We start from the raw sequence: 72,089 nt of genomic DNA on the forward strand, positions 1-72,089 counted from the left end.
ATGCAAACACAGGAAATAAAAAAGCTTTCATCATGCATTTCATTTTCTTGATCCTTGCTCTATCCCTGTTTTGACTTGTTATGCTTTGAGAATTCAAAATGTTCATCTGTATCTATTTTTTCTATCTTGCCTAGATTAGATAAGGACTATTATCTGTTTTGCTTTGTTCTGCTCAAATGTGTAGCTGAAGGCTTTATGAATCAATTTGATTTATTTAATTTTCACTTTAGTATTTATTTATGTTTTATTGAAACATTTCCCCTAACTTTTTTATTGGATTATTTTATTAGGCATTTGAAGCATTTGTTTGTGTCCGTGAATCTGTCTTTAAGTGTTTACAGATTTGGTTGCATTATCTTATATTTAATTATGTTATCCTATTTTTATTTTCTGAAATGTAGTTAATTGTAGTTTTTATTTCTTTTCTGACCTAATCTGTATTTAGAAGATGCTATTTGTTGCTATAATGTTAAGTTTTAAAGTTCCAAATGTTTTAGAAATTTATACGATTTATACACTTCATACGATTCTGGGGGCCCCTGGGTGGCATAGTCGGTTGAGCGTACGACTCTTGGTTTTGGCTCAAATCATGATCTCACCTTTCATGAGTTTGAGCCCCATGTTGGGTTCTGTGCTGAGTTTGAGCCCCATGTTGGAGCCTGCTTGGGTCTCTCTCTCCCTCTCTCTCTGCCCCTCCCCTGCTCACTGTCTCTATCCCTCTCTCAAAATAAATAAACATTTAGAAAACAAAATAAACTTACACGATCCCACTTAAATTTACAAGATTAGTTCCTAGCTATTGTAATATATTCTGAGAATGTGTATGGCTTGTGTATTTTTTCACTGAAAACTCTATTGAGGTTTAGTGTACCCTTGAAAAAAAAAAGAGTATTCTCCTTTTGTATTTACAGTTTGATATGTCTTTTTCCAGAGCGCCCATTAATTCAAATAGTCTTTATTAGTGTATTAAAATACCTTATGTCTTTGTTTTGCACACCTGACTTAGCAAAAACTCAATGACATTACAGTTATTACAGTTCTCTTATACCTCTGAGAACTTTGGATTTATATTTCTATAGCTAATCAATCATGGCCATGGTTTGACCTTTTAGGGTATGAAATGAATCTTTTTTTTTTCTTTTACCTTAAATGCTTATATGGTATATAATTAGTATTTTCCACAATACTGTATTTATACTTTAGTGAATCTTTCTTAGTATAGTATATACTTGCTGTAAGTGCAGATTTCGAAACACCAGCAGAGTTTAAATTCTGATTCTGCCTCCTCAGTACTGTGTCCATTTCCTCATTTATAAAATGAGTTATTTCAGTTAGGATCATCTAGCTGATCTCCAATTCAAATCAGTTTGGTGTCATTCTTCCTCATTTCTTTGAAATGCCCTCTGCTGCGCATCTTCTGGGTGTTAGTTTCACTCTCAGGCTGGCCTTGCACACGGTTGTAAGAGGGTTGCTGCAGTGAAAAGCTTCACATCCACTGACCATGATGCTTCACGTCCAAGAACTTGGAACCTTTTTTCACCAGCTCCTCTTTACCTCTTATTGGTCTCAGGAGACCGATGGAAGCTGGAGGCCTGGTCAGATTTGTTTCTGAGCAAGGCTGAAGGGGAAGGCTAACCACTTGATAAAAATTGGATCTATTAGGGTGGAAAGGGCCGCTGAGGGGGCTCAGTCAGTTAAACGTCCCACTTCGGCTCAGGTCATGATCTCGCCGTTCGTGTGTTCCAGCCCTGCGTCAGACTGTGCTGACAGCTCGGATTAGAGCCTGCTTTGGATTCTGTGTCTCCCTCTCTCTCTCTCTGCCCCTTCCCCACTTACGCTCTGTCTCTCTCTCTCTCTCAAAAATAAACATTAGGGGCGCCTGGGTGGCTCAGTCGGTTAAGTGGCTGACTTCGGCTCAGGTCATGATCTCGCGATCCGTGAGTTTGAGCCCCACGTCAGGCTCTGTGCTGACAGCTCAGAACCTGGAGCCTGTTTCAGATTCTGTGTCTCCCTCTCTGACCCTTCCCCGTTCATGCTCTGTCTCTCTCTGTCTCAAAAATAAATAAACATTAAAAAATTAAAAAAATAAACATTAAAAGATTATTAGGATGGAAAGAGTAGAAATCCATAATGAATGACAATATTAGCATTACCTCATATTGGATGAGGGTGTCTCAGTAAAGCAATGAAAAGTGTGTGGCACATTGTAAGTGCTTAATAAATAAAAATGCTATGGGGCGCCTGGGTGGCGCAGTCGGTTAAGCGTCTGACTTCAGCCAGGTCACGATCTCGCGGTCTGTGAGTTCGAGCCCCGCGTCAGGCTCTGGGCTGATGGCTCAGAGCCTGGAGCCTGTTTCCGATGCTGTGTCTCCCTCTCTCTCTCTGCCCCTCCCCCGTTCATGCTCTGTCTCTCTCTGTCCCAAAAATAAATAAACGTTGAAAAAAAAATGCTATTATTATTAATCTTTTCATATTGCTTTGTATTTCCTCATGAGCAGCTTGTATTTCAGTTTTTAAAATCTAGTTTGGATCCTGCTCCTCAATGAGAGAACTTATACCATTTTGTACATTCCCATAATTTCCATTTACTAATTGGTTCTGCCATCTTGTCTTACAAACTATTGGATATTCTATTTTCCTTTAAATTGCCTTGATTCTGTGCTTTTTGCTCTCTGAAATGTATACATTTTCTCACTCCTCAGTGGTTTCTTAAGTATAACTTATTTTTAATTTCATAACTGGTTACATTTAAAATTAAAAATTGCTTGAGCCTATGAGTTTTTTCCTAATCTCTTTAAGATCAGTGTAGGAAAATGTGCTTTTATTTTCTTAATTCCCTGGCATTTGTCCATATGATTCTGGCTAACAGAAACAATATTAGTTCGTTTGTTTTAATGTAGTTTAGTTTGTTCTTCGAGAATTCACAAAACCAGAACGTTCTCATGTATCCCTTTGGCTGTATCTTCCAGGTGCCCTGTTCACACTAGTATTCTTTCCCCGTAGGGAGTGTCCTGTGCAAATCTCTGAGATAGTCTACAGTCTACTATCTCACTGCCATGAAACTCAAGAAAAGAAAATATAACAGGTTTCCGGGAGGAAACAGTCTGGAAAATGCAACTGTACACAGTGGAGACAACAGTTTATATCATTATGCTCAGCAGTGTTTTTAGAGTTTTTCAGAAGTCTCGATTCCAAACAGAATCATACTTTCCCTTTCAATAAGCAAATAGTCCAGGTAAATGATTTCCCCAAGACAAAAGAGCAGTCTTGTTTTTAATTTGAATTGAAATGTACACATTAAGAGAAATACAGACATGATATTTAGCCTTGAAATGTAGTATTCTTTCTCATTGCGTCCACTTAAAAGTGTGGATGTGTGGTCTTGGGGCGCCTGGGTGGCTCAGTCGGTTAAGCATTCAACTCTTGGTTTTGGCTCAGGTTATGGTCTCATGGTTTATGAGTTCAGGACCTATGTCGGGCTCTGTGCTGATAGTGCTGAGCTTGCTTGGGATTCTTTCTCTCTCTTTCTCTCTCTCTCTCTCTCTCTCCCTCTCTCTCTTCCCCTCCCCCACCTGAGCACCCATGCACACTCTCTCTTTCAAAATAAATAAGTAAACTTAAAAAAAAAATGATTTGAAAAAGGCATGGGTGTGCAGTCTCAAATATAATACCCTGTTAAAGGGGCAAGGGGCTGAGATTAAAGAAATCACCCAAGATGGCTTCCTTTATCATGTCATCTGATACCTGCCAAAGTCCTGAAGCCTAGTGAATGTTATGAGATATGATGTCCCTTAGAAGTCTACCTCACAGTAAGTGGGATGAGACATGAAGGCAATGGCTTCTATTTCCAAATTCCTTTAGAATGGCACAGGTGTGGGAAGACATCAAAGAAATAGAAGAGGTCAGATCTTTTTGACGTGACCAACTTGATAAGCATTAAACATAATGTGTATATCTATCTATCTATCTATCTATCTATATAAAATGAGAGCTTATTTAAATCTGACTTGGAATTAGTCACCCTGCTTCCTAGAAGAGGCAAGGGTTAGGCAGGTGACATAGAACAAGTAACACCACCGCCTCTACTATCCTTTCATGCCACTAAAGGAAGAGCCACTGAGAGTAGGTGGCCTTTTGTGTCGGAGAAGCACATCAAAGACCTTTGGTGTACCAATGTGGGCCCCAAGACAAATAGCCTCCAACAAAGGGAAACCAGAGCTCAGCACGCAACTAAAAATATAGAACCGGACGTACAAGAAACATGTGGTGTTGAAATATATATTTAGAATAAATGTACATAGAAGTGACCATGGCCTTAAGAGCCATACACCCAAGATCCACTATAAAAAGATCACAGGTCAATTCCAGTGGAGTAATGATTTTCAGATTGTTTTGGTGGAGGCTACTTAGAAAAAAAATAATCGGCTTATAAATATCACTTTGTTATATTTAAATTATTTTGCAAAGACAATTGCAAGTGAAATGTCGTGCAGTTTGAATGTTTACATCTTGAGAAGCCAATGGATTATTAAAAACACGTTCACTTTCTTAATTACTTGACTATGATCTAGTTCCTAACAAACAGTGATGATCAGTTAAAATAACAATAGTAATCGTAATAATGATAAAACATAGACTTAATCTCACTTGCTTTGTCATATGTCGTATTTTTATAAGCCTGGAAAGGAAGCTGTAAGTCTCATTTTCCTAATGGAGAAATTAAAGCTCAGATGGCTTAAAGCAAGTGACTGACTTAACATTCAAACCTTGACTGTCCTGGTCTGACAGCATAGCACACCAGCTATGCATAAATAATCACACGTCCCCTGGGTCCAGGCAATACTGATCACTCACATGACAGAAAAAGCAGGGAGTAAAATTATTTAGAAAAGCCAAGCTACAGTGTCTCATGATATAGCAATGTCTGAACAGGGCCCATCAATAATCATGACTGAAAAATGGACGCAAGTCCAGGTATGATCTGTCGCGAACTGATAGAAATGCTAGTCCAAATTTCGCCCTCTCGTGTCTGATGTTTGTTGCAGTGACCATGAATTCTTCAGGGTTACGTTGACCACTCAGTTGATGTCGCTGGAAGTTGTGTTTTGAATGTGCAATTTTGGCCCATTAACGAAGAAGCCTCTGCAGGCCATTGCAAGGGAGGGATGACACTAAAATACTACTAATAAGACATCACAGAGCTATGAACCTGCTTGAATCTTTAAAACTCATTCAAAGTGCCAAATATCCTTGACAGTGAGTGTGGCATTTATGGAGCACTGCTCTGTCCAACGTTGCAGTAAATACCTTGGAGGATATAAAGACATATAAAGTATGTAGTAAAGGAGCTTACTAGCCAGAAGTGTAGGACAGAAATTAAACACATAAAACAATCAGTGAGCAAAAGGTTGCCGCTGTAATTAGTTGCTCCATTGTTTGGTGTGATTTTAATGTGTATATACACCCCGTAAGGAAATTTGTGTGCCTGTATGATCGGAGACATATCTACATATCAAAAAGTTGCAGAGGTAATGTCACTTCTCAAAGAGTTTGTTTATATCAGAGAATTTATTTGCCTCCAAACGAATCAGTTTTATTATCACCTGCGGAACTGTTGGAAGCAAATAGTCCTTAGAATCGAGGCCAATAAAAAGAGCACACTGATAAATTTTTTCTCGCCCTTTGGCACAGCTGTTCTGCCTCTGTGATATGTGATCAACACAACTCAAGACTGCACACCAAATCACTCCTCTGCATCGACAGGCAAACTAGTACATGGGTGGACGCGGGGGGGGGGGGGGGGCGGCGTCTATCCTCTGAAAGACATGAGGTTTCTTGTTGGGTCCCCAAATCAAACATCATGGAAATAAAACACATGTTTTGAAGAAACTTTTCTTTTCATGGACTCTGTCCTTATTCGCAAAACATGCTTTGGGGATGTGTCTGAAATATGATGGAATGTTCAATCGATATGATATAGTTGAGACAATACATACTAGTAAATGGCATCACGTTATTTCTGGTAATGTCTGCAGATGGGTAGGTACGATTCAAAGAAAGGCAGAGATAAAATGTAGCAACTTGGTTTTTTGAAAGTCATTAAAGTACGGGAGGTTGCTATTGAGGAAACACTGGGAGCTGATAATTTGTAGAATTTTAACTTTTACGTCAAAAGGACATGCAGGCTTATGATTTCAAAATGGAAATAACCATTTGTCACTTAACTAGCACAACATCCTGGGGCAGTCCTTGGATATCTTATTGGTCAGAGTTATGGATTGTGGAGAACAGAACCCCCCTGGCCAGTTTCAGAAGACATGACTGTATAAAGGGGGCTTGCTTATAAAGGGGTTTAAAAGGAATCTGATAAATATTGTCTTAGGTTTTTCTCCACCTATAATGGGTCTGGAGTGTATGTTGAGTGAGTCAGTCTGCTGGATCTGGTACAGAGCTCCAAGCAATATACTCAATTGACCTAAATTTAGGTTAATTAAAATCTTGATGTCTAAGAATCATTTATGGGTTTTTTAAAGCATTTTTCTGTAAGGGTTGCTTTTGCTAACATATCCAATAGCAAAAATAAATACATGAATTTTTGCTCTGTAGGACACCCATGGAACTAATAATACATACTAGGCAAGTATGTAACTTGGGTGATTTGGGAGGAAACAAAGAGGGATCAAATAAACTCTCTGCCTTTAAGATTCTTCTGCGGGGCAAGTGTTGAAGTTTGAACACTTTGCACTCTGATAATTAGTCTTATGTAGCTTTATAGTTGACAGTTATGAACTCTGTGACATTCTATTCATATATGGTGTCCTTATTTTGAGAGAGAGTAGAATTCTTCCCATTGACCATGTGATTTTGGATTTTAAACCTGGTGGAGATGTTTTGGAGGAAAAACAAGGATCATTTTCCTGGAAAATAGGTAGGCAGACTCTATGTCTTTGATAATACTGGGCGAAAAGTGAAGTGATGAATCATTGTATAGTTTATGGGTTGCCTGACTGAATTACTATTCACTAAATTCCCAGTTATCATTCACTGCTTGAATGTTAAAAAACTGATTAAAAGGAAATCTGTCAAGTTTGGAAATCAACTCATTCCTGTTCTTGGCTCTAAAACTAACTCCAGATGAAGTTCACCTGACAGTAATCAGATTCAGGGTCTCCGGCCAACATATATTACAATCTAGAACATATACTCGGCCAACTGGGCCATTCTGGGTGGCAGAATGCAGCAGGAAAAAACCCGTAAGCAATGGGGCCTGCCACACAGAGTGCTAAACTGTCAGGTTGTTGTTTTTTTTTTTTTTTTTTTTTTTTTTTTTTTTTTTTTTTTTTTTTTTCAGAATCTGTGGCTCAGGCACCCGCCAAGCAGGAGATTTGTGATGAATAGCGCCCATATTGATTTTTCCATAATGGAGTGTAAAAGAAAAATGGACAGGTTTTGTTGCAGGTACTTTCATGGGGCACTAAATTGGAGGATTAGTTGCAAACAGCAGTACTGATAAAGTCTGCTGTCCATCTTGATGGTTGGGTCTTTCTATTAAAATGACACATAAATAACCTATTATATCCCCCACCCATGGAAATTCAAATGCACCTGTCAACTTGATAAAGCACTTGCCTGGAGGGAAGCATTGTTTACATTTTTACTCTATTCTCCGGAAAAAAGTGAGATTCTAATTATTTCTCCCACTGTAAATTAATGCTGACTGTGATGGTTAGCACATCTCTGTATTGTTACATCTTTTGGAAAGTTAAATAATAGAACTGATCCATCATGTATTATACAACGTGTATTTTATGACAGCCTTCCCTAAGCTCTTCCATCTTCTCTCTATAAATGCTCATTTTGTCTCTAACTTGGGCGCTTTCGGAGTCTTTCTTTTTTCTATCCCATGAGGACTCTTTGTTGATACCCAGTTAATTCCAAAACTCTCAACTTCCACCCTCTCTAGCCTGCCTTCTTTCTTTCCCTTTTGGAAGGATATATACGATTTTCAGCCCACGACTACTTGTTTTTAACCATCTAATGTCACTTTTAGCCTCCGCCTGGGATTTTTTTTCCCCGTTAGATGTATCGTGTTTGAAGACAACTCATTTGACTACATTCAGAATGTCCACTCGTAAGTAATTGGGTTGATTTTTCTTCAGAATAAACTCACCTTTTCTTTGTTCTTGTTGTTAACTTTCGGTTGATATTTGTCACAATAGTCACGCTCAATAATGCCTACAATAATAAGCTCTTCATATCCCCCGACTTATCCCATAAATTTCTACCTCAACTTCTCCTTCCTCATCTTTCCCACACACTAATTCCTATAAAAAGAAAATTGTTTCTTCATGGGAAGAAAGCACTTAGGGACACATAGTCCCTATGAATTCCTATAACAACTCAACAACAGTTACCTAAAGTAACCTAAAGTTTAAGATTATAAAGTGCCTCGGGGTGCCTGGGTGGCTCAGTCCATTGAGCGTCCGACTTCGGCTCAGGTCATGATCTTAGGGCCCGTGAGTTCGAGCCTCGCGTCGGGCTCTGTGCTAACAGCTCAGAGCCTGGAGCCTGCTTCCCATTCTGTGTCTCCCTCTCTCTCTCTGCCCCTAAACCACTCACATTCTGTCTCTGTCTCTCTCAAAAATAAATAGATATTGAAAAAAGAAGAGCATAAAGTACCTTCTAATCCTGAATCTAGTGTTTTCTATTGTTTCCTGTTCACAGACACTCACTAAGAGCGCTGTGTTTCTTAAACTCTAGGTAGCCTGTAGGTGACCTCGGAATTAAAAGCCCCTGAAAGGTAGATTCAAGAGACGAAGTGCAGCTGCCTATTTGAAGATCTCTGTACAGATATTTCTAGAATTATGGTGGAGACAGAATGCCATGCCTCATGCACTCTGTGTACAGCCTACACAGGATTTTCTTGAAGTATCTCCAGGGGTGAATTGATTCTTTCGTTGCTCTTTTTCTCCAGTTTGGGAATCTCAAGCCGATCTCTAATACCTGTATGTTCCATCAGTGAATTCCTGCCTGAATTCAAGATATTACCCCACAAAATCACTGGCAAACTTCAATTGGGCATCTGTAGCATAAACAGTTTAAAAATTTGTAAATACCCCCTCCATTGAGCCAATTTAACAAAAGCTAAATTAGTGACAATCAAAACCTTTTAGCTGAAATAGGCAATTTGAATAACTTCATTAATTTGAACTTTTTTTTGTTTTAAAATTAGTTTTTAAGAATCAACTTATGTGTCTTTAAAATCTCTTCAATTATCCCGTCACTCAAGAGATATTGATATATTCTTATGGTCTCCAAGTAATTATGCCCAATGTTTTAGAAAAACATGGCAGTGTATTATCGGTCAGTTATTATTTTGTTTACATTCTTTTTTACATTATCTTGAAAATGATATGTTGGAATGAGAATTTTGACATGAATTTTATTTCCTCTATGCCTCCTTTCTTAGGAAATGGGTAGACTAAATGTCTTATGTGAGAGTTTTGGTTCTCTTAAGAGACTGAAGAGAAAAATAAAGGATGTCAGAGAATTGAAACCTAATCTGATAGCCGGACAAAACACAGCTGCTGGTCAACTGTCAATAAAAATAAAGCTGTAGTTTTGACAGAGATAGTAATAAACTGTATTTAAAAGATTACAAAAGGGGCGCCTGGGTGGTTCAGTCGGTTAAGCGTCCGACTTCGGCTCAGGTCATGATCTCACGGTTCGTGAGTTCGAGCCCCGCTTCGGGCTCTGTGCGGACAGCTCAGAGTCTGGAACCTGCTTCAGATTCTGTGTCTCCCTCTCTCTTTCTGACCCTCTCTCGTTCATGCTCTGTCTCTCTCTGTCTCAAAAGTAAATAAACGTTAAAAAAAAATTTAAAAAAAAGATTACAAAAGGTGTTCACTAAAAAAATTCCTTTAGTCTGACATTGCTTAAAATCTGGATTAGAACCTTTTTTTTAAATTTATTTTTAACGTTTATTCATTATTGAGAGATAGAGACTGAGCATGAGCAGGGGCGGGGCAGAGAGAAGGGGAGACCCAGAATCTGAAGCAGGCTCCAGGCTCCGAGCTGTCAGCACAGAGCCCAAGGTGGGGCTCGAACTCACAAACTGTGAGATCATGAGCTGAGCTGAAGTTGGATGCCCAACCCACTGAGCCACCCAGGTGCCCCAGAACCTTTTTTAATTACCCAGAAAATAGAGGTGCTTGGTTTCGTGTGTGTGTGTGAGTGTGTGCACGTGTGTGTTTATAAGAGAGACAGAAACAGAGAGATACACACAGAGGCAAAGAGCACAAGTGAACACTGATGTCCTCCTCTTAACTAACCACTCATCCACTTTCCAGTCTCACGTCAAGTAAACTGAGTACACAAGAGAAACTAGTAAACATGTCACCACACGCTACCTGAAATAAACAATTCACAAATTCACTGCTCCATTCTATTGATATACAGGGAGATGCTAATCTGCCTGGTGTATAGCCGGTAGAATTTCATAGCAGATGAGTTTCGTGCTAAATTTTAACTAAAATCTTGGAAATATTTATTTCCTCTGGTCTCTTAAGTGAGAAATGCATGGTAATCATTGTCCTGTGTCTTGAATTTCCGGTTCCTAAGACGGATAGATCAATGGATAACATTTACGTATTTTGGCCTTGTACTCTTTCAGATTATAGCAAAGTTGAAGAAAACAGTTCTGTTAACAAGTAAGTTTATCATGATTTGCTGATCTCTAGAAACTTGAGAAAGTGAAAACACTGACGTATGGCCCTCAGTCTTGCATTTCTTATGTATTCTCAACCTAATGCACATTATCACTCTAATATCTTACTACATTTCAGAGGTTGAAATTCTCTTAGAAATTACTGAGTTCAATAACTCCATTTTACCACTGAGGAAAATGAGAAATCAAGAATTTTGCCCAAATGATAAGAATACAAATCCAGGGGTGCCTGGGTGGCTCAGTCGGTTAAGCAACTGACTTCAGCTCAGGGCATGATCTTACGGTTTGTGAGTTCGAGTCCCGTGTCGGACTCTCTGCTGTCGGCACCCAGCCTGTTTCAGATCCTCTTTCTTCCTCGCTCTCTGCCCCTCCCCCGCTACACCACTCATGTTCTCTTTCTCTCAAAAATAAACACACACATAAAAAAAAGAATACATTGGGGCGCCTGGGTGGCGCAGTCGGTTAAGCGTCTGACTTCAGCCAGGTCACGATCTCGCGGTCCGTGAGTTCGAGCCCCGCATCAGGCTCTGGGCTCTCAAATGAAGTAATAAAAAAAAAAATTTAAAGTGTTCTGGGTTTGTCCTTGGTCCAAGAAAAGAACTGAAGGAAAACATTTGTTCAATATTTACTTATTTACTTTTTAAAAATTTTTTAATGTAAACTCAAATTAGGGAACCCCAATAAGAATAAATAACAAATATGTATAATTTTTAAAAAAAATTTTCCCTTTATTTTTGAGAGAGAAAGAGAGACGGAGAGAGACAGATGGGGAAGGGGCAGAGAGAGGAGACACGGAATCCGAAGCAGGCTCCAGGCTCTGAGCCATCAGCACAGAGCCCAATGCGGGGCTCGAACTCACCAACTGTGAGATCATGACCTGAGCCGAAGTCGGGTGCTTAACTGACTGAGTCACCCAGGTGCTCCCAAAACGCATAAAATTTTATATTACTGATAGGGTCGATCTCTTAGAAATCAAGAGATACCGCATCATCAGTTTCTATTAGCCACATTAACAACTCTAAGCATTCTGTTTCATGGATTATGCAGTTGCAACATGAATGCACTGATAAGCTAAGTTTCTATAATGCAGTGATCCTTCAGTCTTATGTGAGTATTGTCTTCAACAGGAGGTGCTTTTCACCTCTAAGAAGGAATTGACGTAAAATTTACACAAGGACAAAAAAGTTAAGAAAACAAAATATATAACTCTTAGACCTGGAAGATGCCTTAGAAAATACTTAACCCAATTTTTTCATTTTAGGGGTAAAGAAACCGAGACCCAGAGTTCACTGATGACTGAGGCAGGGTACAGTGTAGGTTCCCAGGGTATTATTCTTCATCAAGGTAAACAAGGCAAGAAGACGGGATATTTCTTTACAGCCAAGTCCCCTCCAAACACTTGTTCCCTATCATTCAATTTCAATAATAAAGAGCACAGATATAACTATTTGATATATATGGTTTAAAGTGAATATAATTTCCTAGCTTCATTGTGGCTAGGGCACATTGGCAACAATATTTTCCACATGCTTTACAGTTTTAACGTGTGTCCATTAGGGGCTCCTGGGTGGCTCAGTCGGTTAAGCGTCAGACTCTTGATTTCACTCTTGATTTCAGCTCAAGTCATGATCTCACGGTTTGGGAGTTTGAGCCCTGTGACGGGCTCCACACTGAACGTGAGATTCTCTGTCTCCCCAGCTCATGTGCACTCTCTCTCTCTCTCTCTCAAAAATAAATAAATATTTAAAAATAAAAAAATAAAATAAAATAAAATAAAATAAAATAAAATAAAATAAAATATGTCCTTTAGAGACAAAGTAGACACAGAGTTTAAAAGCCTAGGTTCTGGGGTCAGATGTCCTTGCAGCCATACTTTGGCTCTACTGTTTACTAATTCATCCCAGGTAAGTTAGTTGACTGCCCCCCTCCTTTCCTTCATTTTCTTGACCTGAGATTTGGGGTAATGATAACCACCTAGGTTTACGATGAGGATTAAATGCAATAATTCATGTAAAGCAGATCATTGTCTGTGTTAGTTTCCTGGGGCTGTCATTTCAGAGTGCCACACATGTGGCAGCTTAAACAACAGGAATGTGTTGTCTCATGCTCTGGGGGCTAGAAGTCCAAGGTTAAGGTGTTGGCTGGATTGAATCCTTCTGACAGTTTTTTGTTTTTTTTTTTAATTTTTTTTTTTTTAACGTTTATTTATTTTTTTGGGGACAGAGAGAGACAGAGCATGAACGGGGGAGGGGCAGAGAGAGAGGGAGACACAGAATCGGAAACAGGCTCCAGGCTCTGAGCCATCAGCCCAGAGCCCGACGCGGGGCTCGAACTCACGGACCGCGAGATCGTGACCTGGCTGAAGTCGGACGCTTAACCGACTGCGCCACCCAGGCGCCCCCCTCCTTCTGACAGTTTTGAGGAAAGATCTGTTCCATGCCTCTCTCCTGGATTCTAGCAATTTTCTGGTCAACTTTGGCATTCTTCGGCTTGTAGATGAATCACTTCAATGTCTGCCTTCATATTTATATGACATTCTCCCTGTGTGTTCACATCTCTCTCTCTGTCCAAATTCCCCCTCCCTTTTTTTAAAATAATTTTTAAATGTTTGTTTATATTTGAGACAGCAAAAGCGGGGGGGGGGGGAGTGAGGGAAGGGCAGAGAGAGAGACAGAGACAGGCTCTGAGGCTCTGAAGCTCCAGGCTCTGAGCTGTCAGCACAGACCCCAACCTGGGGCTTGAACTCACGAGCTGTGAGATCATGACCTGAGCTGAAGTCAGACACTTAACCTACCGAGTCACCCAGGTGCCCCAAATTCCCCATTTTTATAAAGACACAGTCATACTGGATTAGGGCTCATGCTACTGAGTTTGTATTGATGGAATGCAAAGGCTATTCCCAAATAAGTTCACAGTCATAGGTACTGGGATTTAAGACTTCAATATACTTTAAGGGAACAGGATTCAATCCATAGCATTTTCCCCATCCTGAGTTATTCCTTCAGTGTCAGCCAGAGTGAGTCCTTCTCTATAATGTCATAGATGTTTCTCCTCTGTTCACAAATGCTCGATGGTTTCTCAATCCAGTTAGTATAAAAGCCATCATTCTTTAGGGGTCTGCACATCCCTGAAGACTTGGCTTCTCGCCACGGACTCCCACCACTTCCATCTGACCTCCTATTTCTCCCCTTTCTCACTTTGTTTCAGTTCTTTTGGTTTCTTTGCTTTTTCTTGAACATAAGGCAAGTGTGCTTTACTCACAGCCATTGCACTTGCCGTTTCTTTGTCTTACGCTAGTCTCCCAGTTACATCCATGACTGACACACCTTCCCTTCATTCACATTTATTCAACTGTCTGTTTCCCAGAGAGGCTTTCCCCAAATGAAATAAAAGCTCTGAGTAAAAAAATTGCAAAAAGTAGCTCTACCTTCCCCACTCCACCCCACTGCCTCATCCCTTATCCTGTTTCCTTTTCCTCCATAGCATGTATGATACATTCAGTTACGTACCCAATGTTTCTCTTCCCTGGCGTGCCGTTTGAAGTAGAGCAAGGACTTGGTCTTATTCATTCAGTTCCATATGTCCATATTGCCCTGGTGGGAGGTAGATTTGAGTACATAGATTTTGAGTGGAAGGTTGAATGAATGAACTAATGAATGAATGTGCTTTGAACAGAGCCTTTCATTTTATTTTATTTTATTATTTTATTTATTTGTTTATTTTTAAAATATAATTTATTGTCAAATTGGTTTCCGTATAGCATCCAGGGCTCAACCCAACAGGTGTCCTCCTCAATGCCCATCACCCACTTTCCCCTCTCCCCAACCCGCCATCAACCCTCAGTTTGTTCTCAGTATTTAAAAGTCTCTTATGCTTTGCCTCCCTCCCTCTCTGTAACTGTTTTTCCCCTTTCCCTTCCTCCATGGTCTTCGAACAGAGCCTTTTATATAATGAGTCCTAAATAAGTATTATTTATAATTCTTTTTTTTTTTTAATTTTTTTTTCAATGTTTATTTATTTTTGGGACAGAGAGAGACAGAGCATGAACGGGGGAGGGGCAGAGAGAGAGGGAGACACAGAATTGGAAACAGGCTCCAGGCTCTGAGCCATCAGCCCAGAGCCCGACGCGGGGCTCGAACTCCCGGAGCGCGAGATCGTGACCTGGCTGAAGTCGGACGCTTAACCGACTGCGCCACCCAGGCGCCCCTATAATTCTTATACTTAATTGATCTTTTCCCAAATAGTTACTGCTGTGATCAATTTTCAATACGCTGTTTTCCTTTTTTATTTTATTCTGCCCTGGAAAATTCATGCTCAAAGAGAGAACTACATTAAAAGACGGGGTGGGGGAGGATGGTAAATATGAGGATGAAATCAGCAGTTGACAAAAATCTCGTGAAATCTCAAAAGGTGTTAATATTCTGGAAACTTAGACTCACTAGAAGTCATTAAACTAGAAGTTTGGTTGAAAGATGAGTGACAATTTCTCCCATTCTTTTATTTTTCAAGACAAAATTCTGTATCTTTCCATATATAGCTTTTCTCTTCCTTCTACATCTCAGCCTAGGGGAGATTTCCAGAATGAGTCATTTATTTCCATCACTTCCAGACATGATTTATGCCTCTTCAATTTTTTTTTAGAATTTTTAATCTCTCATAGAGCATTTAAAACTTCTTAGTTGTAGGCCACGTGGATGACGTAATCAATTAAGCTCCCGACTTTTGATTTCGGCTCAGGTCATGAGCCCTTAGATGGGCTCGATCCTGACTGTTGAGCCTGCTAGGGATTTGCTCTCTCCCTCTCTCTCTGCCCTTCCCCTGCTCACACACACTCTCTCTCAAAATCAATAAATAAACTTAAAAAAAAAAAACTTCATTGGGGGCGCCTGGGTGGCGCAGTCGGTTAAGCGTCCGACTTCAGCCAGGTCACGATCTCGCGGTCCGTGAGTTCGAGCCCCGCGTCAGGCTCTGGGCTGATGGCTCAGAGCCTGGAGCCCGTTTCCGATGCTGTGTCTCCCTCTCTCTCTCTGCCCCTCCCCCGTTCATGCTCTGTTTCTCTCTGTCCCAAAAATAAATAAAAAACGTTGAAAAAAAATTAAAAAAAAAAAAACTTCATTGTAAATGGGAATTATTTATATATGTGTCTCACTTCCCTTACTAAATTGTAAATGTCGTGGAACCCAAGATGATATAATTTAACCTGTATATCTCACAACATCTGGCTTGAACGAGGGACTCAAAAACATTGTCGAATAATGAAAATGACCTAGTTTTAAAGCACAAATGATACCCACCGATTTCTTTTATGATTGTGAAAAATAATTGGGAAACATTCCCTGGTCCTGAAGAGGAAGATATTAAATTAAATAGAGTCCCTTTTTTATGCCATTAAACCATTATTAGTCCAGTCAAAATAATATTTCTTTACTTGTTGAGCTGTTTAATAAGACAATTAATTATCATATAATAGCTTTGGAGTAAAGGTTTATATGCGTGCAAAGTGGTATTATTCCAGGAGAGTTATGACATAGGCAATCTTTGGCTTGTGGGTGGAGTGGGTGGATGATATGATAAGATAGCAGCTGAAAAAACTTCAGTAAATTAGGAAATAAGGAATTACAACTTGCATTGTGGGAAGCTGGTGGAGAGTTCACCTTGCCTACACTTCTGATGGAGTGGTCTTAGAATTTTTTTTTTTTTTTTTAATTACATACAAGAGCTGTTGTTTTGCATATCCATTTTGGATCTGGCCAAAATGAATCAATGTCAGCAGCTTCAAAGAGCTAAAGAGGCATGTTTAGGCATGGCAAAAACAAAACAAAAACCGGGTGCCTTCAACACTGAACCAATTCAAATCACTTAATTCACGTACGTGTTCCTTCGACGAATACATATGTGGGGCCCCTTCTGAACCAGGCTCTATTCCCTTTTTCTCACAAAGCTTACATTTGGGTGCAGGAAGACAAGAAACAAGTAAATCTAGAGTGTGGTTGCTAGTAATACTTTCAGTAAGTGTGGTGCTGAAAATAAAGCACAAGGTATGGCTGAGGATACAAATGTTATTTCATACGGGGCGAGGTCAGGAGAGATGCACTGATAAGGTGACATGTGAGAAGCATTTTAAAGGAATGGAGTGTGCTACTAGGTATCTTGGAAAGATTCACGCAACAGCCATTGCAAAAACTCATGCAGGAGCATGCTCAGTGTTTGGTAAGTTCACCCTAGCCGCTGCTAATTCTCCTTCCTAGATTTTCAGCCAATTTATACTCCCTAACTAAGGTTTAGGGGGAAAAAATTCGTTAGGATATAAGAAAAATGATAATTTGTATAGTTTTGTTCATTTCAGTTAAGGCAAAAATGTTTGAGCAACTGAACTTTGGGGGTTACTTACCCTGAATGTAAAGTAAAACACTCAAACATACACACACATACATGCACATACAGACAACTTCTCCCTCTATTGTTTGCTTGCCTTACGCTTTGGTATTTTTCTACTGTTGGAGAAAATGAAGCCAAAAGTATGGGATAAGAACCAAGTCTGAGTCACCAGTATGGTGGTGGTGATTTTAGATGAGTATTTGCTGATAGAGAGCTCACAGCACATCAAAGCAAAGGTAGGGGTGCTGGTGGAATAAATATTTTAGAAAGAAAGAGCAAGTCATTTCTTGGTGGCATTGAAGGGAAGAAAAAGAGGCTCCTTTTAAATTTGAAGATCTGGGTATATTGTGCAATTCTTTGGCCACGGTTTATATATTTTATGAAATCTGACTGTAAAATTAAGGTTTTTTTTTCTTTCTGTATCTATAAAGAGGGAAGCACATGAATGGAAAATACTGCTGGCCACGTCATTATGAGTGCTTTCCTCTTCAACAAATGCATTTGCCACCTGTAGGATTTATCTCCAAAAGCAGCTGGCGGCTGGAGCAAAGTTTAGCTTTTTCCCTTCCCTTTCTCCTTTCTGTCATCTTTTGAATCTCATCTCCGCTCCTGATGTCAGATTTGTAGTGAAACGTTTTCACCTTATAGTCCTCTCTTCCTATGCCAGCGGTTCCCATGCACAGTGCAAAGACAGGAGTGTGTGTGTGGGGGGGGGGCGGGGATGGGGACTGGAGACGGGGAGGTGGCAGGGGGTACGGGGAGCTGCTCCATGCTTGCACGCTCTCTGAAACAAATCTGGAGTTGTTCCCAAGTAGGTGCATCTGTGCTATTATCAATACTGGCATACATATGTACAGAAACCTTGGGAACACTGCTAAGACCCGGGACCTTCTACTTGCATGAAATGACCTGTAACTCTTTCTTTCATTTACTTCCATTCCCAAGGCCTTTGACACATGTCAGAACCAGAAGCTCTTTGTGGCCTCCTCGCGCCTTACTTAAGAATTTTGCAGCAGTGCTATGAAAAGCACACATATCTGCGAACAGATACGAGATATAAAATTGTGGGGGTTACTAACATTAGAGATATTCCCAACAGCAAAACTGATTATCTAATGCGTATACAGGCACATAAAGATATATATTAGCTTTCCCAAATTGCATAATTTCTACCTAAATTAAGCACAGGTAATTTTGTTCAGAAGTATGGCTTTCTGGCAGTGCAACATAGTTTATTACCTTTCTCTAAATTGATTCAAATTTACTTAAGTGCTCCTTCTATACTCCTAATGGCCGTGTTAAAGAAAGAAACAACAAAGGCATAGTCGTCTTGCTTACCTAATTTATTTATGGGTAATCTTCTATTAATTTTTTGCCCTTTTATTTCAAAGCAACATACAAAATGAAGAAACTTGCAAAATTGCTGAGATCTATAGTTTGCAGGGAAATAAAAAGATCTCGATGAAAATTGAAAACATTACCAAATGTGTAATATTTGCTTCCAAAACTGCTGATAGTATCTCAGCGTTTAGTGTTGAAGCCAAGGTCATAGGTGAGATTTTCATGTGAGCCAAGTACGTCTCTGTCCAGAAAGTGGAAACTACGGATGAATCAAGGAAAAATGTAAATCCATTTTTATATTTGGAAAACCAAACTAAGTCCTGCCATGTTTTTTCCATCCTGTGAACCAGAATTACTATTTTTTACTAGACCCAAATCTTGGAAATGTTGCCATTTTTTAAAATCTACACTGGAAAACATGATATTGTGGTACTACAGACACATTTAGTCAGACATTTGCATTCATTGATTCTCAAGAAAGGTGTTGCTTTCTAAGACAACACAAAACACCCATCTTACTGAGACCTAGTTTTTTAGTGACATAGTCTCTCCCAATGAAATGGTGAATAAAATCACCATCAACAAGACACAACTTATTTGGAGTTCTAAGCTTTAAATACCCAGGAGACCAAATGGATTATCCAGTATGACCTAATTTCCTGACCCTGGTTCCCTCTTGCCGACTTTCCACACTTGTAAATAGAGTGCAAATTCCAGTGAGGAAAGAAAAGAAATCCACCCCCAAGAGCCGGCCTGTTAAAAATGTATCTATGCAGTAAGTGTATGTACCACTGTGTAATTATAATAACATAAACAAATCCACTATAAGGACATTCACATCAGACCTAATTTCATGCTGAACTATTATAATGCAATTAACAGCCTCATAGTCCTATTTTAATTAAGCTCTGTTGTGAAATATGCAGCATTTGAACCTGTTCCGGCCTGTTTCGTCTATCATTGAATTACCGCCCTTAACTTGTTTTTCTGCTGAGCGATGAGTTTCATTTAAGGATTACAGTTTGCGGGTCTGGCATTTTGTGGGTTCTTCTAAGCCACTGTGTGTCCAGATTGAGCTCTTCAGAGGCGTACTTCCTGGGCTGTCCTGGAAGGGAAGGGACGGAGTCAATTGGTTTTATGAAAGAGATTTCAGATGACAGGAGAGTTCACTTCAGACTCAGTAGGGCACAGTAGCTGTCTTCTGGCCTATCATTTCCAGAAATACTGAGTGAACTCCAATTTTCCAGGGATATTACTCAGACTGCCAAATAGTTTAACCATTCCTCACTAGGAAATGGAAAACAAAGGTATCTATAGAAAATGCACTTTATAGAAAAATCATATCCTGCTTCCTTCCTTTTATCCCTCACCTACCCTAGGCAAGAATGTCTAGGTTGTCTGGTATTTGCCTTAACAAATCTTTCCCTTCCTCTATTTGGATTGCCTTCATGGTCTGAAAAAAAATCAAATGAGAAATATTGCACGTGAATATTTATCAACTATCAAAAGGCAGTTTGCTGAGAAGCTTGTTACTCTACAGCTAGTTTGAAAGAAATAGAGCGAAAAGTCAAAGAGGACATAGTCGCCAAGAATCACGTTCGCTCACGTAGGTTATTCAGGCTTGAGCCAAAGGACCAAAGAAAAATCGAATGGTGATTTCCTCATCACTCCTCACCTCTGTGTCCATCCATCTGATCTGCCTTTCTTCAGATTTAGTTCCCGTTGTAAAAATCCATGTTCTTCTTCTTTTTTTAATTTTTTTTTTTTTTTACCTTGCCCTACTTTCTTAACCCTAGGGAGGATTTTAAGAAGGTTTCAAAGCTAAGCATCCCCAACTGCTTCAGGCTGTCTTTGGTTGTAAGTCAGAATATAAAGCAATTACCCGTAGGGTAGGATGCGTTCATGGCCAATGGGAGAATGTTCAGTATATCAGCAGGTAACCGAAAATATTCTCTTCGGCGTGAACATCTGGTTCAGATTCTTAACCATTTCTAGTGAGGTTTTATGGGTCTCTTTCCCTCACCTCTGCTGTGCTCTGCCTTCTTTTCCATAAGGAGCGTGTACCCATACAGCAAAATAATGGGGTTTAACCTGATCCACATGCTTTGCTGTTGACAGGTATTTGATTATCCTATCTTAAGAACCGCTAGCTAGAAATCCTAAAAACAACCCCAATTGCTTTAGTGTTACAACTTTATGGTCCAAAAGAAGGGAGAATAACACACCCTGGTATTTTTTCTGGTTGATCTTCGATTCAAAGGACCTCAAGACAATTCCACGGGGTATAGTAGACTTAATGTCCGCAGTGCTTTTGTTAAAATTGTTGTAATGTTTGTTTATCTCTGAGAGCCAGAGAGAGACAGGACATGAGCGGGGGAGGGGTAGAGGGGGGGGATGCCCGCAGTGCTTTTGACACTGCCTCTATTCCTGGTTTTCGTGACGACCTGTGCCACACTCTTTTTGAGTCAAAAAAGGGTGTTTATAGAGTTCCCACCCAGGATAAAACAAAAACAAAACAAAAACAAAAACAACCAAAAAATTAAAAAAAAAAAAAAAAGCAAAACCGAAAACCAACTTCCTTCGGATTCTTCCAGACGAGCACCTAACTCAAGGGAAAACTCCGCGTCCATGGTCATGTTCGGACACATCCCCATTCTGCAGCCACACGCGAACACACCAAGATAGTAGTGTATTACGTGATCAAACGGTGTAATCAGAGGTGCACGGGCTTCGGAGTGAGACCAACCTGGGTTCAAATATCAGAGTGACTTGATTATTGTTGGGGTCTCATGTCTTTTCCCCATCTGAGCTATGTGAGAAAATTAAGGAAACCCAGGAACCAGACCGAAGGCCACAAATATGCCAGCCTCATCACTGATAAAGCCATTTGGAAGATACGGGTCTAGATCAGCTGCCAGGTGGGCTTGTTAATGCATCACCCCATAAGGAAGGAGACTCGACAAGAGACAGAGTTGGAATGCAAGGTCGATCTCAGAAGAGCATACTCTTGTTAAACCTAGACTATGGATGGGCAGAGAATATGAGTGCTTCCTAGAGGCAGCTTGGATGTAACAGAACGAAAGGGACGGGACGGGGGGGGGGGGGCGGGGGGCGGTATTCTGATTTCTTGTTCCGAGTTCACCAGGGAGAGAATAAGTAAAGTTGTGGAGAGAAGCTAGGAGTGTAGGGCTAACTGAGGTGAATAAGGATAATGAATAAGCATTATCTCTTAGTAAATATCATCACATCACTGTGTCTCCAGACAAGTTGCTTAACATTTCTGAGCCTTAGTTTCCTAATCTAGAAAAAGGGAATAATACACCAATTTGGCAGACTTGCAACGTTAAATAAAAATATACATACAGACGTGTGTGTGCGTGTGTGGTGCGTGTTAACCGCCCATGTTAAGACCTGCCACTAAATATTGTTGACTTACTTTCAAGTCCACCTACCTCTTTCTTCCTAGACACTTAGATCAAAGATGTCTCGGGGCAGAGAGCAACTTATGCTCTCTTCCCTAGGATTAGAAATGGTTAAAAAGGAGAGGACCAAGGAAGTGCGTCATCCAAGTGAATAAAAACTATTTAAGAAATCTCCTCGGTACGTTTTCCTGCCCAGATCCTGAAGATCACTTACCATTTGAAATGAGTCGGCTTCCAAAGTAGGAGTTGCTGCTCCGCAAATGTGTGTACATCTTCATAGACCTGTAGGTGGACAAACGGTGTCCAGGACTGCCACACGGGTTCGTTTCATATTGCATTTCCAAGACAGAGAGGCTCTCATCTATCAAGGCTCCAATCTAACTCCCGTATCACCCGGTACTTTGTGGAAGGCGCGGAGGCTCTATGGGTTTCCCGGACTTGCCATGCTTGTTCCCGTCTCATTCATTGTATTCTGCTTTTCCCAAAGCTCCATCTTTTACATCCAGAGGCTGGGAAACATCAGTGAATGGGTGCCTTTAAAGAAGAGAAGGAGAGATGTATGTAATACCTGGCCTGGAGCTGTGGGCACGGGGCGGAGAGCTAGGTGGCCTCGGTGCTGAACCTGCACAGACTTCTTAGGGGCCTGAAGGGCGGGCTCTCATGGTTCCTGTCCTGATTTTTCCCTGGGGGTGTGTGGTGTGGCTTACCATCCTCACCAGGCGACCACGCACATTTAAGAATGAATTATAAAAATTGATTTGTGTTTGCATAGTTGCTACCACAGTTGTGACATAGTTTCACAAATTTCTCATACATTTTGAGATAGTCAATGAATTGATTATCGCCCCCCACCAAAGCTGCACTACGTGCTCACTCACCATGGCCCCATTTCAGTGGGGTCACTGGCCAGTGGGGTCTCAGGCTTTGAGGCCTCTCTTTCACTTACACCTCTGTATCTACCTAGCAACCAAACTCTGGTGGGTCTACCTCTGGAAAAGAAATCATGGACTCTGTCTTCAATCCAACCCAAATGCCAGCCTTCATCATCTATCTTGGGTGGGATGATCTCCAATCTCTTGTCCTTCTGGTCTACCTTTCCTGATGCTTTCAGCTCTATTCCTGTAAAATACAAGTCAAATCAGGCCTCTCCTCTGTTCCAACCCCCCCCCCTTTACGAATCACAATCAAAATATGTTAGCACAGCGTCTGACAGCTTTGCAATCCCAGATGATGTTTCCAGCCTCATATCCTGGCCCTCACACTCCTGCTACAATCCAATCCACGGGACCATTCATCGGCCCTTGAGTCCAACGTGCACGTTTGCATATCAGTACCATTAGGACTACTGCTCCTTTGCGAGAAACACCTATGGTTCTTTTCACACCTACTGAAATCCTGCGAGGGTCTTGAGATACAATTCAAATCTTACTTCCTCCATAAGGTTCCTTCTGTGTACTCATCACAGCTAAAGTTGAGTTAAATGTATGCTTACCATGAATTCCTGCTAGACTGTTAGCTCCTAAAACATATTTCGATTTTTTCAGAAACCTTAGAACGGATCCTCAGTAAACTCCTGTTTCTAATTATAATAGACCTTGATCTTTTCTCATTCAAGCCATTTACCACTTCTGTACCTGTTCATACAGATTTCAATCTTGCCTTTTTAGTTTCAAAGAAAAAAGAATCACTAGACTTGAAGTAACGAGTAATTGGCCAGAACTTTCTTTCAGTTTGCTATATCTTTACATATTTCTGAGTGTTTAAAGTATTTGTGAAACGTATTAGGAGGAGTTGACTTTGGAGCACACGTTTGCTATGGACTTTATGCAAAAAACAGATAAATGTTTCCTGCCTCAGAAAAAAACCAGTGAGGAAAGAAATCCATTGACTACTTTCCTCTGTCTACTTCTGAAATTATGGCATCTACAGATATGAAAATTGGAAATTATAGAAAGCATCTATATAGCTCAATGGGTGTAGGAAATGATAAGATATCTGGAGACTAGAAGGTTTATCAGCCACAAACAAATGTTATAATGGTACAGTCTAATCTTCATCACCAATATTTTAAAGTTTTTAAAAAAGAGAGGGGGCAGACAGAGGAGACAGAGAATCCCAAGCAGGCTCCGCGTCATCAGCGCGGAGACTGATACAGGGCTCGAACTCACAAACTGCAAGTTCATGCCTTGAGCCAAAGTGAAGAGTCAGAGATGCTCAACCAACTGAGCTACCCAGGCTCCCCTTCATCACCGATATTTTACACAAGCAATAAAACAGTGTCTTTTCCACTCATTCCTAATTCAGTTAATATTAATGAAGGCCCCACAGGTACATCGTATCAGAAAATAGAATTGTTACCTGAGAAATCCTACCAGAAAAAAAAGTCCAGTAAGTACAACAGTTGGGATCATTACAAAGGCAAAATAGTAGGTAAATGTAAAAGTAGGCAAAAATCCTGCCCTGTGCAGTTCAGCAAAACACATCTTTAATTTATCTTGTCCACTGTTTTGATGATGCCGAGACTTAGCACTTAGCACAGCGGGAACAAGGAAAAATGAGCAAGGATTTCTTTTGGATGAGAATGCACAAACACCTATTCGTAACGCCATTCGTAAGCATTTTTTTTTTAATCAACATTGTCATTGTCACATCCCGCTTGATCTTCCTACTTTGGGTTAATATGGGAGCCAATTACAGCTTCATCTGTTTAGAATTAACTTTATGGAGCACACACCGGGGATTTGTCTATCTACACTATTTAGATACATGTCATAAAAATATGCATGGAATGGAGTGCAGGCATTGCAGATGGCAGAGACCTACGGATTTATTGTAAAATCATTTAAAATTGGTTATGCTCTTGCCAGAAGTTAATTAATTTTTTTCTCTTCATTTCTGGGGCCGGGGGGGTTGGGGGGGGGGCTCTGTGTCTCACTAGGTGGCAGTGTATGATTATATCTGGAAAAACCATGGCTTCAAGTCCAGAATCTCCAGCTGTGACCTCCAAAAGCAAAATGAAATTTCTGTGTCTGCACTTGGTCCAGGAGATATTATTTCTCATGTATCTATATACACCGTTTATCCCAGTGGATTCCAAGAGCTGTACCGCCATTTTCTCAGACTCCCCAGTGGTGCCATTGTTGAGGTACGTACATATGAAAATATTTTAATGCAAATGCTGTGTACTTTCAGTGCATGAATGTATATGTTTGTGTGTGTGTTAAAACTTGATTTCAAGGGCTGCAAAATTACGTTGCGAGCATATTGTAATTAATGTTTTTTTTAATACCCCAAATAGACTTGATGATCTATTTCAGTGTTTTCCTTTAGAAATAAAGGCACTATGTAGGAAATAAACTGTTTCTGCACATAGTTGTGTGGGAGAGAGATGGAAACAAATCAAGTGAAATAATTCAGGATTCAGCCTACGCCAACTTTGACTCAGTTAACATTCGTAAATATCAGCAGGTTGATAAAGAGGGGTTCTCTGAGTCCATGGACACTTCAATTTCTCAGGAAAGTACACAGTCCCTGGCTGAAATTCTCTCACACAAAATAAATGAAATGGTGGCATTTCATACTATTTCCATGAGAAAATTCTTAAAGCATTAGGTGCTCACCCTTAAATTTTAAGAAACGTTCAAGTAGCACGTAGCAAAGGTCTTGAAGTCATGTTTTCTCTTAAAAAGTCAGAGCCTTTAGGTGAGCTAACTTGAGTTTAAAAAAGAAATCTCTCACATTGCACCACATTCTTAAAATCCAAATTTCATGGCACGTTTAAACCTGAGGCTCAGCCCTATTTGCCTCAGTGTTACTGAATTCCGAAGTCAGAATGAATTTCCCATTATATGGTGGAGATAAAGGGTACAGGAGAAGGAAAATTTAGATACATTTCATGTCTGGTTCCCTGGACGTGTTGGCATGCGAATCACTTAACAGTGCCACACTATTAATTGGTAAGAATTTGCAGAATATTTCTGTTCCCACTACCCTTTCCCTATGGACTTTGGCCATTGTTTTTATTATAAAGTTGATGAAGGCCTGTCCTCATAAAATTCATTTGAATATAACCTTGAGGAAATTTCACGTGGCTTGGAGAGCAGTCTTGCAGATAGGGAGCCTCTCGTGTCTACAATCCCAACCCACCACAGTGTTTGGGTACTTGAGCGACTCACATAGAGACTGTACTTGGAAAAAGCACAGACGTGCCCCAGGATTCTTGATCGCTTCACCTCCTCACTCCCTTACTGAGGTGGGAAATGACAGAACTGTGCCTATTGGAGCAAAGCAACAGGTAGGGAGATTCTGAATGTATGTGATAGAATTCTTTGTGGGTTTGGGTCAAGGGCTGCTGTAGGGTCCTTTTTAGACTTCTGAAGCATTTGCTTTAGAAATCTCCGTATGGAGCAAAACTGCCCTGGTTTAATTGGTTTTTTTTTTTTTTTTTTTTTTTGGTGTTTTCTTGTTTTGTTTTGTTTTTCTTGTTTTGCTTGTTTTTATTTTGCACAGGTGTGTGCTTAGATACGTGCATACACCGTGCACTGAAAGACCTAAAGAAGCCAGGACACCAGGGGTGTCTGTGCTTCTGTTACAAACCATCTTGTGGCCACTTGCAGGCCTTGGGACCTGAGCGGGAAGGCCCCGCGCGAGATGGCGCGTTCTCACTAGCCGAGCAATCATCAGGACCCTTTGATTCACTCACTTCTGCATTTGCTCCAGAGCCCTGCCTTCGTCATTCCTCACTCCTCTCTGCCTACATTCTTATCTGTAAAACTGGGTTCATGTATACGTCTGCTCCCTGCCTCATAGAGATTTGAGGCAGATGAACGGGATCACATTTGCAAGGTACCTTTAGCTCTTTTTCTTAAAAAAGTGTAACATAAAGATGCCGAAGTATGATGGATCATGCAGTGTTAAATTCATTCAACTGGTCAACATTGTTTCCCCAAGTACTAACAGCAACATTATGCTAAAAAAGAAGTCACTTTCTGGAAGGATTGAATCGTGAGGCAATAGGGCTCATGGGCACATCTGACTCTCTTAGCCTGTGTTTTTGCCACTATTGCATTATGTGGTGGTAACGGTAGAGTGGCATGGGTGATGCAAAAGTCCACCCCGGCATTTGCGAACCTGTACCCAGCAGAGATTCTAGCAAATGCTGAACCAGCTCTCCCTCTTTTGCAGATGCAGGAAAAGAATGCACAAGGTCCTGCTTACTAGTGGGTCTGCAGTCTAGACATTCCCCACTTATTTCTTCATGCTTTGCTTTTCCTGCTTTTGGCTCTATGAAATCTATTGAAACCCATTTCAAACTGACCTATCCCCTTGCACCTTCTCTAACACTTAGCACGAGTACTAGATTTTATTTAGCTTTTCTAAACTTGTTTCCAGTATGAAATTTTGTCTCCTAAGAGGACAGGAACCATAAAACAGTACCAGTTGTGGAGCAACTTGAATATTAGACAAATTTTCTTTCAGCCACATGGCCGGCTACTGACAATCGTCTTAGTTTCCTCCCTACCTCTCCTCACCCTCACCAGGTTACTTCCAGGTGTGTTATTGGCTTTGTGAGCTATAAAACCTGAAGTTGGAGGGCATTTGAGACCGGTCTTTTGTAACCTCAGTGAGAGATGAAATTAGTGTATTTCTTTCCCAAAGATGTATGCATTGAAAAGAAATTTCAAAAATCAACATCTAGGTAGATGATGCTTTCTGGATTAAAGAAAAATCTATTTGACTTTTAAAATTATGGTTTATAAGTGGTCACCTACTCAGATAAAGTTAACTTCTACCCTCGAGCTCCCTATCTCTATACTAAGTGTGGTATTGATGCTCTAGGAAATCTACTAAATTGCATTGACTTCCTGGATGCCAAACGGTTCTCCAAGGTTCATAAGTGGGCACCATGGTATCCTTTCCATTAACGCCCACATTATGTGGATTGAGAGAACTTCTATTTAGGAAATGACTTAGACCCACTTGCAAATACCTGTGAGATCCAAACCACATTTTTAATGGATACTCTGCTATGGGAAGAAAAAGGTAGCTGTGTCTGAGCCTCATTTATTTAGAAATCTAGATGTGGCAAAAAACAAAATAAAAATGGATGAAATTTTGCTTCAGCCTTCTAGCCTGAACATGAGTCTTAAAGGTTTTATGGTGGATTTTATTTTATTTTTTATTTTTTTTTTGACGTTTATTCATCTTTGAGAGACAGAGAGAGACGGAGCATGAGCAGGGAAGGGGCAGAGAGGGGGAGACACAAAATCAGAAGTAGGCTCAGGCTCAGAGCTGTCAGCACAGAGCCCGACGCAGGGCTTGAACTCACAAACTGTGAGATCGTGAGCTGGGCCAAAGTCGGACGCTCAACCGACAGAGCCACCCAGGCACCCCTATGGTGCATTTTAAATAGAATTTCTAGTTCCGTAAGATCCTTTTGCATTTAACACAGCTCTAACTGGTGATAAGAGTGATTTCAAAGCCTCTCCTTATCCTGATATGAAATATAGGTCATATGTTAACCTTTTTCTTTCTCTCAATAAAACCCTAGTAATTTGGGTTTGAACAAATTATCTTCAAGATTTTATTTTTATGGAAAGTCATGTTTTTGGAACAGAATGGGTTCTACATTAAAGAGGTCAGATTTCACACATCTGAAATAGAAGTTATATTACCAAGGATCTTTGCAATGGATTTGTGTTCACCATTTTGTTTTTCATCCAGACCTGTCACCCATAAGGACATGGCTCTTACTGTGTTCTACATATTTTGCTTTAAGGAGTAAAGTGCCCCCCCCCCCCCACACACACACTTGTGCAGAAGGTCATTGCTCTGTCTGTCGATGAGCACCTCTCTTTAATTCTCTTTTTATCTTTACCTCTGAGCTCAGTGATTCCTTAGACCCTCAGAGATCAATGCTTCATCTCTACTCCATAGGTAGGCTATCCTGTGTGTGCATGTTTTTTCTTTCTTTCTTTTTTTTAAGTACAAAGTTACTTTAAAGTTTTTAATGCTACAAAACCTAGAAACCCAGGCAAGACTAGTACAGATTCATCAAGTCACAAATAAGCTTCCCGATCCCAGGGTATCCGCTGCAATTAAGAAAGTCCTTGGAGCATTGGTTGGGGTGGGATGGGAAAAGGGTTTTTTTTTTTTTTTTTGGTCATTAGAGGCAGTGTCGCCCGGTGGTCTGAGCGGAGAAGTGGGAGTCAGGAACTCGGCGATCTCACAGAGGCTCTGTGAGACCCAGCTGAGCCGCTTCGGGCAAGTCTCTGGGCCTCAGGAGGACGGGCTCACCTACTTTGAATCTCCCATCTGAAGAGCTCCTTACCCAGGGCCAGGAGATACACAGCAGGAAGCCTGATTCCTTGTCTGCAAAATGAGAATATTAATACTTGCCTAAATAACACATTAACCAATTAATGATTGTTAAGTGCTCTGCTGATAGAAAGCAGCAGGAGAAGAAAGGCAAAAAAGAAAAATGGAAACACAGTTTTGTTACTAGATGAGTTTTACTCAGCTCTGGGCTTTTCTTCTGCTCATGGAGTTCAGTTACCACACAGTGCAAAGAGTAGGTGTTGGGACTGGACCTTTGTTAGTCTCAATGAGAAGATCGCAGATAAGTTGACTGTCCCCTGCAAATCTATATAATGCTTTGAATAGGCAGAGTGGAGGGGTGGGGGAACCACTTGAATTTGGTCCTTGAATCAGTAAATTGCATGGGGAAACATCATTCATATAATTGAGACTTTTCAGTTTTAACTCATATTTTCAAATCCTTCAGGAAAGACTAGTGAATTTCAAAATTCCCACATTCATCAACTACAATGACCAATTTGCAGAGTGTATGAGATAGAGAAATATACACACTAATGTGGAAAAGAAATCAATAGGAAAATACAGAAAATTGGGGGGTCTCTGGAATATATTCGTTAAATGTATACATTGTTGATGATAGCTTTCATTTTCAGGGGGATTTCTTCCATCCATGCTTTTATTTTGTTAAAAGGCATTGCACATGGGAAGGAAAAAAGAAAACATTCGTGCAGTTTGTCGTTTTTATTGTGTACAGTTTTAGATTCACCTAAAGAAATATTAAAATTAATTTATGCATGCAAATGGGAGAAAGTCATGTTTTCATTCCCTAAATTTGGACCACTTTACATTTTTTGCACAACACTTGAATAAAAAGATGCAGTTAGTCTTTTGGGCACATTTGCTTATGTGACAATATTGAAAATGTACCTTAAAATGAAATAATAATAGCAATAGTTGTGGCTTTGCATGAAATATTGTTCAAAATGTCAAGGACACTAATGTCTTTTATTTCTGGTTTTCAAATTCAAACTTAAGAGTCTCCACTTAGAATTTTTTAAAAATTGGGTCCGGATATTTGTCTTTTTCTTTCTCCAAGAAGGATTGGCTATTTTTGCAAACTGTAGAGGGTCATCATTTTGTAGCATCTAAAACTTAGACCCTATTATAGGAAACATACTAAAAAAGAATCAGGATGTAAAAGCAAAGAGGAAATAAAAAATCAGACTAGTATTAGAATATAATATTATTTATAAGACATTTTCCTGTCCTAATTAATTAACACTAAAAGTCTTGAGTAGGCACATTCACTAATCTTTTAAATATATATATGAGTTGTATTATTTGAAAAATGTGATAAAATTATTATTCCCATATGTGTGTGTCAAAATATGTGATTTTTGTCCATAATAATTGGGGGAGTATAACTTGCTATGAGGTTTTTTGTTTTTCACAAAACTAAGCTAGACAATTCTCACATCAGGCTTAATTTACTATATATATATATATATATATATATAATTGGTTACCTGTAAGAGAAAAAAACATTTTTTAAATTAGCACATTTTAAATTTTAAATAAATACAGCAGATTTCAATACAATACATTACAGATATAGTAGATTTATAAAAAGCTATTTCAATAATAAGGTCAAAATATTAACTTTTTGTAACTAAATTAATGCTAGTATAGCCATGTTTGGTTTCCACAGAAAATCATGAAGAACTGTTCTGATTCTATTTATTGTATATCAAGATGATATTTAGAAACATTTTAGAGATTCTCCATGTCTTTTCTGAAATAACCACTCTTGCCCTATCTTATAAACTATCAAATTTCCTATATTTTATTTATACTTATAATTTGAGACCATCATTTATTAACAATTTCTGTTTTTTACAGACCTCATATTTTTTGTGTATATAAGAAAAAAAGGATCAGATACATATTTCTGAAAATACACATAAAATTATTTTCAGCATCTTTGATCTCCTTTGAAAACTCTTCAAACTATTAGAACTTTTAAAAGCCATAGAAAAGATTCATTCCATTATTATATTCATATATCTATCAGAAATAATACATCTGACATACTGGAGAAAAGAATCCCCAGGATTCTAAATCATAGGAAATGTTTTAGAACACATATTAAGTATAAAGAATCAGTGTTAAAAATAAGCCTTAACATATTAATTAACAAATGGTTAAATGTCTAATAGAAATATTAGAAAGGCAAAGAATTAAATCTTTATTGCACACTTGATTACGATTGAATGTTTTATCTTCCATAAAAATATATTCACCTTTACTTCTGAACATTTTTCTCTCTTATTCAATTGGATTTGAAAAACCATATCTTGAAGGGGGAAATGTGAAAAAAATTATACTTCTCTTTATTTCTGAATCCTGTTACCATGTTTGGAAACGAATTGAGTTTTGCATTAAAAATACATTTTAAATCCATGCAAACAAAAGTCAGTGCTTGAGAGGAGCATTTTTAGACTATGCCATGATACTACTAGTCAGTGATTTTTGTCTTGACTCCATTTGATAAGGTTAATACTAATTACTTAACTATTTCAAGATAATCCACTCATGGAAAAAAAAACTCAAAACAGTCAACATAATTATTTTTCCTTATATCTATATATAGAAATATTATGAAAATATTTTGGTGTGTCTTGTAATTGTGCCAATATTAACCTAAAAACTATCTACAAATGTTCTGATCTCTAAGAATGCATAGATATAGAAGTATTATGGTTTCTCCTAAATAGCTTATGTGACAAATTCTTCTGTAATTCCCTGAAACAATTACCTAACGATCATATGCTAAAATGGTGTGAAAAAAAACAGCGGCGTAGCGTCAGTTATTTTTACATGTTTGTATCCAATAAATTATTTTCAGTCTCACATTTTCTAAACACTGACATAAAATCATATACGCTTATTTTATGTGCAAAATCACATATAGTATGCTGAATGACACCTAAAAGAAATGAAACAGTAACAGTAGCTTATTTTCTGAAGCAATTCTGACACTAATGCTAAATTACAACTTGGAAACATCTAGCATTTTTACCTTTATGAGAAAAGGCTTTTTACATATTTAACATAATTCCAGGGAAAATAAACTGGAATTATGTATAAAGGTATGTATACTGTAACCAAAGGGCATTTATATTCCCCTGTAGAATACTTACAATGATTTTATTGCCATTTTGTGTCATTTTCTAAAGGATATAAAATACAGCCAGTAAACAAACTAGACTTTAGATTTAAGATGACAGCGGCTCCTTCAGAAGCAATATTCAGATATTTAATCTTAAGAACATTGAATATTTTACAACCAAGTAAAGTACACTCTTGCAAAAATGAAAGGAGACTGTGCTTTGGCTTATAATTTTCACAGCTGTGGTGACCAACAGGGTCATCATTGCTAAGTCCCAGAGAATAAATCCCCTGTCAGCCTTTGGTAAACTGCTTGGGAAATTAACATCAACGTTCTCCTTCTTCAAAATGCAAAACATCCTTTCTCTACAACAATGCTGATTCACCCTATTACTTATTATAGAGCGTCCTATTATTGCTGTTCTATTTTTGAAGTCTACAGTTGTAATCGATTTTAATAGGCCCTTTACCCCTAGTTCAGCTTGCTGCTCTCCAAGTAGAGCAATCTGAATTCTGCTGGAGAAAAAATTGTATTTCAGTACAGAACCATAATAGGTTTAACTAGGCCTCCAAATATTGCTGTGTTGCTTCAGTCGGTGAATTACTGCTCTGCATACATGAGTCCTGCGTTAAGGGGGCAAATTAAATCAAAACCTATCTGGGAATAGTGTATCTAGGTTATTATTCCTCGGCTTCGTCTTCCTTACTATATTTATGATGGCCTCTCACTGAAGCTTTATCGGTGTGTTTTTTGGCAGCTAGGTATGACCCATTCCACCAGCCATATTGCCAATAAACTTGACTTCATTTGTCCAGTTGGACACTTGAAGATGTATCTACCCTTGTTAGCAGATAATTTACTATCTCTTTCTTTCGGCCTGGTTTATCCACACATTTTTTAAAGAAATCCAGGGACTTCTTTATACCAAAAAGGGCCAGTCATGTCTCAAACACAAGACGGAAGGAACTCACATGTGCCATTGTCTGCACACTCACGGGCATCACTGTGGAGCGCTAGCTCCGTGAGGCCTGAGACATCCTCGTCTGTCTCTGCAGAAACCCTCCGCCAGCCACACTGCCCAGCAATGGCACCGAGATATCCCATGTTTGAACGCTGCTTGTTCACGTCAGAAATTTCTAACACCAGGGGATGGGGGCCCGAGTGGCTAGTCAAGTCCTTAATAGCTTCAACCTCAGCCATATAGTTTACCAGAAATTGTTTTTATCCAATTCTGACCTGTGGAGCTACTAGGCCAAAAATATGACAATTTAAAAGGGTAGACATTTATGTGTATATTTGCTATCGATTTAGATAGATAGATAGATAGATCCCAATTGCCCTCCAGAAAAGATGAACAAAAATACCCACAATTATACGGAATGAAGTTTGTCCAACATTTTGGTAATCTTTTTGGCCACAGTCACACAAATTTCACTTTCTCTAACTTAGTGAGATAGTGTTATGTTTGAAATAAGAGATCACATGGGTACCCCAGCTCAGGGTCACTTTCCGCCTTTGAAAAATGATACATGACTAGCATGTATTTTCAAAGCATGGCACATTTCAATACTGGTTTGTTATGCGATTGCATTTGTTTGTAATATCTATTTTGTAGCAATGTTTCCTCCCAGTAATCAATGAAGCCCATGAAATAAAATAAGTATGATTATATTCTTAACTTATTTTTCTAGAACAAATACTTGAAATAAATGACTCTATACAGATGGATGCAAATTAAAAATGTCCTAAAACCACTCTAAAATCACATTGCAGCAATTGGAAAGACACCTGACTTGCACGCCAGTTTACTCAGAAGTGACAACAAACAGGTTTCTTTAGCAATACATTCAAAGCTAACTATCTTCTTATTCCCTTTTCCCCAACTTCTCAGGCCAAAGCATATATATTCACACAATACATACAACTCATTTAAAGAGGTAGATCTGGACACTTCCATGATGAATACAAAGAAAACTATTAAAATTGTAGGAGCACGTGAGAAGGACCAATACGAGCTAGAAATCTACCTGCTGCTGGTAGATGGTCCTGCCATTGTGCAGCAGGATAGAGAGATACTTCCAGATAATGGGTCCAGATGATAACTGGAGACATTCCTCAAATCTCCAGAAGACAAAACCCCTCCTACTCACATGTTCCTTCTTACCCACACGCTCTGGACTCTTCAAGGAATTCCTATGGCTGGAGCCATACCACTGAATACAGAGATGTCCCAAGAATTCATTCCTTAGAAGACAAAGTGATGATTGAGGTTGTTTCTCTGAATCTAATTCTCATCCACAAAGAAAGATTGTAAATTATAGGAAACTTAGAAGAGAGGGACCTTGTCGTTTTGTTATTCCTGATGCTGGTGGAGGCTGAATGCCCCCCAATTTGATATTAGGAATGTGCCTTTCAGAAGTTCTGACAACAATTGGCATCATCCACCAAATGAAGATCTAAAAGGGAAGATATCTCAAGAAACATGGACAAAGCTTTCTAATGGTGATTCTGACTTGTATTTTGAAACAGTCTTGAGGGGCGCCTGGGTGGCGCAGTCGGTTAAAGCGTCCGACTTCAACCAGGTCACGATCTCACGGTCTGTGAGTTCGAGCCCCGCGTCGGGCTCTGGGCTGATGGCTCAGAGCCTGGAGCCTGTTTCTGATTCTGTGTCTACCTCTCTCTCTGCCCCTCGCCCGTTCATGCTCTGTCTCTCTCTGTCCCAAAAATAAATAAACGTTGAAAGAAAAAAAAAAAGAAGAAACAGTCTTGAAAAGAAAGAAAATATGCCATGTCGATAGGCGCTGTTGTGATGCCAAATATTTCCCGAGAAATTCAGGTTTCTAAAGATCATCTACAAAGAAGTAGAAAGAGAGATGTAGAATAAAGAATAAATATAAGAGCTGGTTAACAAGGGTGATGAAGAAGCAAATAATGGAAAACGACCACAAAAGTTTAGGTACCAATGGGGAAAGTGGACTCTAAGAAGGTCTGCAAGAGAGACTCAAAAAGACAGGAAAAATCAAGGTGTCCAAAGATATCTATTTTTCTTAACCTGGTTAGTCAAACCAGTTAGGTGTATATGTCAAACACCTAACTATTTCTGCTTAATCACAAAAGGTACTAATTAACTCACATAAGTGGGAATTACAGTAGATATTCTAATGGAATGGCTGAATTCGAGAGTTCAAAGGATGTTATCAGATCTCTCTCTCTCTCGTTCTCTTTCTTCTCTCCCTTTCTGTCTTTCCCTTATTTCTGCCTATGTTGGCTTCATTCTTGATTCTGTCTTTTTTGTGTGGTAGCATAACTCTAGGTTCCGATCTTAATACTTCTTATCTTGGAAGGTAATTTTCTTGCCCTGGTTTCCCCTCTATACCCATCTGTGTGCCCATTTCTGGAAAACAGCTTTCTGATTGGCTTGCTATATGATGTATAGTCTCCTTAGGATTTGGAAGAGTAGTTCTAGAGTAGTTACTGGTAGTAACTAGTAGTTCTAGCTAAAAGAGAAAAAATGGCTTCTGTAACCAGAAGAAGAGCTTGTCAAATAAGCAGATATCCTCTTTGTTATCTAGAGATATGCATCCATTTAGCCAAGGTAGATGTAGAGGTGGCTCTCTGCCTTTCTAACCAGGATAGCCTTTGGTTCAAGAGGCCGTTAGTTCTAAGGGAAACCGATCATTCAGCGGAATGCCTGGAAATGCTAGATACCTTCAGGATGTAGGAAAGACATATGAAGTCAGTGAAATTGATGATTATTATAAACAGCCCAGGAATAAACCCAAACTGTGTATGACAAGTGAAACAGGATGTTGGCATGCTTTCTAGTCTTGTATATACAGAAAGTTTCTCTAGGGACAATGAGTTCCTATTAAAAAGAATGTTGTCATGTGTTTTCCCCCATTCAAAAACAGTTTTGTTTTTGATCCATTTCATCACACAAAAGTTATTAAAGGCGAAAGAAAGAAAGAAAGAAAGAAAGAAAGAAAGAAGAAAGAAAGAAGAAAGAAAGAAGGAAGAAAGAAAGAAAGAAAGAAAGAAAGAAAGAAGGAAAGAGAAAGAATATCTCTGTCTTGTATTTGATTTTGGCATTTTTGGCTTTCATAGAATTAAGATAATCCACCTTCCAAATGTGTTTTAATCACTAATTATGACCTTGTGCTCTATATTAACAAATGTTATACAAATTTTAATTGACATTTTTGTGTGTTATACAATGATTGCTGAAGTCAGAAGTGTAACTGAACGATAAAACCTAAATTGTAAGCTTCTGTTAAAACTGTGGAGTTAGGTTAACAATATGGCATTTCAGGGGATTTTCCAGGCTGTAATCTTGGGGGTTAAGGGGGTAAGAAGGAAGTCACAGCATGTGCTCATTCCTACTAAATATTTCTTTTAAACATGGTAGGTTAATATGTGCCATTTTATCACCACTTCTCAGGTGTTTGGTGATATCAGTGGCCTAAGGTTTATCCCCACGGAAGTGGCCACAGCAATTCAGGAGCATATAAGCGAAATGGATGGTACATCGGAAGACTCCTTTGATATTAAATCAAGAGAAGTGAAAAGAATCCATTAAAATTAAAAGGTATTATTTGCCTACTGATTAGATATTTAACTCTGCTGTATGTGAGTGTATCAACTAAGTAGGAGTCACTGAGCGCTGTTTTGTTCTTGTTTTCCTAACGCTTCATGGTGGCGCCAGCCAGCATGACTTGTCCACCTTCCTTTTCAACCTACTGCCTGATAACACGTACTTTACTGTAAGTCAATAGTCAGTACTGGTAACCACAACCAGAAGTCATGATCATCTCGACTATGTTTTTCGGAGACTGCAGAATCTTGCCAGTCTTTGATAGTTTAGAAAAAACATACTTGGCTACTGTGGAATTTGCAGAAGGCTAGGATACCATTGTTTACTTTCTTTTATAAGTGGTACTCTTTCATTTGGAGGGAATAAGGGCACTGGCTAGAACATGATATGACCAACTCTCAATAAATGCCCTTTCCTTTTCGTGTAGCTGAAACATTTCGTATTTTTTAAGAAGGAACTTCAAGAAAAAAAAAATAGAAAAAATAAATAATAAAAATAAAGTCCCTTAAGTGAGTAGGCTTGCAGAGCATATATTTTGTGTTCTAAGATCACAACAATCAATCCCCAAATGGCTGGCTCAGATGTGGGTTCCCTGCATGTACCTCAGCTCTTTCTAATGGGATCAAGGAGCACAGGAACTTTTCAGTTCTTATGTTAGCGCTTTTCTTTTTGCTCGGTTACCTTTCTCTCTTGCAACTGAAGATTTGGAGTGGGATTTATGATCACAAATGGACAGTGAACCATCAGAGGGTAGATGGGCCATAAAAAGTCCTGCATCGTGCGGAATCTTTGGCCTCACCATAGACCAATACATACAGTGGACGGCTAGCTCTGATCTTTCTCTGCACCTTTAACGAAGGGTGAACAGGTATTTAAAAGCCACTTCTGTCAAACAGGAAGCAATGTTATAGAAGTATCAAAACTAATTCTTATAAGTAGGAAACATGAACACATCTGGCCCTGGTGATTTCCGATTCTGGGCTTTAATCATTGTCTAATATGATGGTATCTTCAGTCTCACACAAGCCGACTGCACACAAGGTGTTCCCTCTATCAGCTGAAATTAGCATATGCATATACTGTCTATATTTTTCATCCTCTTTGGCTATTACTGAAGGCAGATCAACCAACATAATATCATATTATTGAATAAAGATTCTAAACACCTTTTAATAGCTCAAATTAACACACACGCACACCTCAGGCAGTTCAACTCGCCTTTTAAGATGAGACTTGAATGTCACGATCAATGATTTTTTTCCTTCCTCGCCTCCATTTTTCCAACTATAATTCGTTAGAGTTTTGATCACCAGGACCTTCCCTCTGCTTTCACTCAACAGTTTTATATTCTAATTGCATACTTCTACATTCCCCATTACAACATGGCTTACCTGTAGACCGAGAATTTTTCCTGCGTACCTTCCTGTTAACAGAACTTGGAAGGGGGCTGGGCACAATTTAGGTGCTCAGTAAATATTTGCTGTTGAAAACATGGTGTGAAAGAGAATGGGGGTGTGGTGGTGATGAAGGCCAGGTCTCTATGGTGTTGTCAGTTATAGTATAAAGAAGGCCAGAAAAAAAGGGGGGCAGTTCAGTAAAACAAATTCTATGAAAGACTTGTATGAGCACAAAATATACTGAAGAGGAATAAATGTATACAATTAGATTTCTGCATCTTAAGCTACATTTCATTAGATCCTTAGTTCAAGTTGATAACTCAAATATAGTTGAACAAATGACATGGTAATTTTTTTTATTTAGCTGTCATTCACTTGACTAAATTAATAAAAATCCCTACTGATTTTTTTTAGCTTTCTGATTTTTTTTTAAGCCTGCCACTTTTATTTATACTCCCTTCACTAAAATGTAAGCTTTATGAGGGCAGGACTCATTGTTTCCTTTATTTACTTTTGCCCTCCCCACTCCGTAATACTATACTTTGAACTACTAAGTGCTCAGTAAGTTTTTCTTGGATGAAAGAATAAAGTGATCGGTCAAGTTTCACTTACCTTTATATTTAATATGCTGTTATGACAGTGAATTGAATAACCAATACAGAGACCAGCAAAAACAAAAACAAAAAAACTCACTTTTCTTTGTTGTGTGTTTCCTTTAGGAATTGGTGGTCCCAATGAAAGAAGTGGCATAATTAAGAGAAGCAATATTTTCTGGCCCCTGAAAGATGCCCATATCCACAGTGTATTTCTTAATCCAAGGAGTCTCTCACTACATTATTTCAGCATATAAGTTGTTCAGTGGTTTTTTTTTTTTCAACGTTTATTTATTTTTGGGACAGAGAGAGACAGAGCATGAACGGGTGAGGGGCAGAGAGAGAGGGAGACACAGAATCGGAAACAGGCTCCAGGCTCTGAGCCATCAGCCCAGAGCCCGACGTGGGGCTCGAACTCACAGACCGCGAGATCGTGACCTGGTTGAAGTCGGACGCTCAACCGACTGCGCCACCCAGGCGCCCCTGTTCAGTGTTTTTAAATGGAAGTCTGTAGTGTTTTGTCGCTCTCATTGCTTCATATATGTTTTCCTTGCCATTGAACTTATCTTACTGAGTAGTAAGCATTAAGTAATGGATTCAACATACGAGTCATTCTAACACTTATATAACATGATGTGTATGTTTGCACGCTCGTGCATGTGTGTCTGTGTGTGTGCGTGTGTGTGTGCTTATGTGTTGAGTAGAGATTGACTAACATGTTTTTCAGGAGTTTTCTTTTGTTGCTGAATATTCATGGGCTCAGTGATATAATTCAATCCAACACTCAAGAATTTGGTACTATCTTACCTCTAAAGTAAATATCGCATTTGCATTGGCATTGAGATGACCTCTTTAATTTAGGTTTGTTTGTTTTTTTTTTTTTTTGCATGTACAGGTATGGTTGGGTACTTAATAGAAAAATAGAGAAAAAGAAAATAAAGGAACTTTTTATTTTTAGAATCAATTCCGCTCATCTTTTGTGAATTATGAACTCACAAAAATTCATCTTTATGAATTGTAAATGATAATTCCATGGAGTGGTCATTGTAAATAGAGATGGTCTACCAGAACAGAGTTCTAACATATGACACCCTAGTATAATATTCCCTTAACAAGGTATACATATTTATACACAGGGCAAAGTGTAATGTTAAAATTCAAGATAGATTTCTGGGGATCTATCTATCTATCTATCTACCTGTCTGTCTGTCTATTTATCTATCTATCTATCGATCTATCGATCTACCTATCTATTTACGTATCTATCACCTGTCTATCATCTATGAATCCAGTCATCATTTTCCTCAGTATATTGAGGATAATTTATAATTTTCATAATTATTTTTCAAGAATCTGTTAGTAAAACAAGCCTTGCTTTATCTATAAATTCATGCCTATTTGCTTAATAATTTCATTGGTAACTTTATTTCGAGTATTATAGTTACTAATTAATGTGTGTCAGCTACATTGATATTTTTCACATATAGAAATAATACACAATACAAAATATGCGTATAATTGAAAAGTGTGAATTAAAAAATCCTTTTAGTAGATTTTGTTTTTGTTAGTACCTACTGTGTTCTTATTACCTAAACAGATTTTCCATTTGAAGTTAAATTCTTTTAAGGAATGAAAATATATATGAGAAGAAATTAAAAATTTAAGTGCTTGCTCTACATTTGAAAGTGAGATCTATAAAATGTTCCTGGTAGTAAGCTCAGTGACAATAAATAGATTACACCAAGTGTCACTTGAGCAAGTGGATAAAAAATGAGTGATTTTCATCCTTCAGTTAAATATGGTGCTAAGTGGTAAGTGCTAGCATTAAAAGCAAATTACTTATCACTTCAGCAATCACGGCATGAGAGCATCCTATTGGAAGTTGTGTCTCCAGTCCTTCTTGGTCCTCAGCTTTATTAAATACATCAATTGATAATGCTTGGATAAGCAGAGGAAAAAAAGCCTTGATGACATTATGGCATTTCCTTTTTATGAGTGCTTATTCAAGATGTCTCCAAAATGGCCATTTCTATATATTTCAGTCAGTGTGGATACACACACATGCACACACACACAATTTCATCTGGCTCAGCCACCTATGGGAAGCACAAATACCAAATACGACCTCACTTCCAGTTGGCCATCTAACTTAATCTTAATTACCTTGAGGAATGGGAAAAAAATCACCACTTTAAATGAGAATGCTTACTGCAGGAATACCTTCCAGAAGCTGGAGAAAGGCTCTTGCTGGGTCTGAGATCTTTGTGAAAACCTACTAAATATGATAGCTCAGGGCCTTGACAACTGGTAGGTCCTAACTCAACAGTTACTGATTGGGTGAGGTAAAGTAAGCCTTGTGGTTTTTTAAATTCAAATTTTTTTCTTTTAAAGACAGTACATGTGTATTTACGTAGATTTTCCTTTTTATGACTGATAAGGAGGAGAGGTGGGAGAAAAGTAGATATACTCCAAGTTGGAGAAGTTAACCCTGGGTACTCCCTCCAGGGTTCCAGTAAAAGTTCAACTCTCACCACCACACACAAATTAACTTCTTAACTATTCCATACATGCCTCAAATGCTTGGTCTCAAAGGGCCACATATTTATATTCTACAGTGAGATGCTGGCCTTATGGTGTTGAACAACAGAGAGTCTGGCTAGGGACTTGGCTTGATCTTGGACAATGAGGACATTTGTAGCACTAGGATAGATTGGAATTTAGAGGCCCTTCTCTTACTGATTTTCTTGATCTGTTGAAATCCTGGAAAGAGCAGAGGTTCATTCCATAAGGAATGGCATAAATTCCTTAAGGATAACCTCTCCAAGATCTAGGTCATAATAGGAACTCAGTAACTATATTAAGTGTGTTGATGAATGATACAGTATAGCATAGTGGCTAAGAGCTGGCACTTTGGGGGCGCCTGGATAGCTCAGTTGGTTAAGCGTCTGATCTTGGTCTCGGCTCCGATCATGATCTCATGGTTTGTGAGTTCGAGCCTCATGTTAGGCTTCACACTGCTGGTGTGGAGCCTGCTTGAGATTCTCTCTCTCCTTCTTTCTCTTTTCCTTCTTCTTTCCTCTCTCTCTTTCAAAATAAATACATAAACTTAAAAAAATAAACTTAAAAATGAAAGAGTTCTGAGTTAGATCCAGGTTGAAATCCTGCTCTATAACTTTCTAGCTATGCAACATTGAATGCGTTACTCAACTTATTGTAATACATCAAAGAGTATCTGCTAATCCAGTGACATAATTTGTATACATGTTTTTCAGATCACATGATTAGAAACAGTATCTATAATATGTGAATATCTGATGCACTCTGTCCACCTGAGTCCTGGAAAAAAAAACTACTTCACAATTGGGATCACCAGGTCCTAGGCTGACCACATGGGATGTAAGAGCTGCTTGTTTAGGAAGAGAGTTTGAATAGGTATCAACTGACTCTCCAAGGCACATTATCAACTAATGCACCAAAACTTTCTTGTCTTCAGAAGCTGACTGTGTACTTTCAGTTCAGCCTCTCCTTGAATGGCCTTGGTTGTGTTGCTTTAGTTCAATCAGTCCTACGCTCAGTGTGAGTGTGGCATGATTTTCTTAACAGTTCTCTTCGTGAAGGTACCCAATTAGTTCCAGCAAACCTCTCATTTTGGGCTTTTTCAGTGTCCACTTTACAAGGGGGTTGCAGGGAAGAACAGGGATGATAAAGGAAGTGTATTAGCTATGATGGTGGTGAGGCAAATTAATGAGAGAAAGAAGAGGAGGAGAGAAAGAAACAGACAAAAAGAAGATTGGGATAGGGAAAGAAGAAATACGAGAAGAATCGAAGGAAAGAAGGATGAAAAGAAAAACTAAATTTCTAAAAGTAAGATTGGTTAAATCAATGGGTACCACATTTAAAATTTCAATATATAATAATTTTTATTTCATAAATATTTTCTTAATATCCATTTCAACCACAAATGGTAATTGAGATAACCTCTTTCTCCAGAGTATTGCTAGTAATTGATGTTAGTAGTAAAAGTATTTTCTTAACTGAAAAGGTAAAAAAAAAATTTCATTAGAGATGTGATTTATTTTATTATTTTTTGATGTTTATTTATATTTTGAGAGAGAGATAGAGACAGAGATAGAGTGTGAGTTAGGGAGGGGGAAGAGAGAGAGAGAGGGAGACACAGAATCTGAAGCAGCCTCCAGGCTCTGAGCTGTCAGCACAGAGCCCAAAGTGGGGCTCAAACTGATGAGCCATGAGATCATGACCTGAACCAAAGTCAGATGCTCAGTTGACTGAGCCATCCAGGCGCTCCTAGAAATGCTATTTATGTTAGATGATTAATAAAATGTAAAGTTTTACTATGGAACTCCTTTATTGTTATTGATTTATAATAGCTCTTTGTATATTAAGTGCTGTATATTAAGTGCTGCAAAACTTTGCATATAGGATGTCACCAAAATATGCCAAATTTGTAAGTTGTTCAGTTTGCTTCAATATATATTTTGGCATAAAGAAGTTCTACATTTATATGTAGTTTAATCTGTAAGTTTCTTTCTTTTTTGTTTTAACATGGTATGTTACATAGTTTATCATTTTCCTTATGTTTTGATATGCCACTTTTATTGTATAATAAGCACATATAGGTTATGCAGTTTTGACGTGGAGAGTGTTGTTGTTCCACTGTTTTATTGTCTATTTTCATGCTAGTATCTGACTCCATTGATTAATGTAGCTCATAGATGAATCAGGAGCATCCTGAGGCCGAACTTCACAGCACTGTGAAAGATTTGCTGGCAGCAGGGGAAGAAGGAGAGTGGAGAGAACATGACATGAGAAGAATATTGGACCTATGTAATAAATATATGCGTTCAGTAGGTACTATTTTCTTCTAGTTTTGTATGCTTGAAATTTTTCATAGTAATAAATTAGGAAGGTTATATAACAGAATACACATGGAGGAAGTATAACATAATATTATATATCCATGAAAGTACATTCAAATAATAAATAATAATGAGGAAATGTTAAAAATATAATGTGGAGCATACACAGTACTTTGATCCGATGGTAGAAAACACATATTGCATAGGAAGAATCTGAAAACACACACAAAGAGATGTTGATAATGGTTATCTGCAGGTGTTGAGATAACACATTACCTCATTTTAGTTTTTCTGATATCATTCTATATTTTCCACATATCTTTCTATGAGCTCAAGTTGCTCTTAATCCATGCCGAAACTATGAAGAATTTTAACCACTAAAACCACTGAAGAAATAATTTTAAAATATGTGATAGCACCTATAAAACAAAAAGTTATCTCTATCAGCATTATCTGCCCAAGAGGGCGGCCCAAAAGTTGCATTCTGAAAACATTTTAGAAGATAAGCTTCTATGAAATAGGAACAAAATCTATAAATAGTGGACAAGTTTAGAAGAAGATACAGCAGAACGAAATAAAAAAGATGAATGCAGTAAAGGAAGATTAAAGAAAATTAAAAATGCAATAGCAAAGTTGGGGTGCCTGGGTGGCTCAGTCAGTTAAGCATCAGACTTCGGCTCAGGCCATGATCTCACAGTTGGTGAGTTTCAGCCCCACATTGGGCTCTGTGCTAATGCTGCGGAGCCTGCTTGGGATTCTCTCTCTCTCTCTCTCTCTCTCTCTCTCTCTCTCTCTCTCCCCCTCTGTCTCTCTTTCTCTCAAATAAATAAACTTAAAAAATCCAATAGCAAATTTAAGAGACATTCCAGAGGCTGGAAAGGGCAGAGCTGATGCTGCAGAAAATTAAATCATAATGCCAATTCCACGCATGCCCCTTACTGATTACTACCTCCTGTCTTTCCAACTCACCTACTCTAGAATTCGACTCTAACAATCCATCCCCAACACGCGAATCCAGACTCTATCACCTTTCCTCTGATTTCAACCCTTTTGTTCTCTTTCCTCCTTAAACCGCTTAAATTCCATAGTCACATGTTCCCTTTGAATATACCCTCTGCTTATATCCTCATATAAAAAAACTATAGCCCTAGTTGAACCCACCTGCACCTCATGTACGCCTATCCACCTACGCAGTTACATGCAATTGGCAAAAAATATACTTTGGTAGCAGCTAATCCTACTTTAAATTCATAACCATAGGTCTCAAGTGGTGGTTTAACACTATCTGGTAATCCTATTATGCTATTTCATTTGCTCTCTCACTGTCCTGCACGACTCTATCACATTTTACTGTCTCTTTTCAAACCTGCAACCTATTCTTCCCTAGGCTCACTCTCAACTGATAAATTGGTTTTCTACTTCCCTGGGAAATTGAAGCAATCAGAAGAGAACCACCACCACCAATTCTTGCCACAAATTCTTGTCGGTTAGATAACTAACCGACCGACACCTGTCCCCAGATATGCTTCCTTTCAGCCTTAAGCAAAGATGAAGACACCATGCTCTTCTAAAGTTGAGCTCTCTCCTTAGGCATTGATCACATCCTCTGTCAAGGGCACCACTCCAACAGCCTTTTTCCTTTTTTCTAGATTATCATTTTAAACTCCCTATTCAATAATACAAATCTATTGTTTCTCCATTCTGGAAAAAAAAATTACTTCTCCAGACTCCACTCTCCTTATGATTTACCACCTCACATCTTTGCTACCTCCCTGGAAGAAATTTCTCTTCTTGCTATCACTAATTCCTCCAATGCTTGCCGAAACCCACTCTACTCATTATTTCACACCTGTACTCCACGGAAACTACTTTCACCAAGGCCAACAATCACCCCATCGCCATGTTCTTAAATCCAGTGGTCAATTCTCAATCCGCATCTTACCTGATTCAGAAGAAATGTTTTTCATAATTGAACATGTTCATTCTTTGTACACTTTCTTTACTTGGCTGCCAGGCCACTGCCCTCTTAGTTTTCCTCCTGCATCTTGGTTACAGCTCTCAGTTCCTTTTACTGTAGCCTCTTCTTTTCTCTTACCTCTTAGTGTGAAATGCTCTGGGACTTAGTTCTTGTTTTCTCTTCTCTTTGCTCTCTCCTTTCACTATTGATCTCAGTTACTAGATCATATCATTCCCAAATTTACAGCTCTAGCTCAAATCTATCTAACACATGTCAGACATTCATATCCAAATGCCTACTGGACATCTCCACTTGAGTGAACACCTAACATTGTAAGACCCCAACCTATGATGTTCCCCTCTAACCCTGATTCTCCACATCTTTATACATCTCAGTTGATGGCAAGATCAACCTTCAATTTTCTCAAGCCCAAAGTTTGAAGTTATCCTTGACTCATATTATTCAGGATATTATAATGCAGTAACAAATGCTACTCATCCACAGTGGCTTATAGCATCAAAGTTTCCTAGTTATGCAACATTTCCGCTTGGGGTTGCCAGTGTTGGGACCAGAAGGATTTGTTCTGTGTCATTGTCATCTGCCTTCTGGACCCAGGCGAATGGAGAAACCATTATATGGAAAAATTGCCAGTTATTAAAACAGAGGGGAAAGATATATATTCGTTGGTAAATCTCTACTTGTATATTATACCTATCAGGTATATTTATATGTCATTCGTCAAAGCAGTCACCAAATTACTCCCTATTTCAACTGGGGGGAGAAGTAGAATTCTACCATACCCAGAGAGAAAATTAAAAAAAAAATTTTAATACCTCTAATGACTACAACAGTTGACCATTTTAGTCAACTAATCTTCGTCAACCAAATGTTTGGTTCACTAATCATTCGGTATGTAAAATACACTTACGGACTCTCAAAGTCATATTATCCATAGCACAAGATCTCTGGATAATGTACAGTGGTCTTTACCACTGTGAAGGAAGGGGTGATGCCAAGTATCCTCTATATTAGGTGTGAATGTAGCTCTCCTTGATTCAGAAACCTATTAACACAAAGTAAAGTTACTAACTACCCCATGTACTCAATATACGACATAAGAGCAGAGATAGAGGCATAGTAGATACTTCCGTTCAAAAAGAGGTGGCAATCATTGGTCCAGAACCATTCTAAAACCCCATAGGCAGTCGAAAAGGTCTGCTCCTTTGGTTGCAGGGAAGGATTATTGATTAGACTTCATTCCTGCTTCATGGGATAAGTTCCCCCAGTTCATTGTTCTCTGTGACTCCTGGATCCACTTTCTGGGAGTTCCTTTCTGTGCCATTATCCTGTTTAGTTATATCTGAAGTGAGCTTTAGAGCATATGCCCTCCTTGGAAGCTGAGCAGGTTTGTCAAACTGCTTCCTGATCCTTGGGGCCTCAGGGTTCTTTATGGTCTGAAATGATTACAGTGTCTTAATTTAGGCTAGCAACTTTTTTTTGGCAGTACAACTGTCTCAAAAACTTAGGCAGCTTTTTATTTATTTAATTCCAATCAGTTTCATGTACCAATAACCATACTTACGGTTCTTTTTTTAATATATTTTTTAATGCTTATTAATTTTTGAGAAAGAGAAAGAGAAAGGCAGAATGTGAATGGCAGAGGGGAAGATACAGAGTCCGAAACAGGTTCCAGGCTCTAAGCTGTCAGCACAGAGCCTGACGCGGGGCTCGAACTCACAGACCGTGAGATCATGACCTGAGTTGAAGCTGGATGCTTAACCGACTGAACCACCCAGGTGCCCCACTTACAGTTCTTTTTTGACACAGGACTTAATTGCAGGTGCCCTGAGGTCATTAAGGCTTGATGGGAAAGTGACATCTTTTTTCTGAGTCATTTTCTGCTACATGAACTGAGCATCACCGTAATCTACCCACAGATATGAAGAATGGGAATGAGGGGTTTCCATTGATTTGATCCTTGCCAAAAAGCTTCCTTCACTCAAAGACATTCTCAAGTTTACTTTGTACTGATGGAAAGCAGTTACCTATTCCAACCTTGTAAATCTCCAAATTTTCCCATTGTCTTCATCCACTTTGATTTCTGCTTGCTAATCAGTAAATTCTTTTTAAGCTCAGCTCTTTTTGTAGTACATTGTCAAATACAGCCAGTAATACCCAACACTTGCTACTTACATTCTATTTTTTCCTCATTTTGTCACATCCTAGAATACTCATTAGATATGTTTTATACCTTACAAGTGATTGCTGGTTAACAACTGTTAGCTTAAAAAAGACAGATAATTTCTTGTGCCAGTTATATATCCATTACAGATTCCCTGAGCAATCTACACAGTATTATTATTATTCTCACTCTGTGCCTATGTTCATCAAGTACCAACTTTCCAGAACACTGTGGATTGTCATAGCAGAGGGAAAAAGGAGTACGTGGCAGCATGACCAATGCTTAAGCTTTCAGAAGACATGAGGTATGTCCCTTCCAACCAGAGGTTCAAAGCAAGTTACATGGTCATGGAAAGCTGGGAGTGCTGTCCTGAGGGCTGGTTCAACTGTAAAGATCTGTACTACCTGTGAGAGCACCTCTTGACTCCGTATCAATCGTCCAGAAACTCTACTTGAAAATAACCCCAGACTGTTGAGAACTGAGAGCAAACTGAGGGTTGATGGGGGGTGGGAGGGAGGAGAGGGTGGGTGATGAGTATTGAGGAGGGCACCTTTTGGGATGAGCACTGGGTGTTGTATGGAAACCAATTTGACAATAAATTTCATATATACAAAAAAAAAAAAAAAAGAAAAGAACCCCAGAATCTGAGTTCTTATCACATAGTTCCCTTCCATGGTCCCAATCTGAGTCACTGTTATTGCTCTCCTTGATTTCTCAGTAGTCTCCTTACTAATTTCACGACCTTTACTCTCATTCCACTTTGATCCATTCTCAAAGCTAACATGATCCTTTGAAAATAAGTCAGATTATATGATTCCTTTGCTCAAATTCTCTATTAAGTCGGCATAAAAACCAAAGTTATCATCATGGCCTCAAATCATCCTCAATCACCTCTCCTTATCTCACACCTACACTTGCCTTTATTTCACACTGTTCGATCACCCTGACCTTTTCCTATTTCCCAATAATACCTGTTCTTTCAGCCCAGAAGATAATTCCATGCTTTCCCCTAAAGCTGATACCCATACAGCTAAATTTCCCCAGAGCTCTACATGATTAGTTCTTTCACTTCTTTCTTGTCTTTGCTCAAATGGCATCTTCTCATTGGGAGCACTGACCCTTCTTAAAAACTGTATCTCACAATCACCCACTAGAGAGCCCTCTAAATCTGATGAACACTTTTTCCATATTTCCGTAGTCCCTAAATCTTATATAATTCTTAGGCAGACCAGTTAAACTATTTTCATTTACCACAACTCTAGGCTTTAACACATGCACAGCCACTGGAGCATTGGCCAGTGAATAAGCTTTTAAAAGCATTTGCTCACCAAAAATCCTTCCTAGAAGAAAATCTTATATTTGCTACTGGGAAAAAATATATATGTCCAGATGAAAACAAAAGCAACCAACCAAGCAAAAAACCCAAACTTGATTATGAGCCATGAGGCAAACTTTTAATAAACAATCTGAGAACCAACTCTTAGATATTTTGAGTTAGGAGAGCATTGGTAGTTCGCGGAAATCTATATTTTTAAAAAGCATTGAATGTAATTATAACAAATTTCCAGATATTTACTAATATAGATAACATAAATAATACAATAAACCAGCATAATTTAAATAGAAGGATGTTAATGTTTTCTGATGACAATACAAAATCATTTTTATAAGAATATATCATATATTAGAACTTTCCAACAACAACAACAAAAATCACCAAATCACACATAACAGAAGATGTAAAATACATATTCAGGTAAGAGTGTACAGAAACAGTTATAAAGGTATAGAAATTTACATTAAAAGGATACATGTTGAGGAACTTATAAAAGTATTTGTGGGCCAAAAATAGTACTTTGGGCCAAGAGGAAATAAAGTTGCAATCACAAATTATCAAAAAATTAGTGTTTAAGAAACAATTAGAACACTGCATATGAAAACTTATGAAAGGTGACCAGAGTTGTATCTAGATAGGAATATTTTTCTATTAAATACATAAATGTAAAGAAACTAGAGAAAATATACCAAATAAACCTTCAAAACTGAAGATAATTCAGAAAATAGGAACATAAATTAACAGTAGCAATTTTTTGGTGATAAACCTCATTATTAATTTCCTCTTCCATTAAGATTAGGAAAGAAAAGAAGAAGACTGCAAACATACAACATTAGATATCAGAGATGTATGATATATCCCCAGATAAAGAAGAAGTTAAAAATTAGAGTTTAATATACATACCTCTGTGGTGATAAATAAAAACACTTCGCTGGGACAAATAATCTTTTACGTATCAAATGTATTTTAGAGGAATTGAATTCCTAAATTAATAAACCTGGAAAACATTTTTAAACTATTTCGGAAAACATCCTTCAGAAAATCATTAAGGCTGGGTGAATTTCTGGTTGATTTTTTTTTTCTTTTGGTTGATGTAAATAAAGTCATTAGGGAACCGATACATTGTATGGCATTAAATTATTCTCGATAACTGCAAAGTATGAGCTTTTAACCATTTTATGTCTATGACCTGCATGTGTGTACAGTAAGACTGATGGCTACCCAACAATGATGATGTGTACGTATACTCATCCAAACACACAGAGACATATATATGCAAAGAAGAATTACGGACCTGAGGAAAATGTTAGCAAATTTTGTATAGCACTTAGTCATTGAGCAATGATTCGCCATTAAAAATTTACTAGGGCAATGTATAACATTAGTAAGGGAGAGACATTTAAAATGATGTTATTGACAGAGTTCATTATCCATTTATTAGCCATTCAATTTTTTTAGTAAGCGAAGAACGATCCAGTAAAGTGTGTTGGGTGGATTTAGAGTAGTGACATCAGCAAAAAGGTAGAAGAGAACTTTTTACCATCGTTGCCCTAAAAGACCCCATTTTAAAAAGTTTATTGAACTATTTTGAGAAAGAGAAAGTCAGTAGGAGGAGGGAGGGTCACAGAGACATGGAGAAAGAGAATCCCAAGCAGGTTCCACTCTGTCAGCACAGAGCCCAATGTTGGGCTTGGACTCTTGAACTGTGAGATCATGACCCAAGCCAAAACCAAGAGTCATATTCTTAACTGACTGAGCCTTCCAGCCGCCCCAATAACAACAATTTTGACAACCACCATCAGACCAGAATATTTTTATGGAAGCCCTAGAGGCCAGTGGAAATGTTCTAGCATAGTACTGGATTAAAAAAAAAAAATCGAGATTAGACCCATGGAAGTGGGTAAGAGGAACAGTTTTGTTTTACCTGGAACAACCGTCCTTCAAGGCATCATAGCCCAGTGCTCTTGGTCCATGATTTTGTCCATGGGGAAAGTGAGAGAGTGCACGTGAGCACCCAGCTTCTGCATCTATGCATGATGCTGCCTACAAGGCCCACTTCTTTCTTGCCTCAGACGCAATACCGAGGTATGCTACAAAACTGAGGGGCAGAAAAGGGTGGAAAGAATAGCTAGTGCTTAGAGATAATCAACACAGATCCTATTAATTGCTTTGCAGTCTCTATCAGGAATCTTATCCATGAACCACTGAGGACACCTCACCAATGGATCTTTCCACCTATACCATGGGCACCCTCAACGCTCTATGTGTCTCACCCAAACACCCTCCCCCCACCACTTTGTGATCTGTGTGCTTTTCAAGGACAAAGAGTAAAAACGTTTGCAGATGGTTAGTGAGCATAGGTGAAAAGCTCACCAAATATCAAAGGATTGCAAAAAAACACACAAATATGAGCATTCAGTAGCACCCTAGGGGAAGCAACCCTAGGGAGAGGCTATTAGGACTTGGCCTGACTTTGCAGGATCAAATGAAGTCATACATCTGAAGAACTCACTCCACCAAAAAAGAATAAGGGTGAAGGCAGGCATATCCAAAGAAGGAATCCAAGAAAGCCTGACAATTCCTAGCAGGGCTGACAGAAGGTATTTCTCTCCTGAAACCAGTGAGTAAAGATTAGAGGAGGTGGCTACTTCTTCAAATCCAAAGACAGAAATGGAAGTCTTCGTGGACCATGAAAAATCAAGGAAACATAACATCACCAAGGGAATACAACAGTTTTCCAGGAAATGGCTCCAAAGGAATAGAAATCTGTGATTTGCCTGATAAAAACTCAAAATAGCTGTTCTGAGGAAGCCCACTGATCTACAAGAACACACAAAGACACTTCAATGAAATCAAGAGAAAAGATATGTGAGCAAAATAAGAAGACTGACAGAGAAATAGAAATCATAAAAAGAGCCAAGTAGAAAATTCGTTGCTGGAGAATACAATGAACGCAACAGAGAGCATCAACATCAGATTTGATCGAACAGAAGAAGAAGAAAGAATCTGTGATGTAGAAGACAGCTCATTTGAAATCATCTGGTTAGGTGAGAACAAAGAAAAAAAGAATGAAAAAAATGAAGAAAACTTACGTGAATTATGAGATACCATCAAGTGAAAGTTTCTATGCATACTGTAGTCCCAGAAGACAGAGAGAGAAAGAGGTAGAAAGCTTTACTTGAAGAATGAATGACTAAGGACTTCCCAAATCAGGAAAAGATTCAGATATCCAAGTTTATGAAGTTCATAGTTCCCCCAAAAGATTCAACCCAAAGACATCTTATTCAAGACATATTATATTAAAACTGTCTAACAAAAAAAAAAAGAGAATTTTAAAAGCAGCAAGAGAAAAAAAATTCTTACATTAGGTAATCTGTGTAAGGTTATCAGTAGATTTCTCCGCAGAAGAAACCTTCAGACCAGATGACAGTAGGTTATGTATTCAAAGGATATCACTACAGAAAATCATCAATCTACAAAACAAGACAGTAAAAGATGAACAAAGGCACAGAGAACTATAAAACAACTAGAAAACAATAAGGTGGCATTAGTAAGTCCTTACCTGTCAATAATTTTGATTAATAATTAGTCAAAAGTAAATGGACTAAATTCTCCAATTAAAAGGCATAGAATTGGTGAATAGATTAAGAAACAGTAACCTACAAGACACTCACTTGAGCTTTAAGGACACACACAGGCTCAAAGCAAAGGGATGGAAAATGATATTCCATTCCAATAAAAACTAAAAGAGAGGAGGGATAGAAATACTTACATAAGATAAAATAGATTTTAAGTAAAAAAAAAACTGTAACAAAAGACAAAGAAGGTCAATACATAATTACAGAAGAGTTCCTTCATCAAGAGGATATAACAATGGTAAATATACATGCACCCCAAATTGGAGCACTTAAATATGTTAAGCAACTACTAACAGATCTGAAGAGAGAATAGACAACAATACCCTAACAGTAAAGAACTTTGACACCCCACTTTCAACAATGGATAGATTGTCCAGACAGAAAATCAATAATGAAACATTGAACTTGAACTATACTTTGGACCAAATGGATCTAACAACCATGTACAGAATGTTCCATCCACAGTAGCAGAATACACAGTTTTCTTAAGCACACATGGAGAAATTTCCAGAAAATGTTAGGTCAAAACAAGTTTTAGCAAACTTAATAAAACTGAATTATACTAAAGCTCTTTTCCAAACACAGTGGTATGAAAATAAAAATCAATAGCAGAAGGAAAATTGGAAAATTCACAAATATGGGGAAACCAAAAACACACTCCTTAAAAGCCAATGGGTCAAAGAAGAATTCAAAAGGGATATTTAAAAAGGTATCTTGAGGGGTACCTGGGTGTCTCAGTTGGTTGAGCATCCAACTGTTGATTTTGGCTCAGGTCTTGATCTCATGGTTCCTGAGAATGAGCCCCGCATCGGGCTCTGTGCTGACAGTGAGAAGCCTAGTTGGGATTCTCTCTCTTAGTTGGGCTATCTCTGTCCTGCTCCCTCTCACTCTCACTGTCTTTCTGTCAAAATAAATTAATAAACATTTAAAAAATATCTTGAACCAAATGAATATCTTGAACACAACATATAAAAACTTATGGGATGCAGAAAAAGCAGTTTTAAGAGGGAATTTTATAGCATTAAACATCCACATTAAATAAAGAAGAAAGATCACACATAAAAATCCTAACTTAAAATCTCAAGAAGCTGGAAATAAAATAACAAACCAAACCCAAAGTCAAAGTGAAGGATATAACAAAAATCATAGAAGAAATCAATGAAATGGAGGCTAGGAAAACTAAAGAAAAGACCAATGAAACCAAAAGCTGGTTGTTTTTTAAAGGAAAAAAAAATCACAAAATTTTAGCTAAACTAAGGAAAACAGAGAAGACAAATAAAATCAGTAATAAAACAAGGGTCATTATAACTGTTACCACAGAAATACAAAGAATCATGAGACCACCATGAATAATTATGTACCAAAACTCGGACAACCTAGGAGAAATGGGTACTTGCTAGACACATACAACCTACCAAGATTGAATCAAGGAAATAGAAAATCTGAACAGACCAATAATACATAAGGGGATTAAATCAGTAGTCAAAAATCTCCCAATAAAGAAAAACTCAGGACCTAATGGCTTTTCTAGTGAGTTCTACCAAACATTTTTTAAAAACGTTATCTAGTTATTTTGAAAGAGAGAGAGCATGTGCACGTGCAGGTGGGGAGAGGCAGAGACAGAGGGAGAAAGAGAGTTCCAAGTAGGCTTTGCACTGTTAGTGCAAGACCTGACATAGAGCTTGTCTCACAAAACATGAGATCATGACCTGAGCTGAAATTAACAGTTGGGTGCTTAATCGACTGAGCCACCCAAGCACCCCCAAATTCTACCAAACATTTAAAGAAAAATTAATACCAATCTTTCTCAAACTTTTCCAAAGTATTGGAGAGAAGACGGGGAGTAAATTCCAAAGTCATTTACAAGGCCAGCATTAGAATAGGACAGAGCAAAATGAGAATTATGGACCACTATCCCTGATGAACATAGATACAAAAATCTTCAATGAAGTGTTGGCAAACTATATTCAGCAGTACATTAGAAAGATCATACACCATGATCAAGTGGGATTTACCCCTGGCATGTGTGATGGTTTAATGTATGCAAATCAATAAATGTGATACTCTACATTAATAAAATAAAAGAACAAACATTGTATGGTCATCTCAACAAATGCAGAAAATAAATTCGGAAAACAAAATGCAATGTCCATTCATGGTAAAAACCTAAAAAATAGGGGGCACCTGGGCAGCTCAGCCGGTTAAGTGTCTGACTTCAACTCAGGACATGATCTAACTGCTCGTTGAGTTTAAGCCCTGTGCTGACAGGTTGGAGCCTGGAGCCTGCTTCAGATTCTGTCTCCATCTCTCTGCACCTCCCCTGTTCATGCTCTGTCTCTGTCTCTCTCTCCCTCGCTCTCTCAAATATAAACTACAACAAAAAATTTAAAAATAAATATAGAAGGAATGTACCTGACAAAATAAAGGTCATATGTGACAAGCCCATAGTTGATATACTCAATGGTAGAAAGCTGAAATCTTTTCTTCTAAGATCAGGAACAAGACAAGGATGCCCACTCCTGTTACTTTTATTCAACATAGTTTTAGCCAGAGCAATTAGGCAAGAAAAAGAAATAAAAACCATCCAAATAAGAAAAAAGGATGTACGATTTTCTGTTTGTAGATGACATGATGCTATATATAGAAAACTCTAAAGATTCCACAGAAATTATTGTAACTAATAAACAAATTCAGTAAAGTTGCAGGATATAAAATCACTGTATGAAGTAAGCTGTGTTTCCATACACTAATAGTGGGCTACATGAAAGAGATATTAAGAAAACAATATCATTTAAAACAATGCCATTAAAACAATGCCATTTTAACAACAGTGTCATTAAAAACAATGCATAATTAGTAATAAATTTAACCAAGGAGGTGATAGACCTGTACACTGAACAGCATAAGACACTGCTAAAAGAAATTGAAGAAGACACAAATAAATGGAAAGATATTCTATGTTTATGAATTAGAAGAATTAATATTGTTAAAATGTTCATTCTATCCAAAGTGATCTATAGAATCAATGCAATCCCTATTGAAATTCCACTGGCATTTTTCACAGAAATGGGAAAAAAATGGTCTAGAACTTGTATAGAATTGTAAAAAACTTCAAACAACGAAAGTGATCTTGAGAAAGAAAAACAAAGCCAGAATCATCACACTTCCTTCTTTAAAACTATACTACAAGGTATAGAAATGAAGACAGTATGGCAGTGGCATAAAAATAGACACGTAAATCAATGGAACAGAAAAGAGAGCCCAGATTTAAATACCTGTGGGAAAAGTCAACTAATACTTGATGAGGGAACCAGGAATACCTAAATGGGAAAGGATAGTCTTGTTAACAAATGGTGGTTGTTGGGAAACTGGATAAACCCATGGAGAAAATGAAATCTTATATCACTCACAAAAATTAACTCAAAATAAATTAGTCATAAACGTAAGTTCTGATACCATATAAGGACTGGGAAAAAAGCCATAGAGAAGAAGCTCTTTTTTTTTTTTAATTTTTTTAACGTTTATTTATTTTTGAGACAGAGAGAGACAGAGCATGAATGGGAGAGGGTCAGAGAGAGAGGGAGACACAGAATCGGAAACAGGCTCCAGGCTCTGAGCCATCAGCACAGAGCCTGACGCAGGGCTTGAACTCACGAACCACGAGATCATGACCTGAGCCAAAGTCGGACGCTTGACCGACTGAGCCACCCAGGTGCCCTGAGAAGAAGCTCTTCAACATTGATCTTGTGTATGATTCTTTGGATATGAAACCAAAAGCACAAACAAAAAGAGCAAAAAAAAAAAAAAAAAAAAAAAAAAAAAAAAAAAAAAAAAAAAAAAAGAGTAAGACTATATCAAACCTAAAAGCTCCTGTGCAACAAAGGAAATCATCAAGAAAAGGAAAAGGCAACCTATGCATGCAAGCCATATATTTGATAAGGGATTAATATCCAACATATATAAGGAACTCATATAACTCAATGGCAAAAGAAAAAACAACTCAATTAAAAAATGGGCAAAGGACCACGGGGTGCCTGGGTGGCTTAGTCGGTTAAGCGTTCAATTTCAACTCAGGTTATTCATGATCTCATGGTTTGTGAGTTCAAGCCCCGCATTAGAGTCTCTGCTGTCAGCACAGAGCCCACTTCAGAGCCCACTGGTTTTCTCTCTCTCAAAAATAAATAAACCTTAAAAAAAATGGACAGAGCATCTGAATAGATATTTTTCCAAAGAAGACATACAAATGATTAACATGTACATGAAAAAGTGCTCAACATCACTAATCATCAGGAAAATACAAGTCAAAACCACAATGATATATTATCATACACCTGGCAGGATAAAATGGCTTTAATCAAAAAGACAACAGATAATAAGGGTTGGCAAGGAAATAGAAAAAGGGAATCCTGTATACCGTCCGTGAGGCTGCAAATTGGCACAGTCACTATGGAAAACGGTATTGAGGTTCCTCAAGAAATTAAAAGTAGAATTACCATATTGCCCAACAATCTCCTGTTTTTTGGTATGTATCCAAAAGAAATGAAATCAGTATCTCAAAGAAATATCTGTGCTCCCATGTTCATTGCAGCATAATTTGCAGCAGCCAAGATATGGGAACAACTTAAGTTTCTGTCAACAGATGAATGGACAAAGAAAATGTGGTATACACACACAGTGGAATATTATTTAGTCATAAAAATGAAGGAAATTTGTCACTGTGACAATATGAATGAACCTAGAGGCCATTATGCTAAGTGAAATTAGCCAGACAGAAGGCTAATACTATATGCTCTCACATATATGTGAAATCTACAACAAACAAACAAATCAACAAAAATTAAAAAGTCAAATTCACAGAAACAGACTATAGAATGGTGGTTACCAGGGGTTGGGGGTGAGGGAAAGATGGGGAGATGCTTCAGTTATAAGATGATTAAGTTTTGAGCATCTAATGCACAACATGATCACTATGGTTAATGGTTGTGTGTTGCGTAGTTGAAATTTGCTAAGGGAATAGACCTTAAGTGTTCTCAGCGCACACACACACACACAAAGGTCACTACATGAGGTGATGGATGTGTTAATTAACTTGGTTGTGGTAATCATTTCACAAAATATCCTTATGTCAAATCTCACTTGTACACTTTAAATATGTACACTTTCATTTGTCAATTATACCTCAAAAAATCTGAACAAAATGAAAGTAATGATGCAATATTTTATTTATTTATTTAAAAAAATTTTTTTCAACGTTTTTATTTATTTATGGGACAGACAGAGACAGAGCATGAACGGGGGAGGGGCAGAGAGAGAGGGAGACACAGAATCGGAAACAGGCTCCAGGCTCCGAGCCATCAGCCCAGAGCCTGACGCGGGGCTCGAACTCACGGACCGTGAGATCGTGACCTGGCTGAAGTCGGACGCTTAACCGACTGCGCCACCCAGGCGCCCCGATGCAATATTTTAAAAAAATGGAATAGTTTTAGATATTCCATGGGATAACTGGATCATTATTTGGTGCAGAAAACATTAAGAAGTGCCTTGTGTGGCTTAGTAGGTTAAGCATCCAACTCTTGATCTCCGCTCAGGTTGTGATCCCATGGTTCCTGACATTGGAGCCCCGCGTGGGATAGAACCTGCCTCAGATTATTTCAGCCTCTCTTTCTACCCCTCTCCCCATCTCCCGCTCAAAATAAATAAATAAACATTTTTAAAAAGCTTAAACAAATCACTACCAAAAAAACCCCAAAAACAAACAAACAAAAACCTGGATATTTAAGCAAGTACATTACTAGGTAATTATCTTAAGAAATACTCAAATAAGTATGGAAATAAAATACCTAATACTTTCCATAGTGAGTTATTTATAAATAGGACATTAGAAATAATGTAAATGTTTAAACTATGATAAAGGATTGGTGACATAAATCATTTAGAATCTTGTAATGGAATTCTCCACAGTCTTGAAAAATACAGCAGAATATTGAAATCTCACTAACACGGGGCGCCTGGGTGGCGCAGTCGGTTAAGCGTCCGACTTCAGCCAGGTCACGATCTCGTGGTCCGTGAGTTCGAGCCCCGCGTCGGGCTCTGGGCTGATGGCTCAGAGCCTGGAGCCTGTTTCCGATTCTGTGTCTCCCTCTCTCTCTGCCCCTCCCCCGTTCATGCTCTGTCTCTCTCTGTCCCAAAAATAAAAAATAAACGTTGAAAAAAAAAAAAAGAAATCTCACTAACATATATAAAAGCATATTTCTCACTCAATGAAAGTCTTCTGTCTTGTATCTTTTTTTTTATCTGATACTACTTACAGGGAAGAAAAGAGACTTAGAGTTTGCACAGGTATTCTCATGTCAAGACCTGCCAAGTGGCAATGTCAATTCTACTCATGTCTCATTGACCAGAGTTCAGTTGTATGGTCCCAAACACACTGCACAGCAGGAATGTAATCTTCCCAAGAAGATATGGTTTAGTATAGGGGTCTATACTTTTCCTGTAAAGGACCAGGTAAATCTTTCAGGTTTTTTGGCCATATTGTCTCTGTCACAACTCTTCAGCTTTCTTGTGATAGGATAAAATCAGCCATAGACATATGTAAGGGAATTGGTGTTCCTGTGTTCCGGTAAAACTTTACTTAGAGAAACAGGTAGTAAGGGGCCCCTGGTTGTTTAAGCATGCTTAAACATTGATTTCAGCTCAGGTCATGATCTCAGGCTCATGGGATCGAGCCCTGCGTTGAGCTAGAGCCCAACGCTGACAGCATGCAGAGCCTGTTTGGGATTCTCTCTCTCCCTCTCTCTGTCCCTCCCCTGCTCGCTCTCTCTCTCTCTCTCTCTCTCTCTCTCTCAAAATAAATGGATAAATGTAAAAAGCAAGCAAACAAACAAACAAACGGGTGGTGATCTGGATTTGGACTTGAACCATAATTTTCCAACCCCTTGTTCAGCAAGCACAAAGCATTGTTTCTGCTACTATTTAGTAATTGATTTGGAAGTGCATCTGTAATGTATATTTTTTTAATAAAATATTTTATTTTTAAGTAATCTCTACACCCAGTGTGGGGCTCGAACTCACAATCATGACATCAAGAGTTATGTGCTCTATGGATTGAGTCAGCGAGGCACCCTGTAATATATTTTAAAGAAAATGCAAAGGTTGTTATTTATAATCTAAATATATTTTTATAAAATCTCTCTCTCTCTACATAAATACAGATATATGGATATATTTGCATTAAAATTATAGGAGGACATATGCCAAGCGTTGACACTAGTTGTCTGTTGGTATTGGTGTTTTAGGTGATTTTCTTTTCTGTGTATCTACATTTCCAATGTTTTTGCAACAAGCATACAGCACAGGTGTACTTAATAGAGAGAAAAACAGAGTGAAGGAAACTTGGAAAAATAACCCTTAAAAGTGTATTTTAAAAACTTCATCAATTATCAAAATATTTTAGAGGCACTGTTGTAAGTAGAAAACTCAGTTGAGTTGAATAGAAAGCCTAAAATAGGTACAAGAAAACTGTAAGGATTTTCTTTTTGGTAAAGACCTTTTGTGTCGATGAATACAAATAGATGAATACGTATGTACATGTAGACACTTACTGTGTGCCAGGCATTTTATCAGATATGTATACGATATACATAAGATCAGATACACATTTCAGATATATTTCTGATAAAGCACCTGGTACACAATGAGTGTTGAATAAATATTCAAAGAATAAATTGAGTTATTAATTAAATGATTAATTCAATCATGTATACATCAATTCAATCAATTATACATCATTTATTTTTTAAGGTATTCATGACTATATTTTATGCAGAGAGTTTTTATTGTCTATGCCATCAATCATACCAGTTTTTCCCTTTCTCTGGTTCCCTTCTCTACACCAAAAATGTGCTCAATCACGAGATCATATTCTCCCCTCAGTGTTCCATGGTTTTATTTCGTAGAATTAACACTTTAATTCCTGGAGAATTTAGTTCACGGAGGAAAAATTCGGGCTCATTTTCTTTTCACTTAACCCATTCTCCCCAGATCATTAATTCCTTACCACTTCCTTTCCCAACCAAACTGAAGGAGAATTCAATGAAGGGGAATTTAATCTTGCTCCCAACTACCCAAACCAACTACCAGGACTGCCCTCTATGGGTTTATGGCAATAAAAACTCTAACCCCTCAGGTCAGATCATCAGATGTATGATAATTAACTGTATGAGTAATTATTGTGTTATGCAAATAAACAATGCAGATGAGTCATTTCATTAAACAAGCACCATGGGGTCATTAGGGTTTGATCTCTGTCCTAGTCTTTTGGGGGAAAACACTTCCTATGAACCGCTCTCCTGAACTGGCAATAAAACATCACTGGTAGGCTCACATTAAGCTGGATAATATGCAGACTGCTTGATTTGTATTGAATATGTGTCTGGTGGTTGGGGCCCACTGTAATGAACTAGCCCACAAATCACAGCTTAATGGGAATCTACTTTTACATATCGCTTAATTAAAAGTTGTGAGCTTATTAACATGTGTCTTTGGCACTGAGCTTTGGGGATGTAATCTCTGTGCAAATAAGACTAGGTTGTAAAAGTTTTATAGATTGACGATGATATTATAGTCCATACCTTAATAACCCATCATTTCCCCAAAGAATTTTTCATATTACATTCCTCTATCCAGCTATGACAGATTCTTCTGTTTATGTTTTTCAATGTATAGGGCCTACTGGAATAGGTACTGGTAGCGAAAAAGGGTTATATCTTAAATATTTCACCTGAACACCTTTTCGTCATTTAATCTTATTAGCAAAGTTATCTGGAAGAAAGTCTCAAAGCCTTCCTTTCATAAGAGGGGCTCCGGGTAGTATAGATCTATTAGGTATGGGTTCCAAGAATTTCCATTATAAATCTCTATTTTCGGGGATTTATAATTCAGCTATAAAAATTTTGCCCTAGGCTTCAACTTGGAATACAAGGTCTTAGCCTGAGAGAGTACATTGTTAACACATAAAAAAAGAAAAAGTCATGTTGTTGTTTTCATCTTACCAAAGTGAAAAAAGTAATGGCATGTAACCATTTTCAAATACTTTCTGATATGCCACTGTAAGGTGGTGTTTAGAGCTTTTTGTTTTGTTTTGTTTTGACATGACGTTTTACAGTATGCTAGTTTGTAATTTTAACCAAGCCATTGGTGGCTTTTTCTAAATGCCAAAATGAAAGATGTCTTCCTTGTGCTGGGGACTACTGTCCTTTGGACTGGATACCTCTGCTCTTCTCTGGTGGACCCTTTGACCGAGAGCATTTCTGGCCTCCTTGCATTGAATTATCTCAGTTTACTAACTCCTATCAGTATCTGGAGGAAAAGAAGACTTACTGTTCTATACAATTGAATCTCATTATTATCTCTTTGGACAGTCATAGGTCTAATTTAGTTAAAAATTCAATTTGACAACCCAGGTTAAGAAAATTTCAGTGACCATGATATACTAAAAAGAGCTGTGGAAGAAGCTCCCAGTCCAGGGATGGCTATGTGACCTTGGGGGTTTTACTTGAATGCCTTGAACCTGTGTTTGTATCTGTCAAAAGAGTTTGAGGATAACACGATCTGCAATATTCCTTAGGGATTTGAAATTTTCATACAGCTGCTAATTAATTACACATAGCTTGTCAAGTTCACCAGTGACTTTCATGGCACTGAATGCAATGGACACTTTTTAGTTATAACTTAATCTCTCCATTACATTAAACAAATGACTCCTCACCACTTATGGCCACGTTAGCTTCTAAGTTATCCTAATGTCAAATATTGGTGGTTCTTTTTCTTTATTCTTGATGCCTCTCCATTATTTCCTTCCCAGGAACGTTCAATTCAATTCAATTCAATTCAATTCAATTCAGTCATTGAACGTTGACTTGATGGATTTGGTCTGATGAACTCTTCTCTCCTGTCCTATTCTCAGACCTTAAGCAAGTGTGTCCTTCCCAGTGGCTTCAAATGCTGCCTGTGCACTTTCTCTCAAATGCAATTTTGAGGTCCAAATCTCTCTTCTCAACTACAGAGCTCTTAAATCTGAAATGTCTACACAACACTTCCTCTTGAATGAATGACCATTGTTATTTACAGATTTTTCCACCTCCTTTTTTAAAGCTCCTTCTTCTCTTCCCTATTAAATGTATGGCTCCACCTTTCATCTGTATTCAAAATCTGTGGCTTCATCTTCAAATTATTTCTCCCTCTCCACATCATAAGCCATCAGTCTTTTCATTTGTTCAAATGTACACATTTAATTTTTTTCCTAGCATCTCTTCTTTAGCTTAGTCTGCTAATATTCTCTTTCATGACTAATCCAATCTCTTTCTCTCTCAGCTCCTGTCTTGCACTATTTAATTCAGCTTGGAACTTGCAGCCAGATTGATACTTACAGAAATAAAAAGAGAGAGAGAGGAAGTAATTCTAATCTTGTCATTAGCCAGTTTAATGTCATTCAAGAGCTATATACTATGCTTAAGCAAAGGTCTCAGATCGCGGCTACACAAAGCCCTCCATGATCTGGGCCTCCAGTTTTATTGCTAGTGACACTCCCAGTTACTCTCTCTGTTTCAGTCCTCCTGGATTGCTACTATTTTCTCAAGAGTATCTTTGCCTTTTCTGCTTCAGGCATGGCATGCTATTCCCTTTGCCTGGAACAGACATCCCTGTGGCTCTCCTATCCTTCTCCCAGGTAACTTTCCCTCACATGTGTGGTGGGGGTGGAAGGAGACAGGGGGTGATTCTTGGGATAGGCTCCCTTTGTCTTTCTGATTTTCCCTCTTCTTCTCTAGAGTCAAATCCTCATGAAGGCAGAGTCCTTTGCTCTATTTCAGGAACCTGACCCAAACTCCACCTCTTACCTGGCACATGGCAGGTGCTTAATGAACTTATTATTGGACAGATCGCTGATACTTCAGTCCAGCAAATGACAGAGGCTGCGGCCAGGTCATAGCAATGTCTGAGACTCTGTGATCAGTGTGGATTACACATTCCAATTATCACTAAGTTACTATGCATTATGCTATATTGTTCCACCGGATGGTAAAAACAATTAAGCAACAGCTGCTGACAACATGATCTGGGCCTTTGGTTTGTAATAACTAGGGTGTACGTGAAGGAGTTGCTAGAACTCTCAGTCAGTTTTGAGCAGGTATAGACTAGCCTAGCCCTGAAGTGCTAAAGTTTCCATTTACCATTCACTAGTCGCTAGAAGTTTCAGATAGGCACCTTCTTTCCCCAGATTTATCTTTTCCCCCTTTTTTTATTTATTGAGATATAATTGACATATAATATCATATTAGCTTCAGATATACAACATCGTGATTCAACATTTGTATGCATTGCAAAATGGTCACTACTGTTAAGTGTAGTTACTATCTGTCACCTTACAAAGTCAACATGATATTATTGACTATATTCCCCATGTACATTATATCCCCACGACTTATTCATTTTATAGCTTTAAGTTTGTACTTCTTAATCCCTTCTTATAATTTCCTTTGTTGTGATAATTTACATATTGCTGAGACCAGTTATTTCTGTAGGGGAGAAATTTAAAAAATACATATAGAAAATTTCAGCAATTCTATGCATTATACTTTTCCATAGTGACTGCATTTTATATTAACAAATTAAAGGCTAAGGATTGAAACAATGGAAGATTCTTTAATGGTGGACATTTGAGCCTTTCAGTTTGAATGGAGTGGAGACTCTGAGACCATGGCAGCCTTCTCTGAATTTCTCAAATCACAAGTAGATAAGACAGGAGCTGTGCTAATTTCTATAACCTAATAGAGAAATTTTATACCTTTAGGAAATCAGAAGTGCTAAAGGCCTTGTAGGGAGCAAAACTCCCCAGTTTCTTGGCTCTGTCCAGGCCTTCTTGCACGGTTTCAGGGCTGAGTTTAAATCAAGGCAGATTTCATTGACCATGGCATGGAAAATGTCATAGACCAAGGGAGTGGAAAAATATAGTTATTTCCTACATATGAGCATAAATGATACCATTAAAAGTTTTCTTACCTCATGAGAACTTGGCAAATATTATGGAGGAGACTCCACACCTATGATGTGGATGAAAGTAAATGGCCCCTGAGTTTCTTTCTAACCCTTGGATTCCATTAATCTAACATTTCTTTTCACAGCACATAGATAACCCTTATCCTTCAAGAGGGGATTCATTTAGCACCTACATCATTGGAAAGAGTGAATATGATTGATTCTATTGACCTGAATGAGGAAAATCCTGCGGAATAGTCTGGAAGGCCATGACCATTGAAGCATGGTGCCTTGGCAACATTAAAGAGATTATAAAGAAAGTGTGACTGGTACTTAGACCAGGTGACTACCTGGAAACCCATTCACATCTGAAAATCATTTGAGTCCATTTTCTTTTTCAACAAATTCCCTTTAAATGAGGCGAGAAATGCTGGTTTATTACAAAATGAACAGAAAAAGTTTATTGCAAGGTCTCAGGCCAGTTCTTTTTCCTAGTTGTGTGCATAAAGCTTTAAGAGGAATGCCATAACTTTCATGATGGTGAAAGAAAACACCTTCTATTTTAGTAAAAAGCCTGGGCAAAATGACAGCCAATCACTTTGCTGCCTGCCATCTTGGGCATTTAGTGTGTCACAGTTTCCACTTATGTTGATCTTGGTTTCTTTGAAGACAAGTTTTTTTAGGATAGAAAAATTGTTTCTGGGTGCGTGGGTGGCTCTGTCAGTTAAGCATCTGAGTCTTGATTCAGCTCAGGTCATGATCTCATGGCTCATGAGATTGATTCCCGCGTCAGGCTCCGTGATGTTAGCACAGAACCTACTTGAGATTCTCTCTTTCTCTGCCCCTCTGCCTCTCACACACTCTCTCAAAATAAATGAATAAACATTAAAAAAGAAAAATTGTTTCAAATCTACTAGTAGTGTGAAACAGCCAGAGATATTGAACAGATTTAATCTTTGTTCCATTAAGTTCATTTAATAATCCTGGCCTAAAACTGTTTGGACACTTCTGTAATTGTTCCATAGACAGACATCAACCAATACTACAACTGTAGTTATTTTGGTAAACTATTTAAATACACAATATTTGTGAACCACATACTACACTCCAAAAATTGTGGTGTACAATTACAAATATGTGTAAACCACGATTTCTACTCTTAAGCAATTATAATCTATGATATATGAAAAAAAAATACAATAGATATAATTATATATCTACTGAATGGCATTTGTAAATATAACAGCTAAATTTTAATAGTTGTCAATTGATCAGTGAAGCATAAATGTTTTCTTCGAGGCTGATCTCAAGAATATACATTAAAACAGAAAACAACCTAGGGAAATTATCTGATAAATTTGGCATTAGATGTCAAGATCAATCAAATAATGTAGTATTTACTTCCCTTGTTTTTTTGTTCTGTACTTAACTCCTAGCATGGCCAAGTTCAGACTGGCTTTGAGTAGGATCAGATCTACCAAATCATTGCTATACTGCCGATCATAGGTTACGCACAGGTGCAAGTACTCAGATTTTGAATTGGAATATGGCTTGATCTCGGATACTCAAGCTTGATCTTTAGCTGACCTAGAAGTAGAAGAAGTAGGAGTGGAATTTACTACCTATACGTAGCAGAGTAGCTGGTATGTTATTAGTGTTGAGACAAGAGATCCCGGCAAGAGTTCTTGGGTTAGGGACCTAGGGAGGAAAGATCCATTAGATATACTTATATTACACAAATCCTCCTCACTATTTACTTGCAAGTGTCTTATCTTGTGAATATGTAATGAAAATCAGGTCTGACATTTATCCGAAAACTTCCCTGAAGCTTCATCCCCGAAAGGATGTTATTGTTGAAATACATATGCCGGAGTGTGCTTAGAATGCTTATTAAGAACTTGTCTCTAGCGTATTGACCTGAACCCTGGGAAGCATGTGTTCTAATTTCTGTCACTTTATACCACATTTCTTTGTCTTTTACCTTCTTTCCTTTCGATTCCATCTCCTTAACCAAGCTCCCTTTAAAAATATTCTGAATCTGGGGCACCTGGGTGGCTAAGTCGGTTAAGTGGCTGACTCTTATTTCTGTTCAAGTCATGATCTCGTGGTTTCCAGAGTTCAAGCCCTACATCAGGCTCTGTGCTGATGGTGCAGAACCTGCTTGGGATTCTTGTCTCCCTCTCTCTCTGCCCCACCCCTACTTGCACTGTCTCTGTCTCTCTCAAAATAAATAAACTTCAAAAAAATTCAAAAAAAATTCTGAATCTTAATGATTTCCCCAGTGACCTAGGATATATGTATATCTGATTATAATATGAAAAAAAATTTCTAAGACTCTAACAAGAAACAAATAACTCTCCAAAAGGGTCTTATTTTATTTGATGAAACTATTTCACTGAGATTTGACAGTTTGATTGTTGTTTTGATGCATTATATCAATATTAATTCGCCTGACTTTTGCATATGTGTGAGATTGTATATGCACTTTATTCTAGGAAGGGACATCATATAAATACACTTTCTGATTAATTGATATTCACATGAAATGTTCTTATTTTAATGGAGTCTGTGGTTGTTCTTTAGGGAGAAATCAGCATTTTTATGTAAAATTAGGTGTATATTGCTTAATCAAGCCTTTGTCAACTTAATTTACTCACAATAAGTATTCATGAGGGTTCACTTTCCAGAGACCCTTTGTTTCATTATAGCTAATAATTTTTGATGCAGTTATAGCTAATTATCAAAGAAAAACTAATGAGGCTTCTCATGACATAGTAGGATAACTATTTCTGTTAAGCCAAAGTTCACAGGGTGAGAGTAGGACAGTGTTAGATGTTGAATTGTGTTCCCCACAATTCATATGCTAAAGTCTTAACCTCTAGTACCTTAGAATATGACTTTATTTGGAAATACAGTCTTTGGAGATGTAAGTAGTTAATTAAGGGGGAGTAATACTCTAGTAGGGTGGCCCCGAATCCAATAGGACTGGTATCCTCACAAAAAGGAGAAATTTGGAGACACACATGGAGATCACAGAGATCAGGATGGCATGTCCACAACCCAGGTATTGCCAACAAACCACCAGAATGTAGGAGAGAGGCATGGGGCAGATTATCTCACATGGCCTTCAGAAGGAACCAACAATGCCAACACCTTAATCTCAGTTCCGGTCTCCTGAACTGTGGAATAATACACTTCTTAAACATGTTGTTTAAGCCACCCAGCAGTATGTATACTTTTTAATGGCAGCCATAGGAAACAGGTAGTCAAGACAATACAAGATGTGTGGATGCTAGGACATTTAATACTTCTTTCATATTCTACCATCCACACATAGCTGAGCCACTCCTCCTCTTACCAACCGTTATTCTAAAAGATGGAATTCAGGGGTGCCTGGGTGGCTCAGTGGGTTAAGCGTCCGACTTTGGCTCAGGTCATAATCTGGCAATCCGTGAGTTCGAACCCCGCGTTGGGCTCTGTGCTGACAGCTCAGAGCCTGGAGCCTGTGTCAGATTCTGTGTCTCCCTCTCACTCTGTCTCTGTCTCAAAAATAAATAAACATTAAAAAATATTAAAAAAATAAAAGATAGAGTGAAGTTCAATATCTATGAGACTCTAAGTCATTGGTTGAAAGGCCATGGTTGGTTGAACTGAAAACGGGATTCATCTACAGGAAATATATGGATATTACGTACATGAGGAACAAACATATAACTTTCAATGTAAGCTTTGATTTAGAATGTATGTTTTCATTAAAATTTGTTTGAACATATAAAGTAACATTTCTCTTTGATACTTTAAACATTCTCTGAAACCTTCTCTGAAACACTGAATAAAATCTGTTGACTAAAAAATAGGATACATACATATCTTACCTTAGCAGATATTGACCATTTGGCATAAATATGGGTAGCATTTTATGAATGGTTAATTGAGGCTACATTGTAAAACAAAGCAAACAAAACTTTCTTAAGCTTGGCATGACCAAAATGAAAATGAATCATATTATCATATTGCACTTTAAAACATTTCAAATTTCAAAAGACTCCCTGGACTTGGTCACTAGAAATGTCAATAGCAGAGGACTTGGGTCCTTATTTTCCTTGGTATGATTTTGGCAAGGAAGTTTTCAGAAGCTTCAGAAGGAAGACTCCGGCTGATGACTAAGTCTAATTCACTTAGATATATAGCAGTGCAAGCACCCAGCTCAACTATGACAGGTCTTGGAACTCTACTAGAGTCAGGAACTTAATAATTCCTCCTCAAAACAATCACCTGATTAAACACCTCAATTATTTTCCCATCAAAACCATTTGGAGCCTGTGGTGATTCATGGGCCACATTTCTTGCCACATGTTGATTTCACACAACTTCTCAATGTAATTCTTTGTCAATTGAAAATAGAATTTACCAGCTGCAGTACTGACATAATTTTTTTTCAGCATTTTAGAAGATAGTTCCTGGGATAACTACTAAAAGTTTATGTCTGCCAGGGCCCCTGGGTGGTTCAGTCAGTTAAGTGTCCGACTTCGGTTCAGGTCATGTTCTCACAATTCGTGAGTTCCAGCCCTGCCTCGGGCTCTGTGTTGACAGCTCGGAGCCTGGAGCCTGCTTTGGGTTCCGTGTCTCCCTCTCTCTCTGCCCCTCCCTGGCTCACACTCTCTCTCTGTCTCTCAAAAATAAATAAATGTTACAAAAAAAGTTTATGTCTGCTAATGGTTTAGCAATTTATACATTTCAGGTCATTTTAATGATTTCACTATTAATCACTAAAGCTCCCGCTATCTCCTTAAAAAAACGACTTAAGTTCCTCTTAGATTTTCATTGCCTTTTTACTGGTTCTGGCTCTGTGGGATAGGAACCTGCAATGGACAAAGCTATTTGGCCTCAAGAAGGATACATCCCACATTAAGCATCATGCAGATTTGGCAGTAATAGGCTTCCTTGTTCATCGGGATGGGACAGAACCGATTCCCTGAAAACCAGACAATTAATCTCAACCATTTTTTTAATATGAAATTTATTGTCAAACTGGTTTCCATACAACACCCAGTGCTCATCCCAACAGGTGCCCTCCTCAATACCCATCACCCACCCACCCCTCCCTCCCACCCCCCATAATCCCTCAGTTTGTTCTCGGTTTTTAGGAGTCTCGTATGTTTTGGCTCTCTTCCTCCCTAACCATTTTTTTCCTTCCCCTCCCCCATGGTCTTCTGTAAAGTTTCTCAGGATCCACATAGGAGTGAATACATATGGAATCTGTCCTTCTCTGTATGACTTATTTCACTTAGCATCACACTCTCCAGTTCCATCCACGTTTCTACCAAAGGCCAGATTTCATTTTGTCTCATTGCCACGTAGTGTTCCATTTTAAAATGGTCATGTGTATCTCTTTTCCTTTAAACATATTTGCTAACTACATGGACCCACTTTAGGTAAACTGAAGGTTTCTTTTAGAGATGGGTATGAAGATACATAAGTCCACAGACATAAGTCCTCCTCCAGCTCCCTACAAAAATAATGACTTAGTTTTAAAAGTATAAGACAATGCCTCTGTCAACACTGACACTTACTAACATAATAGAACATGCTGACAACTTAGAAGAATTTCTTTGCAGTACAAAGTGGTCAAGAAGTAAAGGATTTCATACAACAAGAACAACAACAACAAAAACAGTCTCAAGCGTTGAGGAAAAACTTGGGTCCAAGGTCATGTTTGCTTTCTTTCGCTATTTCATGGAAGTACCCATGGCAACAATAGCCATGCCAGACGGGGATCTCAGAATATCACTTGGGAGAGAATGTCATGCTAACCCATTACTATAGCTGTCTCATAAAAGGAACAGTTAAATAAGAGAAATAATATGGGCCATATTCTGGGAAATGCCTGGCTGTCACAGCATATATGACAAAAAAATGGATCTTAAAAGTACAACACCCACTGGGCTGCAGAGAACTATGGCTCCTACTTCCAACAGGTTCTTGGATTTGTGATTAGGCCAAGATCAACTCCAGGGAAAATTTGGTCTATGTAGTTTAAATCTTCCCCGAAAAGTTAGAATAAAGACCTACTAACTCTTTGAGATAATCCCTTCCATGAAATGTGTAACACAGGTCCTCTTACAGATGGACAGCAACTTGAGACATCAGGCCAATCATCTAGGAAAATACTACAGTTCCAATCAAGAGGACTTCCCTGACAAATAAAAGAACTTCTGAGAAATAAAGTTATTGCCAGGAATAAGAAAAAAAAAGGAAATTGATATAATTATTGCCTCAATGGGAAAAAAAAAACAAAAATGAAAATAAGCAACCAAAAGAACAGACAAAATTGAAAAGCAAACATAATTTCCAACATAAACAACTATATTGGAGACAATGAATGAGATTTTGATTACTGGCAAAATTTAAAATGGTAAAATAAAAGGCAAAGTAAAGAAATGTTGTCCCCAAAATACAGAAAAGAAACCCCAGAAAGATGAATTGATTAAAGTTAAGAAACATGAAGGCAATCTAGGAAGAACATTACAGGAATCCTACAAATTGTAGAAACAGAGAATAGAGTGGATAGAAGGGAATGAACAATTTTCTAATAACAATAATAATTTAAAAAATAAGGACTGATTACATCTCACATTTGCCTATTCTAAAGGCTTGTACAATATTTAACGTAATAGAAGTCAAGACCTAGCCATATCCTGGAGAAAGCTTAAAATTACAAGGGACAAAATTTCTTTGTGCAATCAAGAAGAAAAGTCAGATTGCAAAGATAGGAGAAAATTCAAGTTGGCCAAAGTCTTCTCCTCTACAACAATAAGCAATAGTGGAATGTGTCCTCATAGTTCTGTGGTAAAGCATTAGACCTAGAAATTGTTACACCCAGAGAGGCGGTATCTGTATGTAAAGATGACAGAAAGACACTCTTTCATGAACAAGGGCACATCCCTGCCCTAAAATGATTACTCAAAAAAGTGAAATATTGATAAAAATATGGAAGGCCAAATGAGGAAGCTACTATGTCAAATAATTATGAAAACTAGTGGACACAATACAATAGATACAATCAAAATAAATGATGCGCCTCTCAGAATAATTCCTAGCTCTGAAGGTGCATAAGAAAAACAATAACTTA

At 38.2% G+C, this 72,089-nt stretch overlaps 2 long non-coding RNA genes across 2 annotated transcripts; one reads left to right on the forward strand and one right to left on the reverse strand.

Annotated features, from left to right (window-relative positions):
* Positions 1-18,429: 18,429 nt before the first annotated feature.
* On the reverse strand, positions 18,430-23,880 carry LOC121020531 (uncharacterized). The gene is made up of 2 exons (XR_005786180.1): positions 22,082-23,880; positions 18,430-19,550 (listed from the first exon to the last, which is right to left on the reverse strand). It is a non-coding gene; the product is annotated as an uncharacterized LOC121020531 (long non-coding RNA).
* Positions 23,881-24,809: 929 nt separating this feature from the next.
* On the forward strand, positions 24,810-39,207 carry LOC121020559 (uncharacterized). Its single transcript, XR_005786190.1, has 3 exons — positions 24,810-25,012; positions 36,792-36,938; positions 39,061-39,207. It is a non-coding gene; the product is annotated as an uncharacterized LOC121020559 (long non-coding RNA).
* Positions 39,208-72,089: the final 32,882 nt, after the last annotated feature.

The sequence above is a fragment of the Herpailurus yagouaroundi genome, unplaced genomic scaffold (genome assembly GCF_014898765.1).
Source record: "Herpailurus yagouaroundi ecotype Mexico unplaced genomic scaffold, PumYag 250, whole genome shotgun sequence".
NCBI classification, from domain to species: Eukaryota; Metazoa; Chordata; class Mammalia; order Carnivora; family Felidae; genus Herpailurus; species Herpailurus yagouaroundi.